The following is a 71,390-nucleotide window of genomic DNA, read 5'->3' as shown; positions in this document are numbered from 1 at the left end:
ATTTTCTTGAAGAAATATACTTAGACTTTGGACCCGGCCCTGTTGCTACTTGCTGGCGACAAGTGGACCACTAGAAGCAACCGCGCATCGAGACTACTCACTAGTAGTCTAGTAGTACTCTCCATCTCAGAAAGGTCATTATAGCTTTAAATAACTCAAATCATTTTAAAATAACACGACTGCCACTTTACGAGAATAATAAACCAATACTACTGTGTGGTTAGGACAATTAATCAATTGTCACTTGTCCTCGGTTCACTTCCTCGCGGGCATTGAGCCTGTTTGGTTCAGTTTTTTTCTGACTAGCTTTTCTGAAAATCTGGTTGTGGGGAGAATCTGGCTGTAGGAAGAATCTGGGTATATTACGATTACGTGTGGAGGAAGATAAAGTTGTTCATACGGCTCAGGATCTAGAAAGTGACGGATTCCTATTATTACAACGACTCAACCGATTATGTGTTTATGTTGATTTTAGATGATTTTTGTCCCAAAAACTTTTATAGAAGCTGGCTGAAAAGCTGAGCGTTTAACAGTTCGCAGCAGATTTTGGTGGCCAGAAGATGCCAGAAGCCAAAACAAATAGGGCCTTATACCCCCGATCGATAGTAGTGCCTATTTTAATGAAGTGTAAGTTTATGAAAAAATAATAATAAGGTCGAATGATATCAAATAATGAATACCATTAAATCCAACGCGTGTTATAAATGTTGATACACATTTTTTTTAAAAAAAAATTCCTCTCAAATTTCTATACCTTTTCCTCTGTTGTAAAGGGAGCCTTTAAAAAAAAACTGGAAGCACGCGACCCGGATAGATTCCCAGGATATCCTGAACAAAATACTAATCAATTTATTGTAGTGCTGGCAACATGGACCTATCAAACAGTGGCACCATGAAAACAACATCCACCAATGATATTTTTTTAATGCCATTGTTCTTCATGCTGGCAGCCCGGTTTCATCTCGATGTTTACATCGCTGAAAGACTCGCCAGGTACCCACCCAATCATATGATGCAGGCCGACATGTATTCGTTTTTCTAAGCGTGCAATCTGGCCAAATAACCCGATCGACTAGTGAAACAATATGCATAGAGAATTATAGACGTGCGACATTTGTATGTGTGTTCAGTGTCGTTCCTGAGTTTTATGGAACCCAGGATGATAGTATGAACTAATTATATATATCAACTAATTAAAATAATTAAAATAATTTGATGTATCATAAAAAACTTGAAAAATCTTAGTGGTAAAAAATAGAAGTAAGATTATTACATAAATATATTGTAGAGATCACCTTATAAATGACCTCTAACATTTCTAGATGTGAAATCGTCAATGGTAACTTCAATATTAATATCATCTAGCAATTTCTTCTCATCACATAAACAATATTAATAGCATCTAGCAATGTCCTAGCGGGGTGAAAAAAAGCTCTGAAAACTGAACAGTGATGGCGAAAAAGAAAAGGCGAAAAGCTCCCTGGGCCAGGGCTCCTTCTTCCCCGCGCGTCCCTGTCCCTGTTGCGCATGGTGCATTCCATGCTGACTCCGGTGGGCCGTCGTCTACAGCTTGCTTTGTGGCCCAAGGTAATCGCGCGCCTGTTCGTTTCGCTTCTCCGGTTTCTTGGACTAGATGGAGTCAGGGGGTTACGCCGCTCGTTCCAACCCTAGCCCATTCGTCGCGGGTTCTTCCTCCTGTCGCGACTCCTGACTCTGCGGTTTCCAAGTCCAGGTTAGGGTTTTCTCCCGACTTTGTGGGTTCGCACTCTTTCCCTCACTGCGCCGCCTTCCTCTCGCGTCTTTGGTCGCTCCCTGTCTCCTCTCGATCTGGTTTCCATGGTGGTTGGTGCGTAACTTCCTTGCGCCCACTGGTGTCTGAAGAAGAGTGGCCTCGGTTGGGGTCGGGAGTTGTCCGAAGTAGCAAGAATCTCGGCGGATGGATCCGAAGAACAAGAACATCCCCAATCCCTCTTGGGATCGTTGGGGACAAAAAGATTCTGCCTAAGGCTCCCAATCTTGGAATCGTAACCGCAATCTGAGTTGGAGATTGAAGCCGCAGACTGGAAAATCTGACCCCCAAGATGGATTGATGTCTTCTTCCTCTGGAGATGGCATTCAATCAGGTAATCCCATCTTATCTCCATCTTCTTTGAAGAAAGAGATTGAACCTGCTCGTCCCGCTTTTTGCCAAAAATGTGGGGTTGAAGGGCATCATGCTAGAAATTGTTTCAATGCTTTATGGTGTGATATATGTCGCAAGGATACTCATGTTACAGCAAGATGTGTGCTACCAAAACAGAGCAAACCGAATATGCCCATAGTAGGTATGGCAGCTGATGGTCTAGGGTTCTATCTCTCTCACTTTGCTAAACCTATATCCAAAAAACCAAAGAGGGTTTTCATCGGATTGGTTAAGGTGATTGAGGGCTTAGTGTCTGCTGAAGATTTGGCGAAAGACTTCGGTTTCCATTTTCCCGGGGGTAAAACGTGGAAGGCTACAAAGTGCCACTCTGGTTTTTTAATGCAATTCCCCTCTCAAGAACGTCTTGATGAGATGATGAGCTTTCCTGAACTTAAGATGAAGATGTCTGGTGCTAAGATTGCAGTTGTCCCGTGGAGTTCTCGTGCCAAACCTAAATCTAGGTTGCATACTGCATGGATAGTTGCTGAGAATGTCCCTGAAGAATTACAAAATTACCAGTCAATCTGTGAGATTGGTTCCATGATTGGTGCTGTTGAGGAAGTTGATCTTATGTCTTTGGATTCCGAGGATATTGTGCGTTTTAAAGTCCATATTAAGAGTGTGGCTATGATTCCGCCAGTTGTAGAAGTGGTTGTGAAACCTTTTTTATATGACATCTATTTCAGAATTGAATCCATTAGTGATGAAGGATGGAATGATGAAACAATTAATCTGGGCAAGAGAGCTTCTATCGATATCCATGGGATAAATGATCCGGTGTTTGACAAATCTAGGAAAAACCCCAGAAATGATGATGAAGGCTGTGATGAAGATCCAATACCTAATCTTAGGGTGGGAGAGACCTCCTCCCAAGGCAAAGAATACCTTAAAAATTCTGAAGCTTTCATGGAAAGTTCTAAAGTTATATCAGGTGATGCTATGAGATTGGAAGATCTTAGTGATGAGAAAGTTGATTTTGACCCCAATGAAGATGACCTGTTGAGTTCTCAAGAATTAGAAGAATTTGCAAAAGATATGGAGGAAATGCATACTGACTTTCAAGCTAAAGTGGGTGAGGTGCTTTCAATTCCCTTAACTAAGGAAGAAAAGCAGGATCCGGTGGGAAAAAAGTCAAGTGAGATCCTGGTGTCTACCTCTGAAGGTATAAGAAAGAGCTCAAGACTTGAGAAGAATGATGACATTAAGGTGGCGGACAAGGCTATTTCTAGAGCTGAAGCTAAAGATGCCTTCCTCAACAAAGGTATGAACAAAAATTACTTCTCTTTACTTAATGCTAGTAATGAAGATTTGTTTGATATTTCCAATAGGCTAGGAGTTTGTTTGGGCCCTTCTGATTCCTCTGCTATGGCTAATCTTGACTTGATAAGAGATTTAGAAATGTCCAGAAAGATTCTGGCTATTCAGTCATGTGGAAATAAAAGAAGTGAGGAACCATTTGGTGATGATTTAGATGAAGTGGATAGTAGTGTCCATGTTGATTCTGAAAAAGATATTGATTATGATCTCTTGGATGTTATGGTCCTTAGAAAAGGGAGAAAAATCAAATATCGTAAGAAACAGCAAAAAAAGAAAGCTTCCCCCAAATTTAGGTGTACACCTAATAAAAAGAGGGAAGCAGAGAATTTTGGTCTCCCCCCAGACCCTTTCTGATGATAGGCCTCATTTGGAATTGTCAGGGTTTAGGGAATAGTTCTAAAGCTCTGTTTCTGAAAGAACTCAATAGGGATGAGAAAGTTGACTTTATTGGTCTGCAAGAAACCCAAAAGAGTCATTTTAGTGATTCCTGGCTGGCTTCGTTGGCTGGCAGTAAGCCTTTTGCTTGGTTTTTTGCCCCGCCTAATGGCAGATCTGGTGGTTTATTAGTAGGTTTTAATACTAATGTGTTTGATGTGCGTGAAAACAAAATTGGTGAATTCATGATTCGTACCTTGATTTTTTATAGAGAGAAAAACCTCATCTGGAACTTTGTCAACGTGTATGGTGCTGCTCAGAAGGAAAACAAATGCAGATTCTTGTGTGAGCTTTCATCCTTTTGCTCGAGAAGTCATGCTCCTTTGCTTGTTGGAGGTGATTTTAATATTATAAGAAAAGCAGAAGAGAAAAACAAACCGGGTGGTGTAAATAAGTGGAGCTTCCTCTTTAACAGTATCATTGAGCAGAATGGTCTTGTGGAGTTTGACTTGAACAACAGGTTGTTCACTTGGTCTAATAATAGGATTGACCCTACTTTTGAAAAGTTGGATAGATTCCTGGCTAGTCCTGAGTGGGATCTTGCTTATAACAATATTAATGTCCGTGGTCTGAATAGATCCTTTTCTGACCATGTTCCTCTGTGCATCCAAACGGATGTTATCCCGACTCGCAGCAGAGTTTTCAAATATGAATTATGTTGGAAGGCTAGGCCAGATTTTCACAAAAAAGTGATAGACAATTGGTCTATTCCAGTGAAGGCTAAAGGTAGTATTGACATTTGGAAAACGAAAATTAAACGTTTGAAACAAATGCTCGAAGGTTGGAATATTAATATTGAAGGGCAATACAAAAAAAATGAAACGATAATTGATGGAAAAAATAGATATCTTTGACAATATCAGTGAAGTGGTTGGTCTGTCGGAGAATGACAGGATGGAGAAGCTTGATCTGGAATTGACTCTCAAAAAATTAGTTGATGAGAAGGGAATTAAGCTCAAACAGAGAGCTCGCGATAAATTCATTTTGGATGGCGATGAAAATTCAAGATATTTTCATTTACTAGCCAAGTGTAAGAGAAGGAAGCTTAAAATTATGACTCTTACTCATGAAGACAAAGTTGCTCAGGAGGAAGATGAAATAAATCATTTGGCGACTTCTTTTTACCAAAATTTGTTTGGTCACTCTCAAGAATCTAGTATGTCTCTGAGTCATTTGAATATGAAAATGTTAGATGATACTGACAAAGATTACCTGACCAGACCGTTTGACATGGAGGAAATTAGAGAGGTGGTGTTTTCTATGAAACATAATAGAGCTCCTGGGCCTGATAGCATCCCGGTTGAATTTTTTCAGGAGTTTTGGGACACGATTAAAAATGATCTGTTTAACCTCTTTCAAGATTTTCATGGTGGCGCTCTTAACATTGAGAGACTTAATTTTGGAATGGTGACTCTTATTCCCAAAGTTCCTAATGCTATTGACATTAAAGCGTTCAGACCTATTTGCTTGCTTAATGTGTGTTACAAGATTATTACCAAAGTTCTGACCAACAGATTGGCCAGTTGTATCAATAAGGTGATTAGTGATTTTCAGTATGGTTTTATCAAAGGTAAATATATCATAGATGGAGTGGTATCTCTCCATGAGATTATTCATGAGGTGAAAAGGAAGAAGCAGAGTGGGGTGATTTTTAAGGTGGATTTTGAGAAAGCTTATGACAAGGTGAATTGGAACTTTCTTCATCATATGATGATTAAAAAAGGCTTCGACGACAAATGGTGTGATTGGGTTATGAGGACTGTTAGGGGTGGTAAAGTGGCCATCAAGACAAATGACAGAGTGGGTCCCTATTTTATCACCCACAAAGGTGTCAGACAAGGTGACCCTTTCTCCCCCTTGCTTTTTAATATTGCTGCTGATGGGCTTGCTTGTATGGTTCATAAGGCCAAGGATGAAGGTATTATCAGAGGGTTCATTCCTCATATAATTCCTAATGGTTGTTGCTGTTTGCAATATGCTGATGATACCATTTTTTTGCTCCAAGATGATCTGGAGGGAGCCAGAAATCTTAAGTTTATTCTTTGCTTATTTGAACAGATGTCTGGTCTCAAGATTAATTTTCATAAAAGTGAAATTTTCTGTTTAGGTGAAGCTGTTGATAAGGAAATCTGGTATGCTGACATTTTTACATGCCCTTCTAATTGTCTTCCAATGAAATATTTGGGAGTTCCGATTGATGACAAAAAACTTTGCAAGTCCTTGTGGTTACCCATAGTAGAGAAAGTTGAAAAGAAAATGGGGGCTTGGCAAGGAAAATTCCTTAGTTTGGGTGGTCGGTTAGTCTTGATTAATAGCAGCCTTACCAATGTCCCATTATACATGCTCTCGATGTATAAAGCTCCCAAGAACATAGTGAAGAAAATGGATCTCTTTAGAAAAAGGCTTCTTTGGCAAGGTGGTCATGCTAAAAAGAAATACCACCTAGCTGACTGGAATATGGTTTGTTCTCCGAGAGGTCATGGTGGACTTGGGGTCTTGGATTTACACAAGATGAATGAGGCGCTTCTCGCTAAATGGCTTTGGAAGTTGGAAAATACGAATGGACTTTGGCAGACTATTATCAGACATAAATATGTTAAAGGAAGGCCTATTATTTCATTGAAAAAAAGACAAAGTGATTCTCACTTTTGGAAAGGTATTCTAGATATTAGGGATAATTTTTACAAATATTGTAAAAATAAGGTAGGCAATGGCAGTAACACCAGCTTCTGGCACAATATTTGGTGTGATTTAGAACCTCTGTCTTCTAAATATGCTAGTTTGTTTGATATTGCTTATGATAAAGATATCACAGTGGAAAAAGCTTTTTCTTCTGCTTTTAGAGCTGTGAATTTCAGGAGAAGGATTTATGGTGCTTTAGAAGTTGATTATAACAATCTTATTACACAGTGTAATAATACCGATATATCTGAGGAGGATGATAAATCAGTTTGGCTTCTGGGTAACAAAGGTTTCTCTGTTAATTCTTTTTATAAAGAAATCAAATGCTCTCAGATTCCTTTGTCTTCTAGTTTCCTGTGGAAGACTAGACTCCCACATAAAATCAAAGCTTTTTTGTGGCTTGTTATGCATAAAAAGATTTTAACCAAGGATAATTTGTTCAAAAAAAGTGGAAGGGCAATCTGGACTCTACCTTTTGTTGATTTTCAGAATCCATAGACCATTTGTTCTTTCAGTGCTCGGTTGCTAGATTTACTTTGGAGAATAGTCTACTCAGCTCTTGGCTTAATTTCTATTCCTAACAATGTGGATGATCTGTTTGGTACTTGGATTAACAGTTTTAACAAGACTGAAAAAAATCTGGTCCTATTTGGCTGTGGAGCTGTCATTTGGGCGATCTGGCGATGTCGCAATGATTGTTGCTTTGGAACTGACCGAATTGATGATCCGACTAATGTGATTTTCTCTTGTTGCTATTGGCTTGATACTTGGGCTATTCGTCAAAAAAAGAAGGCAAGAAAACTGGTGGAGCAAGAAGCCTCAAAATCAGAAGGATGACGTGTGAGATCTACAGCAAGACTCGTGGTTGGAAGCCAGTTGACAGACGAATCCAATGAAAAATTATGTTTGTTATCTGGCTATTTTGGTTCATCAACAATGTGTTCGCTATATTTCCCCTCCCCGGTAGCGCCAGGCTACAGGAAACTATGGGCTAGAACGTTGCTTGCTGTTCTTGTTTGATCTGTGCGAACTTTGTTTTTGGTCAGCTATGTGTTGTATCTGTGCTGCTACTAGTAGTTTGGTTCGGTCAGGTTCTGGTCCTTCATAGCTGATAGTTGTGTGCCTTGTCGGCTTTAAATTTCTGGGTGTTCCTATGGTCTTATGGTCTTGTAAGAACTTATGTCTCTTTCTATTTCGTAATGAAATAGGAGGTTATCCCCTCTGTCAAAAAAAAAGCAATGTCCTAGCAGATATATAGTCTATGAGGACGATCCTAAAGCTGGGTTGTTTGGTTTGGGATCTAAGTGTTCTGGCTAAACATTACAGTACTCTGTTGGATTGTTTGTGTGAGCGTTAGACTGTTCCTTAGAATGGTCTCACGTGTGCAAAAGACTTGGCCATTTTCTTTAGTGTCTTCGAGGATGATCCAGTACTCTAGTGAGGGTCTGCGAGTGCAATTTCTAAGAGCAAGGTGCTCTCGAGTTAGAAAAGGATATTTGAATATTTTTTTGTTGATCCAAAGGTCTCGTCAATGGTGAAAGGACCTAGATGGATGGAGGTGGATGAATAATGTACACTAAGTTTGTCTACAAAATGCAGATACTATAGCGAAGTGATTAGAAAAAACATGAGGTCATAATACCTTCTACTTTGCACTAGCACTAATTCATTCAAGCAAGCCTCCAACACAAGTCTAGGAGCTTAATTTCTATTCTATATCTCTCAAACAAAACAAGCTACAAGCTGAAGCTCCGTGTAGAGCGTGCGGCTCGTCGAGCTCGTCGCAGGCGCAGCAGGAAGCGACCATCGAGCTCGAGTACCAGCAAGCTGGAGGTTGAGCCGCTGTAGAGTGGAGGCTGGATCCGAGTCGCCGATGAGACATCACGGGGGCCCTGGCGAATCCATGGAGGGCGGCGGTGCGCAGGCAGGGAAGTCGCCGGATCCCAGACCCGTAGAGAGTGTGTGGCTCGTCGAGCTCGTCGCTAGCGTAGCGGGCAGTGGCCGTCAAGCTCGAGCACCAGCAGGCAGCACCGCAGCAGCACGAGCAAAGCGAGCGCCACCCGCCATCGCTAGTGATTGAGGGAGGCTAGGAGCAGAGAGACCATCCATAGGCAACACTCAGCAGTCAGCACTCGACGGCACATGCCAAATCAGGTGTCATTGGGCTAGTTTTTGGGCTAAAAAACCTAAGTATAAACTGGTGTTTTGAGCCACATCCACGACCCAGGTGGCCCGAGGCCCAAATCCGCCCTTGAATAGCAAGTGACTAGAGAGCAAACCAAGTGCAAAAGAGAGGTGTGCACGGGAAGAGAAAGGTTGTGGGAGTCCAGTCATGCCCTAATACAAGTAACTCTCATTAACCAATTCTTCAGTCGACTACAGTTAGTTAATCCACATCAGCTACACTAGGGGGTGACGGGAATTAACTAACTCTCGTCGGCTTGGGGTTGGCCGATGAGAGTTATCCTATTCCCGTCGGGTAGCCTAAAAAACCACGAGAATTATTTTAGCCGACGAAAATCTTCGTAATTTCTATTGTGGTTGCTTGTTGACAACCTGCGTCCTTGTTTTGATGAGATGGTTCATGTGCTAATTGGCCTCGGACATCAAACCCATGACTTGAGTGCCGCCAGATCTACTCAAGAGGTGCACTTCAACTAGCCACATTTCCACTACAGTGGTATTTCCACTTAGAGCTAGTTTGGAAACTTCATTTTTTTCGTATGATTTTTCTATTTTCCCAAGAGAAAATGAACTAATATTCCTTAGGAAAATAGAAACCACATGGAAAAATGGGGTTTCCAAACTAGCCCTTAGGAATATTGTTTTGAGAGTGGTACAAGAGTTATTTTATTTGACAATAAAAAGATAGAGATTATAAATATGTTATGTGTGGACGAATAAAGAGGATGGTCTATGTAATAATGATTTTTTCCATTGATCATAAATTCAACTTACGTTCCACTAGCCTTATTTAAAATATTTTCCATGATGCAGCACCTACTACGTGACAACAGCGAGTACAACTCAAATGGCTGCATCCTTCATCTTTACGGATTGTTGCTCTGGGATAGGGGGTAAAGTTAAATCATTCACCAATGATGATGAACCCATATGACATAAGCATGTATGGTAACTTACAAGAGGTGGTTCCTAATCAGGTAAAATGTAACTAACAGATAAAAATGACTACAACTTCTGATTCGACCCTGATATAAACTTTTCTACGATTGGGCAACTTAGCAGGCACACCTTTTATTATGATTGCAAATAAAGTTTATGCATAATACCTAAGCCCTGATGTCAAGTTCCATTACATATGTATGCGAGACCTTTTATTGATGTTGACATTTGTTTTATATACTCCCTCCCTCCCTGTCGTTTTAGCTTGTCCTAAGTCAAACTATATTTGAACTGTAACCAACAATATATATAATATTAAATTATTTTAAACTAAAATAATTATATATTATGGTAGTTTAAGTCATGACGAATTAGTAACTTTAATTTTATGTTGTAAAATCTTATAAAACATCCGGTATAACAGGTCAAAGTTGATAATTATTGACTTAGGACAAATCTAAAACGACTAATTTATGTGGACGGAGGAAGTATATTGCTGAAGAAAAATAAAGCTTGTTGTGCTTGCCAACACAAGAACTAAGAAAGATAATTGGTGAGATAGTTGTTCTAGTTGAAGTTCGAATGTTTTGTTTTTGGCACCCACACAAAGTTGGTTTCTTGAAGGCCCCGTTCGTTTGTGAGAGGTTTAAGAAATTGCGGGGGGTGGGGGGTAAATCCATTTCTATTCAATTTTGAATAGTAAAAGATTTAATCCCTTCACTCCACTATTCACTGTAGTCTACTACTTATAACTGAATAAATCCTAAGGCATACTGAAATACATATATAGTACTGCAGAAATATATCCGCTGTTATTTGGATTATGTATCTCCTCATATATATGAAAATATTCAAGTTGTGTCCATTGATGATGTCACAGTACTTAAGCAGTAGCACACTTCAAAAACATGTTTACGGGAAGTATGAATGGTGAATAAAGCCGCAGCACTTGGTAGATTTGGCACATATGTACATACTAATTAATGGTGATCGACGAAGTTGAATTGGTATCAACATATGCTTTTGTCCGGAGCGAAAGGAATATGCTGGGCTTCAGTGGTTACTAGCAGACATCGTCTTTTAGGCCTTGAGCTAATGATGCACCCAACAATCTTTACCATGATACGACAGCCAAGAAGTGCGCAGCTTTTCTAACCGTGGATTATGATACCTATGTTACGTGGTAAGGTGAAGGAATCTATCTAATTACTCCAATAAATAATAATGAGATGTCAATTTGGAATTCTCCATCGGGTATAGACATCAGGTACCCATCCTCATGAAGTTATACCTACTCATCCTCATACTTATATCCATCGCGAATATAAGATTCTTCACATATTCATTCTCATACTCATTCAGAAACCATGGATATAATACATCACAAATAAATATGACATATAACAAGAAAACTTTGTTTAACTATACAAAACAATAAAAACAAAGTGACATATGGACTAGCACCTTAGAGCATGTGGAACCTCAAGAATATCCTCCTACTTGGCAACCTCCTTAGAAGGCTAGTGTAGACGTTCAAACTAAGTTGGGGGCCCAATTTATATCAAGTTTGTGTTGACCTCGGACTGTAAAAGTGTACCACACACTAAAACTGTCGTTCAGAAATTTTGTTTTTTTTTATATACTCTACGTTTGGAAAAGAAACTAAGGAGATACACTTTCAAACAACACCATCCGAACTCCTTACGTTCAGCGAGAACCATCAAAACAAATGGGCATACGAGCTTTGGATCCATTGTGCGTCGCTGTGACCAAGTACATTACGATCGAACGTCTCCAAGGGGGGCATTGGACATACCTAAACTTGTATTTTTAGTAGCCGCGCGCGGTCTAAGGAGGTGTTTGAATGCACTAGAGATAATAGTTAGTGGCTAAAATTAGTTGAGACATCCAAACACCCTAGCTAATAGTTCAACTATTAGCTGTTTTTGTTAAATTAGTTAATAGTTAGGTAGTTATTTGTTAGCTAACTAATTCTACTAACAATTTTTAGCCAACTAACTATTAGTTCTAGTGCATTCAAACACCCCCTAAGTTGGACTTGATTCTGCATAGGTTAAATTTATTGTGAAAAGTCAAAGCTCATTGGCTTGCGAAATCACAGCTCATTAACCATACATATATATATGTAATATTTTGGATTGTGTTTTTTTTTTCTTGTCCTTGATTGTGATTTTTAATTATTAGCCTGCAATGATTATTAGCTTTGGTGCTAACTGCTAAGGTTTATATCAGATAGTGTATAGTTGATATAACTAAAAGACACGTGGTGGCGTGTTATTTTATAGTTGAAACTCAGCGTGTTTTCTGAAAGACAGCAACGTGCATCCACCATATTTATTATATTCCCCCTTTATATTTCCTTCGGCGCACAATCGTCTTGCAACGCTGTTGCTTTATTCTACGACGGCATCCCGGCTTGATTTTTTACGGACCGCAGCTGCTCTACCACGCGGAACCGTCAGTTTATTTGACCACACGCATCTGGGCTTCATTCACACTAGGTGGGTGCCCGTGCGTTGCAACGGAAACATATCGTCAGCATAGGGAACGTAGCTCCTACCAATCTGGTATCAAAGGTCTCGACGATCATGAGCTCTGTTGCTGCCCCCAGGCAGCAGCCGCCGCCAGCATCAGACGGCCCCCAGCATCAGACGGCCCCAGCAACGTCCAGCGCGTTGGTCGCAGCCCCCTGCTTCGTCGGGAGCCATGATGCTTCGCAGATACTCCCCCAAATACCCAACCTCCTTGCCGGGCAGCCCCACTAAGGGCATGGCGGCCCCGCAGCCAATGGTACGTTGTACGGCGTGGTAGACGGACTGCTCTCCCAAGAGCGCAGCGGCCTGCTGCCCCACGTAAATGGACAAACAAAAAAGTTATTACTACAAACTTATGATCAGCTAGACAAACAAAAAACAATGTAAATAATATATAAAGTTGTTATTATGAGTAAGTTAGAAAGAGCTACAACAATACAACCCTTGAGGCCATGATGCACAATAACAGAGATTCACTATGCATAAAACGTCCAGGTAACATTGCTATGATGTTAGATAATTTTATAATATATATTGTCCGCCATAAATTGGTGGGCCACATCACTTTTGTATTTGTCTATTTTAACCTAAAACTTCTTAATATATAAGTATGCACACGGGTGTACTTCACAAGCCTTCACTCAGGATGCACTGGTGCATATTGCTGAACTCTAGCATATCACGTGCACAAGCAGCACGGGTGCACATTCATACTCTCACCAGATACCAAACCCAGATCCAGCATATCAGTTTAGAGTCCTTATCCTGAACTGACACCTTGTACCTTGTTGAGCTCTAAGTATTATAAAATCAAAAATAAATTCTCAGGTCACAAGTTCTCAAGTCACATACATGTAACATCTTCAGCTGTGGCTTCGTTGTATGCAGAACTATCAAATCTGAATTTAGAAGAAGGCTACTAAGATACTTAAATAAGGAGAACTCTAAACAAAGTCACCATGCCAATCAAAACATCCATAATGGTGATTCAAACTCTAATTATTTCCACCAAGTGCAGTTTCAGTCACAACATTTGGCAAGAAGACTGCAGAGAACAATATAAACAGCATCCAGAATACTGATTCGGCGACAGAAACCTTGCAGTGTTACATTGTTTCAGGAACTACAGATTCAAATGTCCTGATTCATATATTCAGTTCCCAGCTTTCTTTCTGAGTATATATATACAGTGTGTGAGCTCTAAACAACATTTTTTATATATCACATTCTACTGATTACAGAAGGATGATAAGCCCTTCTTTCTGATCACTATGACAGTTGACAATAATACATCTGTGTTCTGGAGAGGAATCAATCAAATGTACAATCTGGTCCCTTACCTTGCTAACTACAAAATATAAGTCCAGATGGCAGGTAATAAGCTAGCTGATGTAAACAAAAGGAAATAAGAAATGGCAGCCGTGCAGACAATCAAGCCCCAGAATGAGACACTGGAGATGTCGTAAATTGTCCGTCTTTGAACGCGTGAATGTACTGCTGGGGCAAGGAATGCTCAACCTGTAAAAGTTTTAGCAAAAATGAGAGAATGGTCAAGAGCAGCGTATATATATTTTTTATACAGAAAGAAACTATGGTCTCCTTTCAGTTCAATTTCGCCATGTTCTCCCAGAATGGTTTGTGTAAGTGCTGGATGGTGAAATATGAAGTTGAGAGCCTTGGAAAAGCAAAAGTGGAACCAAAGTTTCAGTTTACTTAATTAAAATTTCAGATGGCAGGTAATAAGCTAGCTGATGTAAACAAAAGGAAATAAGAAATGGTGAAAATTTTGACCCGTTCTAATATCTAGTTACCTTGCTAACTACAAAATATAAGTCCAGATGGCAGGTAATAAGCTAGCTGATGTAAACAAAAGGAAATAAGAAATGGCAGCCGTGCAGACAATCAAGCCCTAGAATGAGACACTGGAGATGTCGTAAATTGTCCGTCTTTGAACGCGTGAATGTACTGCTGGGGCAAGGAATGCTCGGCCTGCAAAAGTTTTAGCAAAAATGAGAGAATGGTCAAGACCAGCGTATATATATTTTTTATACAGAAAGAAACTATGGTCTTCTTTTAGTTCAATTTCGCCATGTTCTCCCAGAATGGTTTGTGTAAGTGCTGGATGGTGAAATATGAAGTTGAGAGCCTTGGAAAAGCAAAAGTGGAACCAAAGTTTCAGTTTGGGGTCATCTGCCCTGTTCCGTGGAGGCCATGACGGCGTGGGGCTGGTGACCCCAACGTCCCCCATGTCGCCACCATCCCCGGGGATCCCCCTATACTCCCTGCGAGGGCTGGCCCTGGCCTCCTTCGTGACCCCATAGCCAGCGCCCTGACCGGCCAATCGGCGAGGCGCGACGACGGCTGCCTGGTGACCCGGGCCACGAGGCGGCGGCCGGCGAAGGCGGTGGGCAGGGGTCGGCAGGCGACGACATGGAACGTCCGGCGGAGGTGGTGGTGGTGGGAAGCGGCGGCGCCCCTGGACCTGTGGTCGAACAGGTGAGGGGCTATTATGGAGGTGCTCGCGCTGACCGTGTCGACAACCATGATGTCCGCTGGATCCGGCGCCCTCCCACCTAGCTACGAAGAATCGAGAGACCGGAGCCCAAGCGGCCAAACAAACAATTGTTGGACCAAATTTGCTGGAACCGTCTACTCCTCTGCCGGAATCGCGCTGCAAGAAAAGAGGGAGAAACGAATAGCTGAGACTCCAATCCAACACATGAAAGGAGATGAAGGCAACCAAGAACCAACAAGCAAGAGGAATGGCACGGCTACCAAACTAACGCCAGGAACCCAATCAATCAATCAATCGGTAGTTGAAGCTCAAGCCGAGATCAATGATTGGGTGGGGGAAAGAGAGGAAAGGGGAAGCGGACGAGGCAAGGAGATAAGGAGGGAGGAGGCGGTACCGGCGGCGGATAGGGCGATCGGACGGCCGCGGAGGCGTCGCTGGGTCGCGGAGGAACGGGAGGTTGCTTCGGCCGTGGCGGAATTGCGGCTTGTGGGCGGGTAGTTCGCGGCGGCCGTGGCGGGATTGCGGCGGGCGGGGTCACGGCGGCTCCTGCGGCCGCGGCGGAATTGCGGCTTGCGGGCTGGATGGCGGGCGGGAGTGCAGGTCGCGGCGTTCGCGGCGGCCGCGGCGGGCGGGGGTGCAGGTCGCGGCGTTTGCGGCGGCCGCGGCGGGCGGGCTTAGGTAGGCGGGCGGGCGGGGGCAGTCTACAATAGGTTTTTAATAGTTGTAGAGATTTCTTGATTTGTAATCTGTAATGGCTGATCTGAGAGTAGGGTACATTCATACTTCAAATTTCTTGATATGTCTCCTAGGCCTATTTGATTTGACAGCTTACATGCTAGGATGTATGGGCTGCATTAGGCCTATAACACCATAGCTAACACATACACTGATACATAGAGCAGTCATAACGCAATTAAAGTCTAACACTCCGTTGCAGAGCACTTAGGGATAAACTGATTTAACTGGATAAGACTCTTAAAACAGGTTTGTTCCATGTTTATCACATTAACCTTTGGGCATATTTGGATATGGAAGGTATATACTCTTTAGATTTTCTGAATTTTGGATAATAACTGGTAAAGCCCCCCTGTGAATTTTGGATAATAACTGGTAAAGCCCCCTGTGAATAAATATCAAACTGTATCAAAATATCATCAGTACACTAATAAAGAAATTCTATAACTGTATCAAAAGAAAGATGCTCACTTCTGTCACGAAGTCGCAAGGAACTGTCTCAAATCGAATTAGTGTATTTAGAGATACTACTAATTCATACAGACAAAAAAGTAATGGTGAGACTGGGAGCAGGAGCTAAGATCATACGAGTCCTTTGTTTATCCCCATTCTGATACATGTAGTTATTGGGCTGAATTTTGCCGATTTCAGATCACATAACAGAATTGTGTCAAATTGATAATAGATTCTGTGTGACAACAGAGATAACTTAACACCCCTCGGTTCATGTAAAAAATGGCTATACTTTCAGAATGTGATGACTGATAACAGATTACTGAACATACTATATCAATATCAATAAAGAAACAAGAGCAAAGGACGTAACTATTTGAAAACGGGATCCTTGCGGAACTTACCTAGAAAAGAAAATACAGGCAATGATCATTAGATAGTGGTTGAGATGACTTAATTATTTGATGCAGATCAGTGTCCATGAGCTCATAAACCAAGTAAACGTCCTTGAAGCTCCTTCTATGCGCAGCGTGCTGAGTCGAGTACAACGGCGGATCGATCGGGCTGAGAACCGAACGCACGCAAAGCAGAGGAGCCAGGAAGGGGAACCCCAGCATAGTTAAAATATAACTACAACTGATGGGTAGTGGTAAAAAATAAAAAGATGCTGTGAACTACCAAGTTCGTACCAATATTTGTGGCAGTATGTTTTCTTAACAAAGACTTATCTGGTAAGTGCTATAGTACATGGAAACTTTGCAACCTGACACTGAGTTTTGGCCGTGACATCCCCATCAGTATGTATGATCTTTTATTCCTGACTCCCAAGCCCATTATAGTTATTGGATATTAAATTTTAGGAATGGTACTTGTACTTCTGAAGCTGTAGGGGGTCCATGGTGCAATATCACACATGAAAAACAGTTGACTGGTAATGAAATTAGTAGTAAGAAGTAGATGGTGTCTAGAAACTACCCGTGGACTTTGAAGCAAACTGAAAGCATGGAGAATTTGAGTGTCTTGATTGGTACAAACCACGATTATACAATGTATAGGTATGCTCATCCGGCGCAAAGAACGAAACCACAAGGAAACCAAACATGAAGGTAACCAACACAGGAACATTTCAGATGCATATGATGCACATACTGAATCATCGTCATCAATCTCAGATCTAACGCCCTCTAGTACCTATTTTTCCTAAACAGAGAAGGGTGTGCATGCTGTGTTGCAGAAAGGGAAGATATGAGAGCATATTGGATATGATATGGATCATCGAGATTTAATATATGCAACATATTATGCACCTAAGACTCGTTTGCACCTGCTACGCTTTCAACCAACCTTCCTATAATTTAGCCAATATAACACAAACAAACACAAAGAATTCAAAAGCAAAGGAAAGGCAAGATACTGACATTAGCTGGGTTCATAGACGGTCCTTTGTACTCTGCGCCTGGGAGGATGACGGAGACGATGGAGGTTGAGAGCAGCAAGGCCTTGAGGATGACGTTGCTGGGGCCCTTTATGATGACCCAGAGCACGGTCAGGGTGATGATGAAGGTGAGCATCCCTTCGGCTAGAGCACCAGTGTGGGGATCCACCTTGAGTGAGGGGCCCGCGAGCGTGTGCTTATACTGCGCCTGCATCAGCTCCGAGATGGCCAGGGCACCACCCACAACGCCGACGACCTAACAAAAATGTTGCCTCAGAATTCGATTGATTCCACTGAATACAGGAGGGGCAGAGATCGTTACTTACCTGCACCAAGAAACGGAGCGCAACAGAGAAGAGGGAGGGGCTATCGAGTCCGGCGGCATAGGAGACGGCAAAGTCGGTGGGGTTGAAGCTAGCGCCCCCGAGCACACCGCAGAGGAGGTCGAAGGTGAAGAGGAGCACCGAGAGGAGGGACGTGGTGACGAGAAGCGCATAGTGGCTAGCGCCCTCCTGCGCCCCCTGGTACGACGTGACGGCTGCTGTGGAGACACCGACCGCGGAGGCTCACAGCACCCATAAGAACATCACCATGGCGTCTGCGACCGCCGCGCAAAACGTCGCTCCCATCGCCATCCGCACCTGCGCTGGCGTTGGCCTTCTACCTGCCTCGTTTGGGGCTCGATCGGAAATAGAAGGCTGGATTGGGGTTTTGACAACAGCAATTCGAGCTCAACGATGCAGCGCTCCTAGTGGCCGGGCTCACGGAGGAGTTTGTTGATCTCGTCGTTGAGGTCGCGGAGGCGGTGCTCACCGAGACCCTCGTTCTGGATCTCGTCGACCTTGGCGCCGATCTCGCGGAGGATCTCGGAGCGCCAGCGCTCGGCGTCGGTGAGGTCGCGGCACCCGGAGACGAGGTAGGGACGACGCTCTCGGGGCTTGCGTGGGGAGTTCGCGGGGCACGCGCAGAGGAGGCGTGCGGGGGGGGACTCTACACTCGGATTTCGCAGCGGCGGCGGGCGTGCGGGGATGGGCATTGCGGTAGCGGAGGTCGGCGGGCGTGCGGGTGTGGCCGTTGCGGCAGCGGAGGTCGTGCGGCGAGATGCGCGGGGCGTGCGGTAGGGAGCGGGGGCAGTCTACAGTCCCTCCTTAATAGTTAGTAGAGATAACATGGGCTTCGGATGTTTATTGACCACACGGGCTTCCGGAGAAAGATACTACTATTTGTTTGCTACGTGATCAAAGTTGAAACTCGACTTTAGCACGTATCATCAGATCTACTCTCTTCCCTACCATCAGCAGTAGGATGTGAGAAAATGTGGAAGCATGTTCCATAGACCACGACAAAGAAAGCACACAGTGTAGGATAGGTCTCTGGCCTCTTTCTGTCTTCTCTATTATAAGAAGTTGTACAAGTTTTTTATATAGACAAGCGAGACCCCGCCTTAAGGGTGGAATATAATGTAGCTCTCCTATATAAACCCCAGTTATATGTCCACCTAGGACTCGTCTTTACCATTTGGCTTACATCGTATACAATACTCGTCAAGGAGTATACCGAGTCAATTCAGCGACTATGAATATTTGCAATTCTAAGATATGTATGCAACACAAGTATAGATGTCCTAAATAGGACGAAGCAAAGTGGTTTGACGGTAACACACCATGGTTTTTCACACAACGTAGTGAAATTTTCTTATAATAACCTATACTTGCAACTTCGTGTTGTTAGGTTTACATGCCCTTTTATCTCAGAGTTTGCTTCATGTCGTTCCGCGACAAAGAGAGCAATGTGCCAACATTTGGTTGAGCAATATATGACTGAGATTTCTAGCCTTTATTTATTTGGTAAGATCTTTTTGCTTACTAACAGAATCCCAATTTTGTGATGTCTTATATACCAAAAAAAATACTTTCATGCATTATATTATATTTCTTCTGGTTACTTTGGGTAAGACTTTATGCATGAGGAGAGGAGAGAGCGAAGAATTAACTTATTTGTGTTCCATTGTATTCAATTTAATTTTCTAGGTTTCAAGCACTATAGAGCTTGATATACTTGTTATAGCCACCTGACGATATACAAATATATGATGGTACACAACACAATCAAATAAAATATAAAGTCAAACAAAATTGTTTACGAAGGTTGCGCAATAATGTGACTTCAAGGGCTTGAACAAACCCATCACAATCCACGCGAGTACAACCCCTAGCGTTGGCATCAACGTGTGTGCAACCATCATGGCTATGACAACACAACAAGCCTTCGTAACAAGTGCAACAGACGCAATTGTGGCACGATAACCGGGGTACACGATTAGTCCACACAACGTACGCAACAGGGGTACACGATTAGTCCACACAACGTACGCAACATGCGTAATTGTGGCTCGGTGTTCACGAACAGTGCCTGCAGGGCATGCGGAAAATGCACGATTCGGCGATGTCGGTCCGACTCAAAAGCGGTTCGATCAAGCGAGAATGTGACAGAGCAATCGCATGGCGCAGCTAAGTTCGTACAACACAAATAATGAGTCGTGTCACTAGGACGCAGCCAATGCGTAGTCGATGCCATAACTCAGCCGATTAATAATGTAGCCTGATTGGCGCGAGTATCCGTTATATAATTTAATCGCTCAGCGTGAGTCCAAAAGCTCAACAATTTGAGTATGTGCAATATAACCTTCAGATACATTTTTAATAATTTGTTTGCTAATTATTTACTACAGGAAATAAAACAGAAAATTAATGCATAAATTTTCTGCTAATTATTTACTACGTGAAATAAAATAGAAATTAATGCTAAAATTAATACATGAGCATAAACACATTAGGTACGATAAGACAATTTCCATTTTTTTTAAGCATGCGTTTTTTCTACTAACTAATTACCACAGGAAATAATTAATTAAAATAGAATTTGTAACATAAAGCATGCTTTATTCTATTTGTTATCTGCAACAGGAAATAAATAACATGGAGCATGCATAGAAATTAAAATTTACCAAAATATAATCTTAATTAGGATTTTATGGCAAAAATGGATAAAAGTGGTATAACTTTTATGGAGTTAAACTAGAAATTAAATGGATTGACATGGGCCAAACTCCTCGCGCGCTGCATGCCACTTTCATGGAGTCAAGCTGGCAGCATCTCTAACCAGCGGCTAGCGAGCAATCCGGGTCCGGCTCCACGCGTGCGGCGTGGCATGCATGAACGCTGGGTATTTGGTGACAACTCGTGCATGAACGGTGGGCGGTTACGAGGTGGCAGACCCGGCACGGCATGCACGAGTGACGACCTTTTCAAGCTCCAAATACTCTAACGTCTTCGTTTGTGTCGGATTACACCCGAAATTATTCCCGCTAATCAAAGTTTATATAAATTAGAGAAGCAATCTGGTTAGGAATGATTCCGACCCACCAATCCGGCACAAACGAACAATGCCTAAAGGGTCGTGTACCCTGGGTAGACTAGCTCCAACAAAAAACTCTAAAGGGTCATGTACCATAAATTTAGAGGATAAGGTCGTCTTCTACTCCATCTATCAGTGTCCTCTAAACGGTCCTCTAAATTTAGAGGACGCTGCTGAATCCTCTATATATATAGTTTCTCTAAACGATTCTCTATCTATTTGAATATTTTAAACAACCGGTTTAGCAAAACTAAAATATGTACAATATATTTGAGAGTATGGAAAATAAGTATGTACAAAAATAAAAAAAATAAAAAATGTCTCTAATATAAGTATTTGCATATAGAGGACGTTGTTAGAGAAGAAAAAGATATAGGGGATGAAATATTTTAGAGAAAACTATAAACTGGCTCCAACAAAGTGCTCTAAAAGCTCCTGTACCATAAATATAGAGGATCAAACGGTACTCTACGCTCTCCAGCAGCGTCATCTAAATGATTCTCTAAATTTAGAGGACGCTGTTGGATTCTCTGTATATAGAGTTTCTCTAAACGATCATCTATCCATTTGAATACTTTAAATAACCGATTTAGCAAAACTAAAATATGTACAATACATTTGAGAGTATGACAAATACGTATCTACAAAAAAATGTCTCTAATATAGGTATTTACGTATAGAGGACGTGATTTAGAGGACATTATTGAACAGAAAGGATATATAGAGGATAAAATATTTTATAAAAGACTATGAATAACAGCTATAGAGGATGAATTTAGAATACGTTGCAAGTGGATCCATAACCCGTCCTCGAAGCGAGCGAGACCACCACGGCGGACAGGCGGGGCAGCAGCACCTCGTTGTGCACATTGAGGTCGCGCTTTCCGCTCTGCTGGATCCGTTCCAGCATTGATGCGCCTGGGTCGCTTCTAGGGCCAGGCGGGGTGCGCCTACGACACGTCCGGGAACGGGACTTCCACCGGCGCCGTAAGGATAGGACTAAAAAATAAGCTCGATTTATAGAACGCTCGTTAGAGCATTTCCAAGAGACTCTTTATTTTTGTCTCTTTATTTGACTCTCTATTTGTCTTTTCATAAAGATTACATTATATATGTAGCATCTCACTCCAACAAACTATCTATCTATTTTGCTAGTCAGTGGCTAGCCAAATTTGACTAGTGAAAGAGCTGATTTGGAGAGTCAGATAGCTTGGCGAGTCACATAACTAGTCTGTTGGAAAGTTATTTTGCTGTTGAGTAGCCAAAATTTGGCTTAACGAGTCATTTAACTAGTCTCTTGGAGATGCTCTTAGTCTATTATTTTGATCCAACTCAATTTGTCTCTGTAAAACGCTCATTAGTCACAATCCAGTATTATCATTAATCATTGAAATCTACCTAGATGCTTTCAAATTAATATGTAGTCTCTTTTGCATCGATAGCAAATACTCATCTGTATTATTTTCAACATGTGTAGTCAAATATTGTATTAGCAAAGTCAAACATCCAATATATTCACGCCTATCTAACTCTTACAAGGGTGAAAGATATATATGCATTAGTGAAGTAGAGGTATGAAACCCAAAACACCTAAAAAAATTAATCGCATCCACTCCTCTATTCAAAATGTTATTAAGGTATTTTTGAAGTTCTGAAATTAAAGTGGCAAATTCTATACAAGATATCTAACTACCGATGTGGAAGCAAAAAAAAAATGGTTGTTATTTGTATGGTTCTTCACAATTTCTTTCGAGCAAAGTGAAGATCCAGACTTTGCTTATTTCAATCGTGATCCTAATTTTGTACTAAGAATACCTAAAAGGTATAACCGATATAGTCACATTGGATGGTACTACTAGGAAGCTAATGTCGCCACTACGAATGCGTTTTGTTATGAATGGCCCACGACGCTTACTCTTATGACTTGCATGTAATGAAACTCTGGTCTTTATTTGATCTTTAGTTATCATTGTGTATAGATAATTAGGGAATGCAGTCAAGAAACAATATAGAGACAGAGCCGTGTGTCTCTTGATTTTCTTTTTCACCTAGCTCTTTTTAGAGACCCCTCATTTAAGACACATCATTTAATTGGATTATAGATGCGCTCATAATAGTATTGAGATGTTGTCATTAACATGTATTTATCTTGTGCGTCAATGTTGAATAATCATGAGTATTTGTGTAAAAATATTGTATTTGTTTTAAAAGAAGACATTTTTGCGAATAAATATCAACAGGACACACGTGTAGTATGTGGAAAAAAAAAGATACACTCCCTTTGTCATTTTTATTTGTCGACGTGTAGTTCAAAAATGAACTAGCCGGTGACAAATATTCACCTCAATAGCAAAACAAGGCATTCCAACCAAAACCTATTATATTTTATGGATTTAAAGCTATTGTGTATCTAAATAGTTCACTAGTAGATCCTGAATTCCCTGGTGGAGCTGGTTTATGGTAAATTTCAAATATAGATTTATCTTTTTCAAAGACACACCCCTCTGGCGCTAGATAACATTGCATTTGACAGTGACATCCGGATCAAACAATCCGCCGACCATCTCTTGTAGCCCTTTGGTTGGTGAGTTGACGACTAACTTTTTCAGGCTTGGTGCATGGCACCTGGCAAACTCCTCCACGAACTGCACTTGTCCATAGCAATGTCTAATAAAAGTAATTTTCACCTCTTCAAGGGACTCGAGAATAATGCCATCAGCCTTGAAAATCTGCGGCCCGAGACAAAAGCAAGAGGATGGGCAAAGATACACCTGGAATTAAGATAAGGAAAAAAAATCAATATGAATCTAGTACTCTATTAGTGAGCGATGGATACAGATATAATGTTATTTCCGCTCGGGTTATATGTAGTTGTATCTTTTATTCCAAGAATCCCTGCGCATCATGCTACTACAAGCAATCATCACTTTTCTCTGGCAACCAATGGAAGATCCAATGGCACGAATTCTCTCTCCTTTAACCATTGCTTCAGGATGCTTTGTTAACACCACTTTTAGCACAGCAGAAGTCGCTGCACCACCAAACTGTGATGCCTTTCTTGTCTCTCAAATTTAACTAGATTTATAAAGAAATATTAACAATATTTATACCTTCAAATAAATTTATTAATGAAACAGATTCAAATATCTATCTAAGAATACTAATTATATACTATAGATATTAATATACTCATGTGTAAATTTAATTAAAGTTAAAAACAATTGACTCAAAAAAAATCAAGAACAACTATTTTTTAATAGAGGAACTACTAACTTCAGCCACTCAACACTGTAGTTATCCCATGGTCTCATTCCGACCTATGTAATCACACTCCGTTTGTAGCGACACAAAGGTGACCCATCGTCCAACACCAAAGAAGAAAGCTATGGCTATCAGGAATCTTCACTTAGGCTGGTTTTAACGCTGGCCCTTACCAAATGCTGCCAACCTCAACACAGATAGATTTGGCCCATCGATCGGTTACACACTTATTTTAATTATAAACTATTTAATAAGCCTCAGCAAAATTAAATCATGTACTCAGTTATACATGTTCTATGGAAACTAAAATTTTGACCACAGCACAAGTATTCAATACACAGCCTACAACACCAATTTCTTTACAACTGGGTCACTAGAACTACAAATATAAATTAAACCATTAAAAGCATAGATATACCTCGGGAACAAAAACTTCAAACTAAATCACTATGCATTATAAGTATTGTCATAGCAAAGGCACTAGGGTACCTTTATAGGTGCGCACCTGGAGCTAAACTCCTGATCATGGAAATTTTAGTTTCAATAGAACATGTATAACTAAGCACATCATGAGTTTAGCTCTTCGATGGCCCCATAGATCATGGTCATTGTGTGCATGGGGTCCTAAAACCCAGGTCCACCTGCTTTGCCTTAAAAGGCATGTTGTTCAGCCCTTAGGGGTTGCCTTGAGGGCGTGGGTGCTGCCATTCTGATTGCATCATCGCCTATCGGAGGCGCTTCAAGTTCATCCTAAGGTTGCCTCTAGCTTGCTCGCTATTGAAGTGTTCAACCATGTCTTTGACTACCATACACATAGTTAAATCGTGAAGATTTATCCTCGATATATGGCAATGCTTTCTGACGCTCTATGGCAACAACTGGGACTACACGTTGGTCTCGAGGCTCAGCTCACCGCCCTAAGCAGCGACGCAGACTTGGTGGGCCCCTGAAGCCTTCTTCTTTTGGGGCTTGGTGTATGAGGACCCCCATATAGCCCCAATTGGGTGTCCCTAGGTGTGTGCCATGCTCTTCCCTCTATGGCCCGAGCACACTTGTCAGGGAGGGTGAGAAGCTCCTCGACATCTTGGATGTTGTGGATGGCAATCTTCTGAAGCATCTTTCCGTCTCGCATGGCTTGGCAGAATGCGTTGACGACTAAAGATGAGGTGATGCGGGGGATTGTGTTCAAACTCAAACCTATGCACAAACATGTGCAGGGTCTCCCATGCTGCTGCTAGATATCGTGGAGATCTAACTCCACATCGGGTCGTGAGTAGGTGCTTTCAAAGTTAGACACAAATTGGCAGCAGAGTTCCTTCAAAGAGCCGAACAAGACTTCTAGGAGATTCATGAGCCATGACCAAGTCGAGCCGATCAAGGCTACCTGAAAGTAATTTGTCATTACCTCCTCATCACTGTTGGCGGCAAGGATAACAGTAGCATAGATTTGGAGAAATTTGATAGGGTTGATGGTCCGGTTGTATTTCTCAAGAAGGTGAAGACGAAAGTTTTAGGGCCATTCGACCTAACAGAAGATGGTGCCAAAGGGTAACTCGGGGTTTGATGGTCCCGCCCCTAGCAATGGTGCCCTAAACTGGGGTTGTGGGCCCCCGGCCGTAGATCCAGGACAAGGAGTAAGGGCATGATATTGTATTTGTGTGGCTAGCTGCCACTGGGGCTTGGACCATTCGTGGGAGATGGAGTAACAACCTGGCTTCAGAGTCCTAAAGGAGCTCCCCACGATATACACTGGAGAAACCACGAACACGCCTCGAGACTGTCCATCAGATTAGGGATGGTAGTGTACGAGTATGGACAAATAATTGGAGATAATTATCCATCGAGTATGGATACTGCGTAATTTGTTATCTACGTGTATAGGTATGGATATAATAAGGCATCCGCAGGAAAAATCGCGGGTATGGATATGTAATATTCATATGGGTATCAAACATGTGGTTATCCATACCTTAAATTATATATTGTTGTTTGGTACTGGAATTGTTGAATTGCGATAAAATTTTTGTTTGATACTGATGCTGAAATTGTAGTGGGCAGACGAGCAGGTAACGGGTATCCGTTGTGGCACAATGTGGTAGTAGATATAGACCTATGGATATTACCAGCATATAGACCTATGTGGTTGAGACTAGCATTACTTAGTTACGTCGAAAGTTGCCTATGTCATATGATTAGTTATTTTTTAGTAACCATTAAGGTCTTCCCCTAGTCGTCCCCCTCCCCAGCCCCCCCCCCCACCCCCCACCCCCAAAAAAAAAAGGAAATCAGAGAAGGCTAAAGTTGCCTTGAACCAAGCCATCAATTAAAGGACACATTTGCAGAAGCATGAAGTATGGATATTACCATGCTAGAATCGATCTTTATCGAAATCCTCCTTGTATTGTTGCAGCTCCTTAAGATATGAAACATGATTGATGCAAAGTTGTGTTGGGAAGCCCTTAATGACACTCGTAACTTTAATTCCTCACACTTGGGTAGTGCAGCCGTTTCATTCAATAAATTTGTGTATGCCTCTGTTCCCTGCCAGGATGAGAAATAATGTGATAACAAGATCAGAAGGCAAAACAGTTGTTTTTCCAGAAAAAATATATGGCTTCTACCAACGCACCTTAATATTGAGGAGGTTCAGCTTCAGCTTCAGCACATCAACTTCATCGAATTGACGCATCAGGGAAGCGGATACACACTTTGAGCCCAAGTGTAGCAGGCGGAGGTGACGGGCAGCATTGGCAAAGTGGTGGCACAGAGGGTTGTAGCCAGTGTCATTGTCCCAACTTACCACGGAGAGCTTTGGGGCAGAGATATGTGCCTTAGTGGCATCACATACGGCCAGCACTTCAAGCTTAGGGGCCATGACTTCTAGCTTCTGGGTGTTTTGGACGTTGAATGAGAGGGACTGAAGCGAGTTGGAGTGTATGGACACGTTGGAAGCAGCAGCCAGCCTGACGAAAAGGTACAGATTCCTCAGGAGCGGGCACTGCTCGGACACAAGGTTGCCAAGCTCGCTGCCTGCCATGGTGGCGCAGCTTATGTGCAGGTCGGTCAGCGACATGAACGAGCCCGCCGGACAGAGGCGGAGGCTCCATCGTCGCTCGAGCGAGAGGGTGATTCTCGTCGCTCCATCGCACACGGGAAGCTCGAGCTCCTCTTTGATGGGCTTAGACAAGAAGAATTTCTTCTGGGATGGCACTTGGATATGGATATCCCCCACCCGGCGCTGCGAGGCGAAGCGTAGCCACGGGACGAGGCGGCACGCATGGACTCGAAGGCCATGGCAGTACATGGCCACCTCAAGGCGGTGGACGGCCGGGGCGGAGCAGGCGTCGAGGACGGCGTCGACGAAGTCCAGGAACGTCGCCCCCGGCTGCTCGTCGCATGTGCCGAGGCGGAGCTCGGGCAGGCGGGCCCAGACGTGGCGCCAGCGGCGGGAGAGCACGCTGGTGCGCGCGGCGGCGCGAATGGATCCGATGCGGAGGAGGATTGAGAAGAGGAGGTCGTCGGGTAGGCTGCTGATGCGGTCGCCCGCGTCATGGTCATGGCGGCCGCCTTCTTCCATATGGAGCGGACGGGACTCGATCGACGGAATGGATTAGTCGGATCTCTAAAGAAGGTTTCTAGAAAATTTGCAAGTACCTGACACTGACAGATGACGAAAACATGGATGGCCTGTTTAGCAAATCCTTCGCATGATTTGATGGCGAGAGGGCAGGAATTTTGAGCTGCGCCGCTGCGGAACTCCGCGCGAGGTGGATGAAGAGGAGAGACACGGTGGCGGCAGCTTATGTGCAGGTCGGATGGGGAAAGTAGTCACTCACGTGTAATGGGCTGAGTAGGCCGAACAAATGACAGCCCAAATACCTTCTGTTCCTTTAGGAAAAGGTCCTTCTCACGTATGGTCCAATTTACCTCCAGAAAACCATATTTCCAAACCATCACACTGATGGGACACTGGAATTCCTCCTACCCACTTGATCACGAATCAATGGCTCACCTTCGCGGAGCAATTCTTGAATCCCGTCACTCTACGTCAGTTCGTTTCACCATATCCGTTGGATGCTTCTTCATCGGACATCATCACCATTCGTCCTCTCCGCTAGACTTCACCCCCAAAAAAAAATACCGCTTTTCTTCGTCGTCGGGAACATTCTAGGCTCCGCACGAAGAGTCGTCTGGGGAAAAAATTCCGATCCCCACGACAGCAACACTGGTTCTCCGTTCTCCCTCCTCGTGCGCTCCGCAATGACTCCCGGATCCTCCCTCTTGTGCGCTCCGCAGAGGTCCCTCTCGCAGCCTCCCCCATATCACCTATTCTGCACTTCCGATTATTAATTATCAACAGTATAAGAGTATTTAGATCCAGCTAGCAGTAAAAATAAAAGAGTACCAGCAACCATAGATTTGGATATAAATACGGATACAAGTTATTCCATCTTTTTTTCCAGATTATGATATCCATGTTCTTCGTTTCTGATTACTTGACATAGATCAATGATGAGAACAGGGTAAATGAAATAGCATAAGGCTCTTTTTTTTGTTCACAAAAAATGAGAGGATTTAAAGAAGTATTTATCTTAAGAGAAAATGTCTATTCTATTGTTGGAATAATTTAGTAAATGAGACAAATGGAACTTCAATGTATCAAAACCTTGTTGTCACATTCGATACAATTGGCTGCTTAATATGCAACATTATGACTTCATTCCGATATGATTATTGGCCACGCTTTTACTTGGAAACGCATATGCTCAGTTACCAATTACCATAAAACGTATTAACTACATGAATCTTATATTACTATGCTACAATGCAGAATTATACGATAAATTTGCTTTTTTTTTTCTTTTGATGTCGCTACAACGCCTCTCTCTCTCTCTCTCTCTCTCTCTCTCTCTCTCTCTCTCTCTCCAGGTAAAAGCGGTTTTGTTCAATCAACTTAATTTGTTTTCCTTATAATATTCCATCGCTTATTTCTTTAACTCCATTGCTCCATTCCGCTTTTTTTGGTGAATACTAAACTTATGTGTTGTTATGGGATTCAGTTCCAGATAGACGACTAGGCATAACAAATTTCTAGAGGAAACAAGTTTCTGTAAGCAAATTGAACTTGAATTCAGAACGCCGAAGAAAGCCACTGAAGGTTTATATTTTTTTTCTTATGCAGCCAATTAGCTGATGCTTCTGTTAGTTTATTATTCCACAAGAATTTATGAATAATCCAAAGAACGTATACAATACATGTCAGCTTTCAAATCATAAGAATATCAATTTATTATTAATTTAGATATGCATATACAATATATGGAGAACTTTATTGATTTGTTGAATATGATATCCAGATAGTGTTGTTCTCACAACTTAATGACTCTACATATCTTCTTTGTAGACATCTATATTGGTCGAGAAGAGGTCCAAACACTATTTACTAACTGTTTATTATATGTTGCCCTCTAAATCTATATCCAAAATAAACAACTCTATAAGGCAGGAAAAAAGTGCTTGCCAGCAAGCTTGTCAATTGCAAACCTTGACAGAAATGTAGGAACTACCATTATCCGAGCTACAGGTTAACATAAGAAAAACCTGAGCAGTGATACCTGCTGCTATAAGGGATCCCCTGCCATAACAACAATTCATTATAAACATAGCCATTGAATGAATTAATCTGCACTGTTTTAGAAATTATTCTTTTTTAGACCTTTACCTAAATAATGATTCCATTTTGTCTTCATCCACATAATCCTAAATTCCTGACTGACCATATCACTACAATACAAGATTCCAACTAGGTGAGTCATGAGCGACCCTAATCTCTATTGCATTCACATCTAAAATTAAGTAGCAAACAAGAATAGCAACCTATCCCGTAGACCTATAGTTTGAGCATGATTATTGAGGTGATTATCAGTCTTCCTGGTTGAACTTGTTAGGCACCAGCTTGTTAGAACAATGTATTGCTGATTTAAACTGAGTTGTGTTATTTGTTTGATTTTGTTATATCAAAACGTCTCAAAAGTGTATGGGTGACAGGTCTTCATCCTTAGCATTCCACAATATGCTTAAGTGAAAGCTTAAATTACTAATGTTTGTTAGTTTCATTCATTGTATGCTTAATGTCATTCACTATATGTTTTTTCTTTTCATTTTGTAGTTGATATTGAGATAATGTCGTCGAGCAACCACAATCAGGGCGATAATGTCAATGAATCGCAGTCACAACAAGGTTCTATACCATCTGTTAATGGTTCCGAAGCAATAGGAGGAAATGAGGAAGTGGAAGAGATTGAAGTATCTAATGATGAAGACTAGAATGGTGGTGTTGGTTCAAAGAGAAAGTTGACTTCAACTATTTGGAATGAATTCAAAAGGGTTAAAGTTGGGGATAAAATTGAAGCAAAGTGCAATTGGTGTGCAAAAAAGCTTGGAGGAGAGACAAAAAAATGAAACCAAACATCTTCATGATCATCTCAAGATATGCCCATAGCGTAAGAGTAAAATGGCCTGGCAAAACAAGACATTTAGCCAAAGCTCATTAAGGTTTGGTTCCCATGATAAAGGAAAAACCTCAGTGGAAAACAATACATTTGAGATAGGGAAGAGGGAGGGGGGAGGCGCGGGCGGCTTGCGCCGAGGTAGACGGAATCGGGTAGATAGAGCAAGGTTATGTTGGTTTAGCTTTTTATCATTTACCAAAAACCTTTTTATAATTTCAGATATGTAAATATAAATATAGATATATTCTGAAAATTAATATAAATACAATATTATTATTCACTTAAATAAATCTTTATTTTGTAGAAAAATATTATTTAGAAACATTCTATTGCTTAAATAAAAAGGACTTCACATAAAAGGGAATAAAATCAATAAAATGTATTTTTTTCAAATACTACTATACGAAAATTATGCTCCAACATGAACGCATTAAACACTTTATCTAAATTTCATCTTACTCAAAAATTATTTATATCACTTTAATTATTCAAAAATAATATGTTTCCTCACTAATGGCTTTAAGTTTATTTCTTTTATTTGATGGGTCTAGAGTGTCACAGTGGATGGATGGATACACTAAGAGCCTATTTGTTTATTTTTTTTGGTCTAAGACGCCACAACTTACCTAAGCTTAGTTGGTCGAATTAAAAAACTAATCTTAGATAGAAATGTTAGGTAAGCTTTTGTGTCTTAGACAAATCTTAAGAATTCATGCAACAATAGCAAGTTATATTATTAGCCTTGTTTTAAACCATTAGTCCTTTAATCACGTATACAGATACCAGCAAACACTATTTTTTTGTGCGTTTCATCTTCTTAGAATTCTCGGATGCATGCTTCCAACCAAACGAACTCCATTCCAACTTTCCCGACCAATCGGATCCTACCAAATTTACATTCAACTCTCAGGCAACACTTATATCTGTACAGGCTATTTGGGTCTCCAACCAAACGAGCCGAATCCTCGTATTGATTTATGTACACTGTTACATAGCACAAACAAATCACTTTTTTGAAATTTGCAAGATTTCTCAGTAACTGGATCTATCTACGCCTACGCGCATGGCAGCTCACCTCAAAACCAATGGCTAGAAATTAAAGAATCCAACAGAAGAATATAACTCTGAGAAACTGATGTCACACGCTAAAATAAAGCGTGGTTTTCAATGGATAATATGCTCTGGAATAAACCCCAAATTTAGAACTCATCAGCATTAAGGACCATCCTTTATGTTGGCAAAGAATAAAGCCGGAAAGACAATACTGATCTCAAAAGAACGGTTCTGGATGTTGTTTATATGCCCTGCCCTTTTGTTAATACGTACTTTCAGAACAGAAATCTTCGAATTCCTATCTGCTCTTCCTAAGGCAAGAATAAACACTTCCTTTTTGTCTTGTGAAGCCACAATCAAGAGAGCAGAGTGCCATGATCGTATCTGACTGGTTTTGTTTTTTTTTCTGAATTCGACATGGAGTTTCTCCACAGAACTTGTTAAGAATCTATTTGGTATCGCTTCTGAGTTCCGACTGCAGCTCTCACACCACTAAGGTATCGTTTGGTTCACACATTGGTAAAATAATAGATAACCGATAACGTTAAATTATGTATGTTTAAGTCTAACCGTAATCGATAATACACTAGAAATGGATACCGACTTATTTAAACTTGTTACCACTATTATTCGATTATGAATTATTACCACTTACGTTATATTTCGTGAACCAAACGACACCTAAGCATTAGTCCGAAACAAAGAGCAGAAAAACAAACTAGCTTCATTGGACCGCTCATCATGTGTTTTCTACGAAAGAGAGGACAAACAAAATCAACTCTTGGGAACAGTAGATGTACAGTAGCAGCAAATGATGGGTCCGTTTGATTCAGCTTTTTTCTGAATAACTTTTCTGAGAATATAACTGTGAGAAGAATCTAAGTATCATTAGGATTACGTGCGGAGGAGGATAAAGATGTTCATAGGGCTCAGGATCTATAAAGTGATAGATTCTTACTATTGCAACGACTCAACCGATTATGTGTTTATGTTGATTTTGAATAGTTTTTACTCAAACGAATTTTATAGAAACTGGCTGAAAAGCTGAGTGTTTAGTAGTTCGCAACAGCTTTTGGTGGTCAGGAGTTACAAAAAGCTTAAACAAATTCGGCAAATGTCACGGAGCTAGAGCGGACCAAACGATCTTTGGGTTGGACCGTGCTACCAACCACACTATTTGTAGTCGACATTGTACAATTCATAAACTATAAATAAAGATTACATAATACATTAAACATAAATAAAAAAAGACATAATTTATAAAGCCAAAAAATACACAATCCATTATTGTGTTATTGTGTTTTTTTTCAAAAATTATGTTTTTTCTTGTTTTTTAGACTTCAAACAATATAAAATACAGTTACATGTGAACCAATTAGAACATGATATATTGTTATTTTTGGTCGACATTGATCTGTCTGAATTGATATTGACAGTACCGTTCAACATACCAAGCAATCTAGTTTAAAGGCGCAGTCGGTAACGACTAGTTCACAAGCGACATGGCCAGGCGTTGAATCCATCTTATGACTTGTCCAGTCATTCATATGCTTCATGGATTGAAGGAATTTGAAAAAAAAAATTATGAAGAATTTTGATTTGCTATAGATTTAATCTCACCTAATCACTGTCAATCCATATGAGTTAAGAAATGGAACAAATCTTTAGGGAGTATTTGGTTTTTAGGGACTAATTTTTAGTCATTCCATTTTATTCTATTTAGTTTCCAAATTATCAAATATGGAAACAAAAGTTTTATTTTAGTTTCTGAATTTAACAGTTTAGGAACTAAAATATGATAAATGGATGGGCTAAAAATTACTCTCCCTGCTTTCTCAAGCTAATGTGCTGACACTCGTGTAGCTCCAGGAATGTTCCAGGGAATCCAAAAACGCCACCTATATAAACAAAAGCTGAAGTCGTTGTTTGCCGCCAATAGGTTCTGACTTGCTGGTGCCCAGGAATATGCTGTTTGTGTACCCTATGAATTTTACTCGCCGCACTTTCTCTATCCGTCCCTCGACCAATCTGTTTCTTCTTCTCTCACATCTCAAAATTTACTAGATCCACTTGGCCCACACCATCCCAGTACCCCAGATATTGATTTCTAGATATATTTAATGGGGCACTTTTTTAAAAAAAATAACTTTTATGTAGTACACTTTTATATTGGTTTTAGATAACAAAGGGGCCGGGGCATGCTGGACAGCGACATGGTTTTTGAAATATATCTTTCTTTATAAAATCTAACATAACATAAGCTTACTTTTGTATAACCCTTTCTCAAAACATATCTTTTTGGATAATGTGCACAAAATCGTTATACTCAAAAGCATGGTCGAGCCCACCGGTGTGATCTAGATCTAACTATCTCTAGCATACGGGGACATGGTGCCTTGTCGTACACATTTTTTTAATTATTTGGCCCTTTTTTGAAACAATTTCACGTTTGGACTTTGAATAACTTAATGTTATTTTTGAACATTTTACTCGGCATCATGGCTCATGGCCTTGAAGTAACACGTCTTGGCGCCATGGCTTATGCCGCCGAGGAGACATCTATGGGCCTGTTTGGTTTAGCTTTTTTCTGACCAGCTTTTCCGAGAATCTAGCTGTGGGGAGAATCTGGCTGTGTAGAGAATCTGAGTATCATTAGGATTACGAGCGGAGAAAGATAAAGTTGTCCATGGGGCTCAGGATTTATAAAGTGACGGATTACTATTATTGTGACAACTCAACCAATTATATGATTATGTTGATTTTGAATGTTTTTTACCCAAATAAATTTTATAGAAGCTGGCTGAAAAGTTGAGTGTTTGGCAGTCCGCAGCAGCTTTTGGTGGCCAGAAACTGTGAAAAACCGAAACAAACAGAGGCTATATAGTGCCACCAAACACGAAAACCTGGCATCCGTAATTTCTTTATTCCTTCTAGTCTAGACAAAGCATAAGGGCAATACTAGTAGTCTACTTTTCCAAGAGCCAATGGATACTCTCATCGCTCCTGGACAAATTAATTTTAAGGGTTGTTTTAGGTTAAATTTCTAAATGTTTGACTGGCCTTAATAAAAGAGCATTATGTCATAGATTACTGTCATTAAATACACCATAAACTATAATTTTCTAATAATCTTATTTGCTGTCATAATTTCTAAATGTTTTTTACAAACCTGATTAAATATAGAAAATGATCTGAAGACAGCTCTAGAAATTGACGGAGGAAGCGTGTGGCATGCAGCACGAGATGAACAAAAAAAAAGGTTACAAGGATGATGCCGGGTGCGCGTAGCTAGGCACGACCCTGTGGCCTCCTGTCTGTCGTGAGCACGCTTCGCTTAGCAGCATATGCCAGTAAATATTCGGAAAACCGCCACGGCCGACCTCGCCTTCTGCCTCTCCGATCCGCATCTCCGATCCGCATCTCCGCTTAGTATATACATGGGGATTGGTAGCGAGCGATTGATTACACTGGGTGACCATCATCATCAGTAACTAATAATTACTTTAGATTAGAAAGCAAGAATCGAGTCGAGAAGATGGTGCAGTTCGGCAAGTGGCTGAGGAGGCAGATCGAGCGGAGCCTCCCGGAGTGGCAGGACCAGTTCCTGCGGTACAAGGAGCTGAAGCGGTGCGTCAAGGCCCGCTCCGGCGGCTGCCCGCCGTTGCCCGCGGAGGAGGCCGAGTTCGTGGCCGAGATCGACGCGGAGACCGAGAAGATCAACGCCTTCTTCCTCGACCAGGAGGAGGAGTTCATCATCCGCCACCGGGAGCTGCAGAACCACATCGAGCGCGCGCTGGGCCGCGGCAGGCCGGCGCCGGCGCCGGCGCTGCACGAGGCCGAGGTCGCCGCCATCCGCAGGGAGATCGTCAACTTCCACGGCGTCATGGTGCTGCTCCTCAACTACAGCAGCATCAACTACATAGGTAGGAGGAGCTCTAGCTCTAGCTAGCTAGCTGTACGGAGTTGAATTGAAAGCCTGCAGGTCTGTCCTTTTGCCCATGCATGTCTCCTCTCCATGCATGATGATTCTAACCAATCCCGTTCCATCCTCCATGTCTGGCTGCTGGCTGCTGGCTGCTTGCAGGCCTGGCCAAGATCCTCAAGAAGTACGACAAGCGCACCGGCGCGATGCTGCGGCTTGCCGTGATGGAGTCGGTGCTGCAGCAGCCCTTCTTCAAGACGGAGACGGTGTCGCATCTGGTGCGGGAGTGCGAGTCCTTGATGGAGGCCGTGTTCCCGGAGGCGCGCGATCGGGGCCAGGCCGCCGCCGCGGCGCTCGCCGTCGCGGAGGCGGAGCAGGGCATCTTCCGCAACACCGTGGCCGCGCTCCTCACCATGCAGGACGTCCGCGCGGGGAGCTCCACCAGAGGAAGCCACTCGCTGCCGCCGCTCAACCTGCCGGACTCCGACTGGCTACGGTCCTTCGACCCGCCGTTTCCGATCCCGACCCGATGACACTTGTTGCTCGCCGCTCCTAGTAGGCTTGCGCCAGCCTCCTCGATCTCCCTTCCTTTTCGTCTAGCTTCTTGGCCCGCCCGGTCCCGGCCCGGTACATGCTGTGCACTGTGCTTGCCTTGGTTTTCCATTTTCCCGCTTTCTAAGTTCTAATTAACTAATGTATGTAGAGTGCAGTAGTGAGACTACAGTAAATAAATGTAATTTACTGGAATGACAGCCGAGAGAACGTACAAGCTCATACTCAATTTGGTTCCAATTTTGTGGAAAAAAAACCTACTGTTAACTGTGAAAATCGCTGTGAATGTGGTGCAGCGGCTCATGATGGGTCAAAAATCTACCAGACAACCTCTACTGTATAGTTGTAGTTGACTGCAGAGGATCTCAATTCTCAATTCACTCTAGTTTCATCATTGCTTATTCAAGTAGCTATTCGTGGGACCGTGGTTGATGTTGTCCAAGGGTGATCTAATTGCGGCCTGGATCATGGCGCTTGGGGCCTGGTTCCTTCTCTAGCCCGTCGCGTGCGTAGACATATAGAGCATGTTTGGTTTGCTACTTAATTTGCTACACTTTACCTAATTTTTATGTTTAAAGTTAGTTATTCAATTCGAACGGCTAACCTTATGCAAAGTGAGACATAGTTAGACACAAACCAAACATGCCTATAGTCGCACATACCAAGGACAAGAGCACAACGAGCTTACCTGTAGCCAAGACAATTTGACGAGAAATAGGGGGGACGAGTTGCGCGAGGATTCAGGAAGTATCATCTCGAGACGGGCCACGATCGGTGAACGAGCTATAAGAATGTGCACTGAGAGGGGGAGCCTTGCCCTTGAGGTGGAGGTGAGCGAAATAGAATCTCTTGTAATGTGTTTGGTTTGAGGTCAAAGTTGGATGAGTCGGGGGCGACACCGTCCCCTCGATTTTTTGGGATCACGCCGCCCCCAAAAATCACTCCGGGTTCACCTCGCCCCGGCTTGACTCTCAACCAAACACTATAGAAAACGTGGACGCCTCATTCCATCCCTTCTTGTACATTCAACCAAACGCACCCTTGGTGGATGCGATGATATCCAGTGGCGTTGGGGTACGCTGCTGCCATATATGGTTGCAGTGCCGGACATAGAACAAGAATTCACGGGGAGGGGGGACAAAAAAGACAGTATGACAAAATTAAGCAAAATTGTAACAAACTAGTATTTTATAGAATTCAAATCAATATACGATATAAGTTTAAAGAAGAAAACTATATAAATAAAAGAAACAAACATATCGCTGACTTTTTGCTGAACGAATCAAAACCATATGTATCGACTGTCGATCTCCTCGAAGGGCGGAGCCACCAGGAAAGAGGTGCCTCTGCCAGAGAGTCAATGCTCGTTGGTTCGCTAAGCTCTCCGACTCGCCGTCTCTTGGAGATGGATCACATCATCGCGACAAGCGAGATCGGACCTGATGGACGAGCCGTCGTCGCGACAACGACAAGTAGGTGGGAGCATCATGAAGGGCCCGGATGCAACACACGTCGGGAAGGTGACATCATCGGGCAACGTCAGAAACGGGTCATCGGGGCAGATTGTTTTGGATGGCGTTGAGAAGAATGATATCGGACAGATAGATGCAAGGACTAGACCGAGAAACAACACGAAAGTTAGAACATAACTAGTTTAGTCTATCCAAGACTTATTTTTTATATACTTAGCAATAAATAAACATTAGGTGTAAAAGGTACTTAAAATTGAGGGGATCACGCCCCCCCTTTGGATCCGCCACTGTATGGTTGTCATCACTGACACCTGCACTGACCTCGCGCGCGCGTGTGTGTGTGTGTGAAATACAACAATGTGGATACATGGGAATGGGATGGCGACACACTGGATGGAGATGTAGTGAGTAGACTTCACTTTCGCGCCGGTTCTGCCACTGATTAGGAGTCAATCCAGCTGTGAGCAAGAACTCAACTTTGTTCTTCTTCGCCTTGCTCTGCAGCTGCCAAGGATCAGGGGCGGACCCAAAGCAAAATAAGAGTGAGGGCATATTTATAAAGACAAGTGTCAAAACACTTGAACAAGGATATATAAGTTGAACTGAGCACATAGAACCTTATAATTAAAAAATAGTATCTACTACATGCAACAAAAATGAGTGAGGGTCAAACATACCTAGATCCGCCCCTGGCAGCCAGAGATTTTATTTTCGGTCTGGAGTTCCGAAAATTTATTTGTTGACCAAAGTTTGACTTTTGTATTTTAAAATTTTAAACCTAAATCTACCAAAAACCGAAACGGAAATGCATCTTGGACCGGACCGGAAAAAAAAATCTCGAAACGGGCTTTCCAACAGGAAAGTTCAAGCTTGACAGCTGCTGGATCTTCATGCATGATACACCAGCGCTAACATAGTTTACTTGATTCTTCGGACAAAAGAATATGCCCCAAAGGACGCAAGGTGATGGCGTGGTGCCGAAAAAGAAGACAAGAAACAATGTCGGACTATGGTCTCCTGCCTCACTAGTCGCAAGAAGCCAGGTTTTCCGATTTAGACCATGTTTGAAATACACTAGAATTGATTGTTAGCCGCTAAAATTAGTCTAGCTAATAGTTAGGGTGTGTTTGGTTTGACTTTTGGCTTTGGCTTTTGCCCCCTAAAAGCCAAAAGCCAACCAAAGGGCTGGATCCACGAAGCAGCTTTTTCTAAAAGCCGACTTTCTCGTAGTGCAAATTTGAAAGCACCCCAGGACATGCTTTTAGTGGCTTTTCAGATGGAACTATGAAAACATATATCGAAGAATTTTTAACGACTTTTAGTGGTTTCCACCAAACGGTTTTTAGCTTTTTAACAGCTTACAGCCTACAGCAGCTTTTTCCACAGCTCACAGTCCACAGCAACTTTTTTCACAGCCACAGCCCAACCAAACAGACCCTTAAACTATTAGCTATTTTAGCAAATTAGCTAGTAGTTAGTTAGATATTTGTTATCCAGCTAATTCTATTAGCAATCTTAGTAGACTAATTATTAGCTCTAGTGCATTCAAACACTCTCTTAAAAAGTGAAGCACAACCTTTTCTTTGGTTAGTATGAGGCTAGATCACGCTTTATAAGTCTATTTGATTTCCAGTCTAAGCCACCATAACTTGTCTAAGCTTATTCGCTTGAGTTGAAGAATTAACTTTATGTAGAAAAGTTAGACAAGTTATAATATCTTAGGCAATTCGATTGATCTCTTAATTAATTTTAGTTTTAAAAAATAGATATAGAGTCTAATACTCTAGTTCTAATGTAATCCGGTCCTTAAAATTTATAGCCTATGAAAATACGTTCATTGTAGCTATGCGAACTATGCATACAAAACAAAAGACCGTTCATCTTCTCAACATTGTTTATACTAGGGTCACTTTCTAGAGCCACCTGCAAGAAGCCTCTCCGGTCTCCATTCACAACGATTTGTGCCATGTGTATGTCCGTATTGCAGAATTGATTCATGGCCATGTCCAAAGGAATATTCATGGGGCGGTTACAAGATGGCAGGTGAGGACAGGCAGGAAGATGAACAAGACGACAAGAGCCGACGTAGTCGTCCAAGGATTCGATCAGGATATTCCTCCAAGATGACAAAGACCACAAAAATAGTTGCTTCTTCAGACGTGAACCAATTTTAAAACTAATTGCATAAGAGGTGATTAATTAGCAAGACAAAACTATTAGCTCTAGTTAGCTCTTGAAGGCATATAATAATATAGCATGATATGAACTAATTATGGGCTACATATTCAGAATTAATAGGTTTGTCTCGTCAATTAATCACTGTTTACTTGCACAGTAGAGCAAGAGCAAGCGCAGAGAACAGGGGCATAATAAACTGCTGCGGGTGGTGTACCTAAACCATGATCCAATATTACATCCCCTTATGCTGACTCCAGCAGTTCATCAAAACTTTACCCATAAACAATGTTTTACACTATAGATTGCACTATTCGTAAAATAGAGTTTGAATATGAGTATGAATATGTATAAGCTGTTGGAGATAGTCTTAATACCTAGTTTAATTACTCTAGTATAAACCTCAATCTACATGTATTAAGGTAGATTGGAGTGTAACTTAAACTAATTTATATCCCAATCCACCTCAACATACATAACTATAGTCTATCGTACAATATCTAAATGAAGCCTAAAGACAACGTTTAGGATAAGGAACGTGTTAAACAGCCCAAAAGCATTATGACTCCATGAGTCCAACGGCCCAATAGCACGAGACATCGCAACATGCCCGCTCCCCAACAACTGTAGCACCTGATTTGATTGGTACAAAAATTATGATGACGTCCCATTTGCAGACATCGAGCATATTGCCCAATACCCTTGTTTGAAATTCAAAATTTGAATCGTGAAGAACTCTGTTGGCGTCGATCCGGACGCCAATTACTGTGATGTGTATCGACAACGGTACTCTCTGTAAAGCGTAGATGGTCCGCGACCGAGGGCCAGATGATCCGCGACCTGGCGCGGAGGGTTTCTGCTGACAAACCGGACGGTCCGCGCCTGATGGCCGAACGGTTCGCGCGTGCGCATAGGCGACGAAGTTCGCCAACTACACCTAGATCTCGCTCCCGGGAGGGACCCTATCATGGAGGATAGATCATAAGGTTTGTCTTGGTGTCGGCAAGCCACCCAAGACGTCTCTAAACGACATACAGTCGGAGAGAGGTGAAGATTAGAGAGAAAACTATGTTACTGTCTACTCCTAGTGCAAAATGTAAATAACGAAAGATATATTGATTGTTTGATCGATTATTGGTGATTGCAATCGGTCGTACCTCTTAATATATATAGGGGAGGTCTAAACCCGTTCATAGGCGTCTCCCAATAGCAATCGTGGATTTAGAGCGATAAACTCGCGTGGAAAAGGGATTACTTGCGCCTGATTCAATCTATTCACGGGAAGTCCGCGCCTATGGATGGGCCATCTATGGGCCAGATTGTCCGGTCCTTAGGACTAGATCGTCCGGCTGTGTCCAGCGCCACAAATGGTGCTCAACAAACTCAAGCTTAGAGAAAGTGGGGAGAAATAAGATTTTGGAGAAATTGTGGGCCTGTTTGGTTCATGGCTAAATGTGTCACACTTTGCCTAAGGTTGGTCGTCTGTATTGAAGAACTAACCTTATGCATAAAAGTTAGGCAAAGTGTGACAAGTTAGTCAGTGAACCAAACATGCCTTATATTCTTCACAGTTGGCACCATCCTTGGTTTGAAACCAGGGTTTACAAAATTGGTAGAAACCACCAGTTTATCGAAATCGACGCCCAGTGGTACAGGTTAACCACAGTTTTTGCTTCAAAATTCACTCCAAATTTAAATTTGCTCAAAAAATATATAAAAATTGAAGAAAAAAATAAAAAAACTACATGTTCTAGTGAGTAATATGGTATACATGATATCTAAATTTAATTTAGTTTAGCCCATTAAAAAAGGAAAACGTATGGACCACTAGTAAACCCGTTGACCCATCGGTTTCTTTGTCAAATGTCGGCGGTAAACCATACCGAATAGTGGTAAACCACGATTTGTTACTGAGAAATCATGTTGAGTTGTTTTTTAGTAAGTTGTCAAGATTTGTTTTTTGGGTTTAGTGATACAGATTTTTTATGCGATGACATCTTGTTAATATATAGTTATATATTAGTATTGCTAATTTGCTATTGTGTAGTTATATATGTTTGTATTGTTAATATTTAGTTATATATGTAGCTAGTGATATTATTTGCTACTAATGTGTTGCATACTTGCATTTTTTGCCACATTTGTAGGACACATGTCAAATTTAGTCTAGCAGTGCGAAGAGAAGGTTGACGCAGGTTTTAAGTGCAAGTGTTGTAGAGAAACAAAGAGCTGAGGGATGATATCCGATTGAAGGAGCATCTCATGCAGAGAGGAAGAATGCAAATATGTTTCGATGTCTTATTGTTTATGTTAATGTCATTTATTACAAGTAATATGTTTTTATTTTACTCTCGTTACATGATATTATGTATTGTTTGATACATGTTGGACTTAGTCTGGAAGCATGGAGAGAAGGTTGGCACATATTTCAAGTGTAAGTATTTTAGAGAAACAAAAAGTGCAATAGGTGGTACCCGATTGAAGGAGCATCTCGCACATAGACAGAATCAACGCATATTAGGATCCTTCTCATATGACTGAGTAGTATGACTTGAGCTTAATACGTGAGTATTGTGAAATATGTCGACCTATGTGTCATGGAAGAACTCTAAAAGAACCTGTATTTGAGTATTATGAAGTCCGACGATTGTTTGTTTCATGATAATTGAAGTTTGTGGCTGCATATATATCTTGTATGTCATTTTGGTGAACATAAGTTGTATGGATCGACTAGTATTTACTATGCAACGTGGATTGAACAAACTACAAGTGAATCCTGTCACAATTTTCATTTTTATGCAAAAAAGCGCTTCAAATGGGTGGTTTATCAACGGTTTTGAGCGGTTTACCACCGATTTTTCAGCAAAAAATCGTTTTGATTTTGTTTAAATTTGGTTTGGCCAAACCAGTCGATTTTACCGGCGTTACCTATGTGTAGTTTTTTTTTTGACCCAAAACGGTTTGGTAATCCTTGATTGAGACTAATACAATCAAAGATCGAAGCACTCTTAGAAGTCGAGAGAGGGTGCACCGGCATACGAGAGAGCATTTTAAAGACAAACCCGGTCGGGAAACCAAATTCGTCATGCTCTGACCATGATCCTAAACCCTAATTGCTATGTAGAAGATTTTGACCTTGGCGCGCATTTGGTTTGCTTACTAAAATTGGGCATGACATTTATTTCTCATGTATTATTTCATGATTTTTGTTGTCCCTTTAACAAAAGTTATCTTCTAGTTTATTTTAGTTGGCCTTGTGTTGTACTATCCTTGACTTGTGGCAAAACTTTAGGTGGTGCTTAGAAGCAAAGTATTTTAAAAAAACATGGCTTTGGAACACTGTGGTTTAAGATGTCACGATACAACCATAATATTTTTACATCACTCAAAACAATACTTGTGTGGAGACAAAGTATGTTAAATCATGGTATTTAATATACATGTGTAAGAAGCTAGGCATAGACAAAGAATTTAGGTAGGAGTGGAATTTCAAACACTTCAAAAATACCATAGTAACTATAAAATATGGTATTTAAAACCGAGTTGTTTACCTGATAGCCAAACACTTTTTTAACAAAAAATACTATGACATTCTCCAATACTATGGTTTTATCTCAAAACTCGAAAAATACTTTGGTTCCAAACACCCCTAAGCGAGATAAATAGAAAAAGCTTAATGAATCTCAACATACTGGTAGTTCGGTAGCTAAGTGTCTTCAAGTGAAAAAGAAAATGATTAGTTGAGGACGAGAACTTTAATTTGCATTTTTGCAAGGAAAAAAAGTTGCTAGCATATTTTCATTAAAAAATTGAGAGGACTTCCTACCCGTTTAAGTCTCGGAGAGGACAAGTATTTTTAAAATAAGATGAGGAACTGCATTTTTTTCTTTCTAAAAAGCAATCTATATTTTGACTTTAAATCTTAATTGGCATACAAAGCGTTTAAATGATCAATCTAAGACAACTTTACACGTATATACGTACTTACATACACATACAGATACCTAACAAGGATTAGGTCCAGCCCAATTTAGAGAATATGGCCCATCTTACAAAAACATAAAAGGCAGAGTAGACTCAAACTGGACGCAACGCGGCCCATCGAGGGCCTCCTGAGTCACTTGGCGGGAAATGTGACGCTTTTGCCGCCATTCATCTCTTCTCTTCCCGCCACCGCCGCCGCCGCCTCCATCTCCCGCCATTTTACTCTCCCCTTCCCCATCCCCATCCCCATCCCCATCCCACCCTTCCCATATCCCACCACCACCTCCTCTCTCACTACCTATCTGCCATCCCGAGTGATTGTCTGTGCGACCAAGACATGGCTTCTGACGGCGGCGGCAGCTCCCCTCCTCGTAAGATCTAACCGCTCCCTCTTCCGTGGATCGCATTCAATTTGGTCCCCTTGCAGATTTCTTGCTAAGATTTGGATCCCCGTGCGGCGGAAATTTCGTTTTTGCTGTTGTTTTTCAGCCGCATCGTCGCCCTATGGTCGGCCGTCAAGCCCACTCGCGGTTACTAACTCCTCCCCATCTCAGCCCACACGCCGCTCCGGCGGTCGCCGTCGCCGTGGTTCCGCTAGTCCTTATGCTTCGTCCCCTTCTCTCGGGGGGTTCGAGACGCCGCCGCACCCTGGCCGCCGCACGCCGTCCGGAGCTGGGGCTGGCGCCCCTCGGCAGCCGCGTCAGAACTCGACTGGCCGGTTCCCGCCGACGCCCTCCACTCCAATGTCCACCGATGACGTCCCTCCATCCTCCGAAGCTGGGGACGACGAGACCGACGGCGGCGGCGGCGTCGACGCCACCCCGGTCTTCGTCTGGGGCACCAACATAAGCGTGCAGGACGTCAACGCCGCCATTCTCCGGTTCTTGCGCCACTTCCGGGACCCGCGCGACGCTGGCCGCGTCGACCCGGTCATGGACGAGGGCAAGTACATGCGCGCCATCCACCGCATCCTCGAGCTCGAGGGCGGGGAGTCGCTCGACGTCGATGCGCACGACGTGTTTGACCACGACCCAGACCTCTACAGCAAGATGGTTCGCTATCCGCTCGAGGTGCTCGCCATCTTCGACATCGTGCTCATGGACCTCGTCGCGCGCATCGAGCCGCTCTTCGAGAAGCACATCCAGACCAGGATCTACAACCTCAAGTCGTCCATTTGCTTGAGGAATCTCAACCCATCTGGTAATAGATTATTTCTTTTGGACAAGGTGACAATGCTCGAACCAAGTTAGACTGTACATTGTGTGATCTGATTTGTGATTTCGTGTTCGTTGCAGATATTGAGAAGATGGTATCCATCAAGGGTATGATAATTAGATGCAGCTCGGTCATACCGGAGCTCAAGGAGGCTGTGTTCCGCTGCCTGGTTTGTGGTTTCTACTCAGAGCCCGTCATGGTTGATAGAGGTATGGTGCTAATAGACATCTTGATCATGCAACTCTGACCCGTGATCTCATTTCAATGAATTCCGAAATATACGCCACGTCAAAATAAGAGCGCCAGTTTGGAAATTCAACCCCCCTGAGAAAATTAGGGGGATTTGAGTTTCCAAAGTAGTCCTTGGGTCTTTTTGGTTATAAGGGTTTCCCTTGAATCCCCTTCTAACCAAACAAGCCTTAATGTTTGGTTGGTCCCCACACAGCTTTTCCCAGTGCAAGGTGCTCTTCGAGGCTTCCGATTTTGGGTAAATGGGGGCTCAGATTGTTGTGCAGTGTCTGAGCTGCTTGGGAGGCCATGAGCCAAGCCTCTAATGCCCTTCAAAGAATAATCACACATCTTTGGCCTTGTTTTTTTTTATCTTGAAGGACTAGCTGCTTCGAAATGCATACAATCCATATTCAACACCGTAGCTGATAGAAAGATATGCATGCCATAGTGGACCATTTAAGTTTGTCTGTTTGTATTGTTTTTATCAATGTAAAACTAATATAATGTGCATTGCCTTTCTCAGGAAGAGTAACTGAACCACACATTTGTCAGAAAGAACAATGTAAAGCCACAAATTCTATGACCCTAGTGCACAACAGATGCAGGTAGCTACACCTACTTGTTGTCATTTTTGTCTTTGCTAGTACTCTTAACAGAATAAAAATCACGTTGAATTTAACATTGTTTTTACATGACCAGATTTTCAGACAAGCAGATCATAAAGTTGCAGGAAACACCAGACGAGATACCAGAAGGTGGCACTCCACATACAGTTAGTGTCTTGATGCATGATAAGCTTGTTGATGCTGGAAAGCCTGGAGATAGGGTTGAGGTTAGGATTGAAACTTTCTTAGTGATCAATACTTTAAATCTTGACATATGGTTCTTGTTTAAGAAAATTGTCAAATTTACTTATTTTGCTTCTATTATAGATAACTGGAATATACAGAGCTATGAGTATTCGAATTGGACCAACTCAAAGGACAGTGAAGTCTATATTCAAGGTTAAAAATACAGAGTTTTATTGCATTCTCATATTTGAATTTCGTCTTAGCACAGCAGGATTAAATCTTGCACTATAGTGTTATCTAATGGTATTCCTTCTTCATTCAGACATATATTGATTGCCTTCACATAAAGAAGACAGACAAGTCTAGGCTTCATGTGGAGGACACCATGGATATTGATAATTCTAACGCTAGCAAATCTACTGAAGAGGATTTTCTTAGTGATAAGGTATTTTTCAGCACCCATACTTTTATTTAATGGTGTGTGCTGGATAGTTGGTACTTTTTGGTAGCCAAATCTTTCTTCTATGTTTTCTGCTGCATTCTTGGTAACTCTCTTCTTTTTGATGCTGCAGGTTGAGAAACTAAAAGAGCTTTCGAAGTTGCCTGATATCTATGAAAGATTGACTAGATCATTAGCTCCAAACATATGGGAGTTGGATGATGTCAAAAGAGGTCTCCTTTGCCAGGTATCTTCTTTGGCATATTAAGATGTTCTTTTAAAAAGTGTGCCATTGCTAAGCATAGCATACTGTAAACTGTTCTATGTCCAGCTTTTCGGCGGCAATCCCTTGAAGCTTCCTTCTGGAGCTAGTTTCCGGGGTGACATCAATATTTTACTTGTGGGGGACCCTGGAACAAGTAAATCCCAGCTTCTCCAGTACATGCATAAACTGTCTCCTCGTGGTATCTATACGAGTGGTAGAGGAAGTTCTGCTGTTGGTCTTACTGCTTATGTTACCAAAGACCCTGAGACTGGCGAAACTGTATGTGTGCCCTTAAGTCGACAATTTGGCTTTGTTTTCTTTTCCATCTTATTGAATCGCTCCCATGATCTCAACCATGACCTTGTTTACCTTTCAGGTTCTAGAAAGTGGAGCACTTGTTTTGAGTGACAAAGGTGTTTGTTGCATAGATGAGTTTGATAAGATGTCTGATAATGCCCGAAGCATGTTACACGAGGTCTGGTTTGCTGAAAATTTTATGCATTATTTGCACGCCAAAAATATGGTTTTCCATGTAAGCTAAAGTCCTGTTGCAATTAATTTAGGTGATGGAACAGCAGACAGTATCCATTGCGAAGGCTGGAATAATTGCATCTTTAAACGCTAGGACATCTGTCCTGGCATGTGCCAATCCTACTGAATCACGTTACAATCCAAGGCTCTCTGTAATTGACAACATCCACTTAGCGCCAACGCTACTTTCAAGGTAATAACTAACCGGATGACTGCATGTTTCAAATTGAATGGAGTGACATGGAAATGCTAACTCTTGCCACAATTTAACATTGCAGATTCGACCTGATTTATCTTATCTTGGACAAGGCGGATGAGCAAACTGATAGGCGCCTGGCAAAGCATATTGTTTCGTTGCATTTTGAGAATCCAAATGTAAGACACCTGACTGAAACTTTATACTTCGATACCTCAATTTCTTCACTTCGTTTATGCAATAGATAATGACTGACAATTTAACAAGTGCAACACTTACCTTAGCTAAATTGTTAAGCACTCATCCTGTTGTGCAGTTAGAGGAGCTCGAGGTCTTGGACTTGCAGACACTAGTTTCCTACATAAGCTATGCAAGGAAGTATATTCAGCCACAGTTATCTGATGAAGCTGCAGAAGAGTTAACTCGTGGCTATGTCGAGATGAGAAAAAGAGGGAATAGCCCTGGGAGCAGAAAGAAGGTACAGTAACATCTTTGTTTCACCATGCTCTAGTCTCTTTGAATAGCGAGAAGCCCCTAAAACGTTGCTGCTTGGTGGACAGGTCATAACAGCAACCGCTAGACAAATAGAGAGTTTGATCCGTCTCAGCGAAGCATTAGCCCGAATGCGGTTCTCTGAAGTGGTAACTAACCATTATTTCTGAAGACCAGTTCCTGGTTACTACTTAGTTTCATGACCATTTGTGGCCCTTGTGACTGATAATCTGGCTCCTGCTGCCTGAAGGTCGAGGTGCGGGATGTTGTGGAGGCATTCAGGCTTCTTGAAGTCGCCATGCAGCAGTCTGCGACGGATCATGCAACTGGTCAGATTAACTTGGCTTGGCTTGGCTTGGCTTTGTTCATCCTTTACTTTTTTTTTTCCTCACTTTGCAACCCTTGGTGCTGACGGTGTGTCTACGAATGATGAAAAGGTACGATTGATATGGATCTGATCATGACGGGGATATCCGCAAGCGAAAGGCAGAGGCGGGAGAACCTCGTTGCCGCAACCCGTAACCTGATTGCGGAGAAAATGCAGCTTGGAGGCCCCTCGATGCGCATGATTGAGGTAAAGAAACATCTTTTGGTTGCTACCTCTTTCCTTGTTTTCATCATTAGCTATCCAGTAGTGAGCTAAGAGTTTGCGTTCTGGCTGGTGTGCAGTTGCTGGAGGAACTGAGGAAGCAGAGCTCAATGGAAATTCATATGCACGAAGTAAGTCTGAAACTGTAGCTCGCAGTGCCTTCTGATTATTATGTCTGTAGGTTGGCGTGCGCTGACGCGTGCTTTGGGATTCTCGTTGCAGCTCCGCGGTGCTCTTGGCACCCTGATGACTGAAGGCGCGGTGGTTATCCATGGAGACAACGTGAGGAGAGTTTGATGTCTTGACGGCCATCTGCGGTGATGCTTCTATAAGGCTCCAACCCGCCACTTCCTTGAACAGACAAGGTTCCGAAGATAACTGTAGCACTTAGCCGTAACTTGTGGTCCGAGGTCTAAACTGGTCCAGATTTGTAGCAGTATTGCTAGTTGTAGATTTTTTTTTAAAAAATTGTTATCAGAATTTTGTTCTCTTGCTATTGTCCGAGTTTACTGCAACAAGGCAACTATCATCTCGTTCTCTGATCAGTATCATGCTGGGTTCTATCATCTATATGTGCGAACACCGGCAGCGCTGACGCAAGGCCTCCCATAGTCGTTGGAACTTCCCTTTAAAAAACAGATCTCGGGTGGCGCATCGGACAGGTCCGGTGCACCACCGGACCCTCCATTTACACTAGTCACCTTGTGTATGTTCAATGTAGTCGATAAAAAAGTCGGACATAGGAAGAGGTCGATGCAGTATAGTCCCACGAATTTCCACCAGGAAGTAGTTGAAGAGGATGATCTCGCAACGAGAAAGTAGACGATGAAGATGACCCCGAAACGAGCAGTCGTAGCGACGCTCCCCAAAAACCTGATTGTCCGCGCACTCTACAAGTGTCTTCAGTGGACTACGGTTCCGGAGGCCGGCTCTCTCCAACTCTCTGTGCGTGTACAGATTTAGGACTGTGAAGACTGCAGAGGCAACTCAACCGAGAAAAATAGAGTGAAAAACCAGCAAGAATATTTTCCGCATTTACGCGAATGAAGAGTTGTGTGCTTTTATATAGACGCAAGAGTGCAGATTAAGAGATGCTATCAAATAGCTTAATGACAACCATCACTAGCCACTATGGTCATAAAAACGTCCGTTACTAGTAACTCCTAACATCAAAATGGCCGTTACTAGTAACTTACCGAGCCATAAATGAGCAGTCATAATTCACTCACTTGCTCATATATATAACTCCTTGCTTAAACATGAGACAAAGGATTTATAGAATACTAGATATGTGCCCGTGCATTGTCACGCGAGTTAAAAATTTGTATAAAACATATATATGTAACAATAACTGTCACTATGATATGAAAAATCCGTGTAGCAAAATATCACCTTAACACTAATATTATATTCTAAATATAGACTGAATGCTTTGGTATCTATTCACAGTCGAAGATTTAACTGGAAAAACTTGATTAATCATTCACTGCCCAGATGCAACTGAAAACACAACAAGAACCCAATTTAGAAGGACGAGAAAGAACCAAATGCACACGGTTCAGCTCATCTTCTGAATTGAACATCCATCAGAGCTAGCATAGCATAGCTATATGCATTAATAAGTAGGTTAAAATAGATTAAACAATATGGGAGATAAATAATGTACTCTTGTGAGTAGCTAACACAACATTTGGTATAAATTTCATATCCTTACTTTTCACATATGAGCATCCATATCTGCTAGTTATAAGCATCATGTTGTAAAAATGTTATGGAAATGATTGAGTAAATTTGACGGTGGTTGATAGTTAGTCACCATTTTCTATATATCGTGCACAAAGAGAAGTATGCCTAAGAAACGAGGTATATTTATTAAAAAACTTGACCAATATAGAAGGGTTTTTAATTAAGAACATATACAAAAATTTGCCTCGACAATGACTTGGACTTGAGGGATCGGGTGTGAGCGTACATGCATACTGTCGACCAACTGAGCTACACTTAACTTCTTCAAATTTTCATTTTAATTAAGAACACATGCAAAAATTTGCCTCGACAAGAACACATGCAGCGTGAGCGAAGGGAGCCACAGGGTCTAGCTTCGGAGGCTAGTTGCATGCTTGCATGCAGCATGAGTGGATGATGGAGCACTCATAACTTGCATAGTTGCATGCTTGCATGCAGTGTGAGTGGGAGAGTAGGTGCATGGGATGAAGACATCAAAACTCGAGAAGGAGATCAAACTCGTTGAGGAGTAATAAGAGTCAAGCCAGATCTTCAAAAGAATCAAGAGCCACAATCTTGGATGGAGTCTTTTCTTGCCCCACTGCTTTTTACCCAAACCTACATATGCTTTAAAGATATCCTTTATCCTGCATAATAAAGTGGCTATACCCATATGTACCCATGTTTTCCTAATCACCTGATAAATTGCGATATAAAGAAAAGAAGAGTTTTGGTATTCAAATCAATTAGAAACTAATCCATAGACTACAAACAATTTCTTCTACAACCCTTTCTTACTAATCTCGAGGACGAGATTATTTTTAAGGGGGGTAGGATTTGTAATACTCAAATTTGTATACAAATAATAATAGAGAGATCTCAATTTTATGTGCCTCATTTGCATCATAAAAAGAGCATACTCAAAATTTAGGGATTAATCAAAACAAATGATTCTAAAATAAAATAAAGTGCATCTTGTTGGAGTTTTATATGTTTGTGCATGAATAAAATAATAAGGGTAATAAGATAATAAATACTAAAAGTTAAATCAAACCCTAAACTAAAATTAGGGTTTTTGAAGAAAAGGAGAGAAATGATATAGAAATATAAATGATATAATTATATTTTAAGAATTGGTATTCTTAACTTCACAAAAGTAATAGAGATTAATTTAGCACAAGTTTGACTTAAAATTCAAATTAAACCTAGAAAGGAAGAAAAGGAAATAGAAAGAAAGGAAAAAAGGAAATCATGGCAACTGGGCTCGCTGCGCGCAATTCAGCCCACTAGGAATCCCCACGCGCGCGCGCCAGCCCAACTTCCGCTTACCCGCACGCGCCGACATGGGGGCCCCGCTGGCCAGCCACCAACTTCGCGCGCGTTTTCCTCTGTTCCACTGATGCGCGGGTCCGTGCGGTCATACACCATGCGTGAGCTGCGCGTTCTTCCTCCTCGCGAGAAAGATGGAGTCCGAGCTCAACCACCGCCGACGTTTTCGCCACTAGTCGGTGCGTGCGCCGTAGTATAAATAACGCGGGCCCCGCGCCGACTCGCCCCCACGATCCCTTGCCCTCTCTCCCCTAGGTCCGCCGTCGCCGTTCTATAGCTTCTCTAACTCGCGCGCAGAAAACCGGGAGATCTCGCCCCAGGCACGAATCGACCGCCATTGAGAGCCTAAACTTACCCCGCCGCCTGCTCGGAAGAGTTGGTCTGTCGGTCACCGTGTAAGAGCCGCTGGCGGCGGCCTCTCAACTCCATCCGCGGTCGGAGGGATCTCCTGGGCGCGTCTGGTGCCGCTGCGGCGCGTGATTGGGGCCCCTGCCATCTCGATTCAAGGTATTGAAACCACCAGAAAGATCGCTATCTCCCTTGCTTCGCGTAGAACCACATCGCTCGGGTAGACGGGCGCCAGACCATCAGCTGGTCGCGCGCCGGCGTGCTTTCCGGCATGGACGCGACGGCTCTAGTCGACCTCGACTGCAGGGTAGAAGATAGGCGCCTAGCCGTGCGATTGGATGTGGGTGGCTAGGATTAGTTTGATGGCGTACCCCTTCGTTCCGGGGATCTCTGGCCGTTCATCTGCTAAATGGCGTGCACGATTTTTCCACGTGGGTGTTGGATCCGAACCGTATAATCAAGATCCTGCGGTTACCACGTTGTCCTGTGCCAGTAGTGTTGTGGTCTAATCTGCGCCACTCGCGCGGCATCCAACGGCCAGGATACCCCCGTACCCCTTCGGCTAGCGCAGTTTGCAAAAGAGACCCCACAGTCCTAGGTAATCAACCCGCCATCCATCGCCATTGCCCTGAGTCTTAAGAATTCTTTCACCGTGAACCCTGATTTTTCTGGAAATCGAGGCCTAGTCCAGAGATGATTAAAAACAGAGAAATGATTATAGAATTTAGTTTTTAATACAACAACAAATCCAGAAACTTGTAAAATGGATAGAAAATTCATTTTTAGTCCAAATTGATCCATTCCAATTTTTAAAATTTTGTAAATTTAATATCTATCATTTAGAGTCTCTGTTTTGGCATGAAAATAGTAAGAAGATTAACTTCCCACTTAATCCTATTTTAAACACATAAAACCTTTGGAAATTCATAATTCAAAATCTATAACTCCAAAATTAACGATTCCTGTTCCTAGGTTCTTATTTTAATGTGTAGATTTTTATTGTGTATTCTCTTCACATGTTTGGTGCAATGTTAATTCTTGCTATACCATGTATGTATTGTGTTGATGCGAGTAGACGAGCAAGCCACTGTGGATTCTGAGGTTCAGCAAGTAGAAGTAGCTGAGCAGGAGCTCATTGAAGGCAAGTTGTGCTCTTGATCACTTATTTTTACCCAGTCATGTTCTGATTAATCATAATGATCTGCATAGGTTAATTTTGATGGGACCCAATAGGTTACCCAAGTTTGACTATCTTTATACCTTGATTACCACTGGACTTTTTGGGTTGTACCTGCTATTGCTTTATGTGGTTATGGGTATGGAGATACATTTTATTCATGATTATACTTTTATTATCAGTTGTTATTTACTGTTCATGATAAGATCATTATGTTAATTGGAACATGGAGAACCACCCGGGAAAACAGTGCTACCACAAGGGTTTATGGACGCCCTTGGCTGACTAATTAGGAAAGCTAGTGGAGGACTACCTTACCCAAAAGGGGCAAGGGCAGTAGGGGAGTGGTCAGTGTAGGGAGGCCCTTGGGATGATTTTGCTGCGATGGCGGTCATGCGGGGGATTCCTGCATTGGAGCTTTCTATAAACTGTAGCGGGTTTTCTGAAGCTAGTGGAACTTTGTAAAGGCCTCGTAGTGTTACCCTGCCTCGCCTCCTCGGTAGAGGTGTATGGGATTGGCCGTCTCTTGGCAGATGGGTAACATGACTTGTGGGTAAAGATGCGCAACCTCTACAGAGTGTAAAACTGATATACTAGCCATGCTCACGGTCATGAGCAGCTCGGACACTCACATGATTAAATTATGGAACTTAAACTCAATTTGTCATATGCATTGCATCGCAGGTGATTTTGTTACTTCTGTTCTACTACTTAATTGGGTTGGTATTTACTTATACTTAGTAATTGCTAATAAAATTTTGACCAACTTTAAAAGCAATGCTCAGCTTCAACCATCTCCGTTGGTAAGCCTTACACTTCACATGAGCTCCCATCTTTGGCGAGTTCATAAACATTATTCCCCACAACTTGTTGAGCGATGAACGTATGCGAGCTCACTCTTGCTGTCTCGCACCCCCCCACAGGTCAAGAACAGGTACCGCAGGATGAGGCGCATGGAGGAAGCTGCGATGTGTTCGTGAGAGGTCTAGGTCGTCGTCTCCCAGTCAACTTTGGGGTTGCTGGACCGTTGTCTCCTTATAATGTAATTATTTATTTATTTTGTACAGAACTCGTATTATATAGTAAAGATGTGACATTCGATCCTGTGCCATGATTCATCATATGTGTGAGACTTGATCCCAGCACACCTGGTGATTATGTTCGCGCCCGGGTCTTGGTGCCCCTAAAATCCGGGTGTGACACCCAGGTGCAAAGCATTAAAGCATTTCTAACATGACTTATCTTAGTGCCTCCAATTAAATTATAGAGCTAAATTTAAAAAATAAAAATAAATAATTAATCTAATAATGTCTTATTTTACAAAAAAAACATCAAATAAATATAGGTTCTCCTGAAGTGACATAGATTTCGATTAATAACAATGATTTGAAGCTTTACTGATAGAGCTTAATTTTTTATTAGTGTCCTAATTTCCATTATATATATATATATATATATAATTTTGGATTACTTTTATAGGGTACATTATTTGAGATGCAAACAACATAATGCATAGAAAGATCGATGGTCGGCACGCACGTACGTACTTACAATCGTGACGCACCGATGGACGGCACAAAGCAAATGCAACAGTAGCTGTGATTCGTGGAGTTTTGTACACTGCATGTGCACAACAGTGGCGGCCGTAGTACACTTTTACTTCCTGGCGGACTGCACAACAGTAGCGAGGGACCAATGCAAGAAAAAGGCTGCACTACAGTATGGCCCCTAGCCTGATGCGTTGTCAGTGTGTTTGGTTTGAGTTCAAAGTAGGATGAGATAGAGACGATATCGTTCCCTCAATTTTTTGAGATCACGCTACCACTAAAAAGTTAGTTCAGTGCTTATTTCACCTCCACTTGACTCTCATTCATATAGGGGGTGTTTGGTTTGAGGAACCACTTCATCCAAAATGTGGTGGTGCATCATGGGTCAATTCCTCAAATTTGGTGGGATGACCTCATTCCTCATATTAGTACTAACTAAATAACTATAAGGAATGAGGTGATGATGGATCAACTCAATCCATTCCACAAACCAAACAAAAAAGTGAGGAGTGAGAAGACGATGGACTAGATCATTCCTCAAACCAAACAACTTATATATAAATTATGACCGACCTTCTATCCCTCCTTATATATCTAACTAAACACATCCTTCTATCCCTCATTGTATATCTAACTAAACACATCCTTAAGTGACGTGACCAAACAGTTTTCTCTTTATCATTTATCGCTTGCTACATGTGCGAACGGACAACAGTTTTCTTTCAGATGAAAAATGACATGGGACACGAGCTAGCTGACGGCTGATGAGAAGGCTCCTTTTTTACAAGGCCTGCTGGCTCATTTGTTGAACGTCACCGAGAACCCAGTTCTCAGGTGAAACAGTTGGGCTTTTGTGCACCTTATCACGCGTGAACCGGTCACCACACACGGCTCCGAGTCGACACACACTGCTTAGACACATTCAGTTCAGCGACGACACTGAACCGGACACGCTAACTGTCGAAGCTTTCCGAACTGACGAAACTGAAGGAAGATAACGCTACTGAAGAAAATACGACAATAGAGACGGACCACATACTATCCAACATTTCTCTCCCCCCTGCTCCGTGGTGTCATGAACTTGCTTGACATCAATCTGGACGCACACTGCTCCTGGAACCGGACACACCCGAGCGACTTGGTGAGAATGTCAGCAAGCTGATGTTCTGTCAAGGTGTCCCACAACACTAACTGAGGTGGTCTTCGTGTGGCGTCTCCATGAAACAACTCAAGTAACCAACTGAATCCGAAAGATCAAGGCGGATGTGTACTAGGCATCGAAGGCCACCGATGATCCGTCGATATTCAGTTGCATCCACCACCGAGGCTTTACTTTCCTTACTTGGCTTCAACTTGGTTCGCATGGAGTTGCACTTGGATTGCATGAGGCCATACCGTTGCGCTCCAGCAACTTCTTGGCATAGGCAGACTGGCACGAAGAAATGCCCTCCGGTCTCTGATTCACCTCAATGCCTAGATAATATGAAAGGAGGCCAAGTTCACTCATCGAGAATACCTGTTTCATCTACTGCTTCAAATCATCAGCAATCTCGTTATCTCTTGTGCCCATGATGATTAGATCATCCACGTACACATCGATCACCAAACACGACTTTCCTTGGCTCCAGGTATAGATGACGACATGCTCTAATCCGCTCCTCTGGAAACCAAGCGATGCCAGTTAAGCATCGAACTTGGCATTCCAAGCACTGAGTAAATACCGTAGTCCGTAACGCGCTTTGCACAAGCGCAGCGCATCGTTGCCGCCTTCTTCAACCACAAATCCAAGCGACATTTTGACGTTGACTTCCTCCTTAAGATCACCATTCAATAACGCACTCTTCACATCCATATGGTGAACCTTCCACTTCTACTGTGCATCGAAGGAAAGCAGAGCGTGCACTGACTCCATATGCGCCACTTGAGCGAAGACTTCGTTGAAGTCAATCCCCACGCATTATATGTAGCCTTTTGCCACAAGATGGGCCTTGTAGCGTGAAATGTTCCCAACCCCGTCTTGCTTGACTTTGAAGACCCATTTGAGGATGATTGCTTGGTGGCTAGAGGGAGAGAGGCCAACTCCCATGTGACGTTGGCTTCTATGGATTTCATTTCTTCAATCATCGTCCGTCTCCGTTCTCGTGCATGGCCTCAACAACCGAGACTGGCTCATTGGCCGTCATGAACATGAGCTCCTCATCATGAACATGGCTGAAATAACCTTTGAATGTTCTTGTTGTATGTTGAAGTAAACCTTGAATGACTAAAGTAACCCTTAAATTGTTGAATATTTGTTACTATTGTATGTTGAAGTAAACCTTGAATGGCTAAATGTTTGTTCATGTTGTACGCTTAAGTAAACATTGAACTACTAAAGTAAACCTTGAACTGCCTTTCCTCCTCCCACCGCGTCGCCACCTGCCGACTTCCGCCTCGCTGCCTCCGCTGTCGTGGGTTCCGTCACCTGGCTCGGGACTGCAAGAGGCCGCGCAGGGCGTCCGGCGCCGGCGCCGGGCTGGCGGGGGCTGGGGCGCCGCGGAGGTTTGTGCGCGCTCGTCGGGAGGGTTCTTCCACCCCCTGTGGCTCCAACGCGGAGGGCTCCACTCCTCCTTCGTCACCTAACCTCCCTCACCGGGTGGCCGACGGTAGTGCGGCCACGGGCCTGCTGCCCGGCCACCATCTGGTGCGCCCCTCCGTGGCGGTGTGCTTCATCGACCGTAGCGACGACATATCTGGCGAGGAGGACTCTCTGGCCACCTCTCTGCTGGTGCGCGCTGGGAACGGGCGGCGGGACATCCCCATCGCCGAGGCGCGGCGGGCCTTCTTGGCGTTGCCCGGGGTGCGCGCGGGCGACTTCGAGCTCAGACCTTCCCACCCCGACAACTTCCTCCTCCCTGCTTCGGCGGGTGTCCGCGACCTGCTGCTCGGTGCCCGTCCTGTGGTGGTGCATGGTACCACGCTGGTACTCCATCCATGGACGCGGCTCGCGCACGCAACTCGCGTCGAGTTGTTCTTCAAGGTGAAGCTGGAGATCGTGGGGATCCCTCCCCACGCGTGGTCGCGTGACACCGCCTCCAAGATCCTGGCTCCGGCGTGCTGGATCGAGAAGGTGGACGCGGCGTCGGCCGACAAGACGGACCAGTCGTTCTTCGGCGTCACTGCCTGGACGAACGACCCCAGCGCCATCCCCCGTTCTGTTTCGCTGCTCATCGCAGAGAACGAGCTGCGGGTGGTGCATTCTGACGAGGTCTTGCATCGCATTTTCGACCACCTGCCCTCGTATCTGAGGAAGAAGGTGACGCTCAAGTACGGTGTTATGGTCCACCTGCGGGAGGTGGAGGACCTCGCTCCAAGCTCATCTTCGTCGCCCTCTCCGCCGAGCTCCGACGACGACAGCGGTCTCGGGGAGAACCCCGGCCGGCGTTTTCTCTCCTCCGGTCGCGGTTGGGGCTCTCGACGTTGGCGCTTTCCCTGCAGTCGTGGAGTGCCGGACGGTGGTTCGGCGTCCGGCGGTGCCGGCCCGCCGGCCAACGGCGGCGTGGGCGAGAACGCTGGCGGGGCTCGTGAGCTGTCCGCGTCTGGGGAGCTGGCAGGGCAGGGGTCAAAGGCTGTCGCCCTGTCCTCGGACCAACCGGTCGTGGGGGCATCCCGTGATGGTCCTTGTTTCCCTTCTGGTGATTCATGGGAGGCTGTGTTCCTCGAAAGTTTGGTCTCCCATTCTCCTTCCGGTTTGTCTACGCTGGAATCCGGGGCTGCCCTACTGCTCGACCCCATGCTGGATGAAGCTGGTCAGAGGCACATGACCGCGCTTCCGGTGTGCCTTCCTGAGGCTGTTGACGTGCCGGACAGGGATGCGTCCCACGAGTTGTCGCCTTCTCTCGGGGAGCCGTTGGCCTCCTCGCTCGAGCCGTGCACAGGCGTTGATACTTCGGTCCTAGGGCCGACGTCGGCTGCTGGCCTCGTGGGGGAGGCTGCTGGCATGTCCGTGGACGTGGGCGTCGGAGGTGGGGCGGTCTCTTCTGGAGCCCGTCCCGCGTCTGAAACCAGGCCTGCGGACCTGGGTGGCGCACCGGCTCAGGAGTGCGCGCTGCGCTCGTTCATCGACTCGATCCAGGCCACGCCGCGTCCGCTGCTTGGCGCGCCGCCTTTGGTGGCCCCGGCCACGATAGTTGTCACGGGCAGGGGGCAGCCCATCCTTCCCCCGCGGAGCAGGCGCATCGCCGCTCAGCAGCTGGCTGGGGTACCGGTCTACAAGCGTGGCGAAGTTCTTCTCATGCGGAAGTTTGGTATTCTCAAAGACGGGGCACCAGTGACCGCCGTGGCCAAGGATCTGTACGACAGCTTGTACCGGTCCGAGCTGAAACTGGAGCACATCAATGCCATTCGTGAGTTGTTTCCCGACCGCGGGTCCGGCACCAGCACTTGGCCTGGGGACGTCGTCGACGCTTGCTCCGAGGACGGGGCACCGACGCTGGAGGACGCGGTGTGAAGCTCGGCCACCTGCTCGTCGTTGTTGCTCGCCTTCATGGATAACATCAAGATCCTGTCCTGGAATGTGCGCGGGCTGGGGGCTCGTGCCAGACGCAGTGTTGTTCGCACACTCGTAGACGACGTGGTTGCCGACGTTGTGTGTATCCAGGAGTCGAAACTGAGTACCGTCACTCGTGACGTTGTAATCGCAATGCTTGGTTTGCGTTTTTCGGATTTTGCCTGCGTCCCCGCGAATGGCTCCAGGGGCGGGTTGCTCGTCGCGGTTCGTGGGCCAGACATCTCCATCGCCGACGTGCTAGCCGGTTCCTACTCGGTTTCCGTCAAGCTCTCGGGCCCTAGGATTGGGGATCCTTGGTGGCTATCCACGGTGTACGGACCACAAGGGGTAGCCGAGAAAGAGCTGTTCCTGGAGGAGGTCGTCGCGGCGCGTGACGCCTGCGAAGGGCCTTGGGTCGTCATGGGTGACTTCAATCTCATTCTTGACGAGACTGACAAGAGCAACGGCAGGGTTAACCGACGGCTCATGCAGGAGTTTCGGCATTGCGTCAGTGATTTGGAGCTCCAGGACTTGCATTTGCACGGAAGGTTGTTCACTTGGAGCAACGAGAGGGAGTCTCCCACGCTGATTCGCCTGGATAGGGCATTGGTTTCGCTCGATTGGGATGAGCGCTTTCCAGATTCCTTCCTCCAAGCACTCTCCTCAGATACCTCGGATCACTGCCCGCTTCTGCTCCACACAAACAGAGATGTTGGTCGCGGGGGCAAACCGCGGTTCCACTTCGAGAGCTTTTGGCCCAAACTCGACGGCTTTGAGGACGCGCTTCGGCGCGGGTGGCAATGCAACGACCCCGTCGCCGATCCGTACAACCGGCTTGATCAGCTCTTCCGCAATCTAGTTCGAGCTCTACATAGTTGGTCGGCCAAGAATGTTGGTACTGTTAGAGATCAGCTGCTAATGGCCCGGGAGGTGATATTGAGACTCGAACGGGCACAAGACTCGCGGCTGCTCTCCCCGGCAGAAGCGCGTCTCCGTGCTGACATCAAGCTAAAATGCTTGGGCCTGTCCTCGCTCGAGCGCACCATCGCGCGGCTGCGATCAAGGGTACGCCAGCTCTCTGACGGCGACGCGAACACCAAGTTCTTTCACACGGTGGCGAGAGGGAAGAAGAAGAGCCTGGCCCTCCATGAACTGCGTTCCGAGGGTCAAACCGCCGTGTCCCATGACGACATGTCCTCCATGTTGTACCAGTTCTTCGACCAGATCTTTGGCACTGCAGCAGTTCGGGAGCGGGCGATCGACTTGGAGACCTTAGGCCTATGCCCCATCGACCTCGCCGCTCTCCACGAACCGTTCTCGGAGGCGGAGGTTTTAGCGGCCATTGGGCAGCTCCCTACCGACCGCGCCCCGGGCCCTGACGGATTCACAGGTGCGTTCTACAAGGCCGCCTGGAATACCATCAAAGCTGATGTCCTCGCGGCGCTGAACTCCTTCCACTCTGGTCGCGGACGGGGGTTCGAGAAGCTGAACAATGGCTTAATAGTCCTGCTGCCGAAGAAGCCGGACGCGGTGACTCCCGGTGATTTTCGTCCTATTGCCATGGTGCACAGCTTTGGCAAGCTTGTGTCCAAGATCCTAGCTTTGAGGCTCGCACCTTTTATGCCGTGCCTCGTTTCCACAAATCAAACCGCCTTCGTGCGTAAGAGATCGATCCTCGACAGCTACAAGTATGTGCAGTGCGCCGCTGCGGTTTTTCGCAGGAGGAAAATACCGAAGCTCCTCCTCAAACTGGACATCTCCAAGGCGTTCGACTCCCTCGCTTGGAGTTTCTTGCTTGAGGTCCTGCTGAAGCTCGGCTTCAGTACCCGTTGGTGCAATTGGATTTCAGTCTTGTTGTCTACAGCTTCCTCCAGGATACTGCTAAATGGCGTTCCTGGGGCACCGATCACACATCGCAGAGGGGTGCGCCAGGGGGATGCCCTCTCTCCACTTCTCTTCATCATCGCCATGGAGGTTCTTAACAAGCTGTTCTGCAAGGCGGACGATGCCGGGATCCTTAGACCACTTGGTCCGTCAGCTGTCAAATCCAGATGCAACTTCTATGCAGATGACGTGATCTTATTCATGGAACCAGTCGTGGAAGAAGTCGAAGCCATCAAGAGCCTCCTGCTGCTATTTGGAGATTCCGCTGGCCTGAAGATCAATCTGGCCAAGTGCTCTGTGTCTCCTTTGTCAGGCCGTGAGACTGATCTCACCGGCGTTGTGTGCTCCTTGGGTTGCAAGATCGTCGAGCTGCCTGTCACTTACTTGGGCCTGCCGTTGCATTCGGGGGCCATCCCCAAGAATAAAGTACAAGGACTCGTGGACAAGGTGGCGGCCAGACTGCCAGCGTGGCGAGGATCGATGATGTCCCGTGGTGGTCGCCTTGTGTGGATTAAATCAGTCATGACGGCGGTGCCGATCTACGCGATGATGGCCAACGGTATTCCAACTTGGGCGCGAGAGGAGATTGAGGCCTGCTGCAGACGCTTCTTGTGGGCGGGCGCGGACGCTTCTGTACGCGGCAAATGCGCCGTGGCCTGGCCCGTGGTCGCACGACCGTATGAGTTCGGTGGCCTTGGAGTATTGGATTTGCGCCTCATGGGCTTGGCTCTTCAGGTTCGATGGCTTTGGCTTCAACGCAATCCCGCGGACGATGGCCGGGCCTGGGCGGAGCTACCTCTGAAGGTCGCCCCAGAAGTCCGGTGTCTGTTCCATGCGTCTGCGAACTTTGAGGTCGGCAACGGGCAGCGGACGTTGTTCTGGAAGGACAGGTGGGTCGCCGGTTCGTCGGTCGAAGACATCGCTCCTGCGCTGATTGGCCTCGTGGCCAAACGGACAAGATCGTCACAGTCTGTAGCCGTGGCCTTGCAAGGGAATCAATGGATCAGAGAACTGAGGGGAGGATTTTCGGTTCAGGCGATCTCTCAATACCTGAAGCTGTGGGACGCTGTGCGAGAGATCAACCTTTCTCCTTCGACCCCGGACAGGTTGTTGTGGCGTTGGTCGTCTGACGGCCTTTTCAGTGTGCGATCGGCGTACCAGCTGCTCCATGAAGGCTCTCTCCACCTACCCGAGATCGCGATCGTGTGGAAGACGTGGGCGCCGTTGAGGATCAAAATCTTCTTGTGGCTTGCCTGGCGGAGGCGGCTCTGGACCGCAGACAGGCGACGGCGTCACGGACTCGATGCGAGAACCACTTGCTACCTCTGCAATACAGCGGAAGAAACTTGCGACCATCTACTGGCCACTTGCAGCTTCTCCCTTCGAGTTTGGGATGGCATTTTGTCGCAATTGGGGCTTCACAGACCGTCGCTAACGGACTGCAGTTCAGTCCTTGGTTGGTGGCAAAGAGTGCGGGAGCTGTGGCCACCGGGCGCCAGGAAGGGCGGTGATTCTCTCTTTGCGTTGGTGACTTGGGAAGTTTGGAAAGAGAGAAATGCAAGGTGCTTCCGGAGTGAGGCATCCTCAGTTGACGCCGTAGTTTCTTCCGCTCTTGGTGTTGCTAGCGAGTGGGTGAGAGCGGGCGCGAAAGCCCTTGGTTGTATTCTGAGCGAGTAGTCGACTCTGTGTTAAGCTGGTTGGCCAGCTCTTGTTTTTGTATTTGTGTTCGCACTCTTCTTCTATTAACAAAGATGCGCAGCTCTCCTGCGTATTCGACAAAAAAAAGTAAACCTTGAAAGACTGAAGTCAATCTTGAATGACTGGACAAAACCTCGATTGACTGTAACTAAACCTTGAATGACTGAATACTTGTTGCACATTGTGGGTGGTGGGTGGACCAATCTTGTAAATCGCGCGTGGCTGGTGATTCTCTCATCCGATTGATTTTCCTGGTGCGGATCCCATCAATCGCATGTGGCTGGTCTGGTTAATCGCACACGACTGGCACAATTAATTAGTTGGGTTGGTTCAGCTAGACCTTTTAGTTCAGGTGATGGGTCCATCACCCTATGTGATGATTATCACTTATATATACAAATTCTATATATCACCTTAGGTGATCCTTCACCCAGGCACACCCGACCGCGCACCTAGACACATCTGACCGCGCACCCGGACATCTGACCCGACCGCCGACCACATCGGACACACCCAACCGGATTCATCCATGTTATCGGGTCCATCTAACAGGTGGATTCATTTGTCCTAGGGTTTTATAACTTTTTACCCGGGTTGTGGTTGCCTCTCCACCTTCCATTTTTCACGAATTGTCCTGATTTATCTCCCAAACCTTTCGTCCACGCTAGCTCCCATAATCGCAAGAGATGTTCTCTCTCGAATCAAGAGAACCAGCGACAAGAGACCATCACGAGCCGCTATTGCGGTTGCGTCACAACAAGCGGAATCAGGTGCGGTAGGTGTTTCTAGATTTAGGGCAGTCAGTTGCGCGCGAGGGTTTTGTCTTCAGGGGATCATGTTAGGGGGAGGAGGAGACTCGAGGTGGGGGTGAATCTCAACGACGTTAATGGCGGCGCCAGTAAGTGAAGAGGGCCTTTTTAGGTTTTTATCGGGATCGGAGTGCACAGAGGTTATTGTGTCAGTGCTGAAAAGAAATCCAATTATTTTGTCTCGCGCGCGCTTTTTTGTCCGACGCGGGTTTGTGTGCGATCCTATTGGTCTAGTCGGTGGGGGCGCGTGCATGCAGTCCAAGTGAAGCTTTACCTTAGGTGACAAATAGCGCTGCCTTATATATATATACACATCCTAAAATAACTTAAAGAATGACTTACATATATCACAAATAACTTAAACTTGTTAAGACATTTTAGGGTGGGTGATCGTCACCCTAGATGACGAATAACATTTATGTATATATATACCACTATATAATCTACTAGTTTAACGTTTACAAAACCCGCCAACCAAATCACGCGCACAATCATAACCTCTACTAAATACACCAAACAAATTGCACCTAGAGTTAACACACCATCAAAACCAACAGTTTAAATCACTGCATAACACTCTCTTCCTTACTCAAATCCAATAAATAATATTATTTAAATCATCTCTCATAGTCTCATACCTCATCTCTCCCACCTACCCACTACCTCGCAGCCCCAGCCTCCCCCTCCACCTCCCATTGTGCAATCATCTTCCCACCCTTCCTCTTCGCGAGACCGTAGCGTTAGCACGGTGCTATATGCTAGTATATATATAGGCTAGCTATGTACTAAATAATTCAATCAAAAAAATTGGTTCCCATGAATATAATTGAGGTGTATACATAATAATACAGATAAAACCCTTATTATAAACACAGTATAACATACCACCAAAACGTGTTAATTAACCAACTTGATCGATGGGTCCAAATAAAGTATGACCGGACCACATGAAAAGAAGTGGGGAATAACGAACGAATATGCCTGCAGACACAAGGAGAGTGTGTCTTGTTTTTTTAGGTGATCTCTGTGAGGACTGAGGTAATAGTAGCAGTAGTAGTGAATGAAAAGTGTATCTGTGTGTGTGTCTGTCGATCGAGTGAGTGTTGGACGACGACATGCACCAACGACCTCCTGGCCGTACGTCGCGCGTCGGCGTAGTCGTACGTCAGAGGAAGTCGACGCTGAACTCGTCCTCCAGCGCGCTGCGGGCGAGGTCGAAGCAGGAACCCGGCAGGTCCCGCGACATGGACCGTATCGGGAAGCCCGCAGCAGCGCCGCCGACGTTGTGATCATGGAGCCTCGCCGCCGGGTGCTGCTGCCAGGGGCTGTACTTGGCCGGGTCGACGAACTGATGGTACGCCGCCGCCTGGGCAGCATCGCGGCCGAACATGGCCACGTGCGGCGGCATCGGCTCGCCGCCGCTGCAGGCCCAGGTGCCGTTGCCGTTGCTGTTGCTGGAGCTGTCTCCGCCGCCGCCGCCGCCGCCTGTGTAGGGGGCGCTGTACGCCGTGGCGGCGTCCGAGACCACGTCGACGCCGCCGCCGCCGTAGTCGCAGAGGTGGTCGTTGTCGGAGCGGAACGAGCCGTAGGAGCCCTGCTGCATTGCCGTGGGGACGTTGGTGACGGACAGTGGGTCGAAGCTGACGGTCGGGGAGTGTGGCGCGAGAGGGTCGTCGCTGCTCATGGCGAAGCAGTGGTCGTCGGCTGAGGGGAGCTGCCGATTGTTGTTGTTGTTGTTGTTATTATTATTATTATCAATATTGGCGGCGCCGCAGTGGTCGTCCTGATGACGACGATGGTGGTGCGGCGCCACGGCGGCGTCGTTGTCCGCAGCAGCAGCAGCAGCAGCGTTGTCGTCGTCGTTGAGCGGCTTGTGGGTGGCGGGGTCGATGCCCTGCTGCCGGAGCTTCTTCTTGATGCACGAGTTCCAGAAGTTTTTGATCTCGTTGTCCGTCCTCCCCGGCAGCTGCGACGCGATCTGGGACCACCTGATGGATCAGGCACAAGCACATGATGTGTGTTATGTGGCTGGCATGTAAGCTAGGAGCTCTGAGTGAGATTATTGGCATTGTTTGTCTGTGTAACAGATCAGCACAAGTGTGGCAGCCTCTGCATGCTGCCATGCCATATGCATGCGTGTTAACTGTTGCTTGCTATTACCAGTTAAATTACCTGTTGCCTAGTATCTTGTGGAGGCTGACGATGAGATCCTCCTCCTGCTGGGAGAAGCTGCCCCTCTTGAGGTCAGGCCGCAGGTAGTTGATCCATCTCAGCCTGCAGCTCTTGCCGCATCTCTCCAAGCCTTACTTACACACACACAAAAAAAAAACATTCTCTGACTAAATAATATCGACGATCACAATGCAAAAGGCAACAGCTAGCAGGAGATCAAATATCAAGCAAATTAACGCAGCGTTTATATATATTATTTCTGACGAACCCTTTTTACATTACAAATCATGGGTCGTACTCGTACCAGCGAGCTTTGGGACTGAGCTCCAGCAGCCGACGCCATATCGGATGATGTGATTGTACAGCTTCTCGTCCTCCTCCGGCGACCACAGGCCCCTCCGCAGCTTGGGCGGCCTCGTGGCTGCCGCCTCGCGCCCCATAGATCCCGGCCGGCGGCTCTAAGCTCTTTATTTGGCACCGCGCGCGCGCCCACCGTGCGTGCGCGCCGGCCGGCCGGCCCGGCGGTCGGCCGTTGCTGCTGGTGCCGTGGGATCAGATCATGGATCAGTTTCCGCAGGGCGCGCGCATGCAGAGCCGCCGGCGCCGCGGATGGCAACAATGATGATGAGACGGCCTGCTGGCGGGCGATTATAAATGAAAAGCGACGGGTGGCGCTCGCTATCTCAGCAGCTCAGCTCTCAGCTAGGGGGACAGCAGCTAGGCAGTTCGATGCTTGAGACTTACGCCAGAGGTAACAGACTGCGCATCTTTTTAATTAATAAAAGTGGAGCTGAATAAGAAAAAACTATAGCTTTGTAACTAAATAAAAGGTCCGTCCGGGGGGAAAAAAAGCAGCAACCGGCAGCAGTGGTCGATCTGCTTGCTGGTCTCTCTAGCTAGCTCCGAGCAAGATCGAATGGGAGACAGAGAGAGAGAGAGAGAGATGAGTGAGGGGCCGGACAGCGCGCGGGCCGGCACTCTACTAGCTAGTGATAAAGTACGTGGGGTTGAAGCAAGCTAAGGGGAAGGGCAAGGCCCCCGTGCCGTGCGTGGGCTAATGGATGGGTTGGATGAAATTTAAGGAAATAAAGCACACAGGTAGCTTGAGGTGCGGGGAAGCTCTAGCTAGAGAGAGAGAGAGCGCGATCAAGTACAATAATCCGACGATGCGACAACGAACTCCATAGACCTGGCAGCAATGGCCATGCCCATGGCGACGCACGCTATTTGCTAGCCACCTAGCTGCCTGCATGCAGTGGGGGCAACGGCGGCAAGCAGCGGGCGACCACACCACATGCATTATCGCCGTCTCGTCATCGCATCGCAGCTCCAAGCAATAGTACCCTGTACGGGTTAAAGGTGCTTAGCCTTTTTAATTATTGTTATTGTGTATTAGCTAACCTCCATTTTCCCTTTTTCTCTTTAGGCTTTATTCGTTTGTGCTGGATTGGTGGGTCGGAACGATTCCTAATCGGATTACTTCTCTAATTTATATAAACTTTGATTATCTGGAACGATTCCGGATGCAATCCCACACAAACAAAAAGGCCTTATTTATTTCCATTCTCTCGCCCCATCCCGGCCTGAGCGGCGGTAGTTGGGATATCACACGCATCTGTGTGTAGTAACGTACCTTTAGTACACACACATATATATACACGCAATGGTATAGAAAACTTTAAACCTACTTTTCCAACTAAGGGCCTCTAATTTTTATTAGTCAAAACCTTTGCAATAATAAACAATGTATCTAGTTGCGCAACCAATGGTTTGCTAGATATGTTACCATCTCAACGGCAAAAGCAGATTTATGAAATCTAGGTTAAAGTCAATCTAGGCGTCTTTGAAAGCTCCATATATGAGTAGTTCTGTTAATTTTTATTAGCCAAAAACCCTATGCAATAATAAAATAATGTATCTAGTTATCACAATTAATGTTTTGCTAGACATATTATTATCTCTATCGTACAAAGATTTGTGCAATCTAGGACGTTAAAGTCAATCTAGGCCCTCTCTTTTTGAAAGCCCATTAGTGGTTCTCGTAATTGAGACAACTAACGGATTAACCTTCTACTCCGATTATGGTAATAAGAAAGATTAAAAATTGAGAAAGAAAAACAACCATGAGAATATGGAGATGACCATAAAGGGTGATCAAGTTCTTTATATAGGAAAAAGGAGAAAAGCAAAAAAGAAGGGGCGCCGCAAATGTATAAGCTATTGACTTTTGTTTTATCATTCAAGGCACAATAGATTGCATGCTTAATTGGGTTTAGGATAAATGGCTGTTTTACTACAAAGAAGAGAAATGAAACTTTAAAATGGTTTCTTCAATGTCACTGGCTGAATTGGTTCCATGCATATGCATTAATCTCGAATTCACGATCAAAAGTGAATATTCTAACCTAATCCAAATATTGAATCTCTGGGTAAGAATGGAGCTAGGAAGGGTGCGGCGTCGGGAACGAGATGTCAGGGCGGATTGGCTCGGGTGATATCGAAAATAATAGAGCCGAATAGATAGATGTGAGAACTAGATCGAGACTGAGGATGAGAATCACGAGAACTAAGTGTTTAAGTCGATCCGATGAGTAAACCCAGACGTACGATACTGTTTTGGCCCATCCAAATTTCTATTTTTTTGTATACTTAACGTTAGGTATAAGTGGTTTTAAAAATTGAGGAGGACATGGCCCACTTTGTCCCCATGTTCATCCGCCACCGGTCACCCAAAACAATGTTTTGTACCGTAGATAGCACTATGTTGCAGAGTAGAGTTTGAATATAAGTATAGAGATGAATAAACTGTTGGAGATAGCATAATATGGAGAGTTTGAGTTTTAGAGGGTCCATTGATGTAGCCAACTCTTTTTTGTGTGAAATCTATTTTACAAAGCCAGTAAATTTGGCTAATCTTTTGGTGAGTCTCGTGAAGATCTCTAAGGACATGTTTGGATCATATGAGCTAAAGTAAAAGTGCCTAAAATTTAGTTACTTAGGAGATAAAGATCAAACAGAAAGAGCTAAAGTGATATTTGTTTTTATCATTTTAGTCACTTTTAGTTCTTTCTATTTGAAAGTCGTCTAGAGGGGGGGTGAATAGGGCGAATCTGAAATTTACAAACTTAATCACAACTACAAGCCGGGTTAGCGTTAGAAATATAATCAAGTCCGAGAGAGAGGGTGCAAAACAAATCGCAAGCGAATAAAGAGTGTGACACGCGGATTTGTTTTACCGAGGTTCGGTTTTCGCAAACCTACTCCCCGTTGAGGTGGTCACAAAGACCGGGTCTCTTTCAACCCTTTCCCTCTCTCAAACGGTCCCTCAGACCGAGTGAGTTTCTCTTCTCAATCAAACAGGAACAAAACTTCCCCGCAAAGACCACCACACAATTGGTGTCTCTTGCCTTAGTTACAATTGAGTTGTTCGCAAGAAAGAATGAAAGAAGGAAGCAATCCAAGCGCAAGAGCTCAAAAGAACACAACAAATCTCTCTCACTAGTCACTAATGCTTTGTGTGGAATTGGGAGAGGATTTGATCACTTGGGTGTGTCTTGTATTGAATGCTTAGCTCTTGTAAGTAGTTGGAAGGTGGAAAACTTGGATTGCTTGAATGTGGGGTGGTTGGGGGTATTTATAGCCCCAACCACCAAACTAGCCGTTTGGTGGAGGCTGCTGTCGCATGGCGCACCGGACAGTCCGGTACGCCACCGGACACTGTCCGGTGCGCCAGCCACGTCACCAGGCCGTTGGGTTCCGACCGTTGGAGCTCTGACTTGTGGGCCCGCCTGGCTGTCCGGTGGTGCACCGGACAAGTCCTGTAGACTGTCCGGTGTGCCACCCGCGCGTGCTCTGACCTCTGCGCGTGCAGGCACGCATTTAATGCGTTGCGGTCGACCGTTGCGCGCGAAGTAGTCGTTGCTCCGCTGGCTCACCGGACAGTCCGGTGAATTTTAGCGGAGCGGATTCCCGAAGCTGGCGAGTTCAGAGTCGCTCTCCCCTGGGGCACCAGACACTGTCCGAAGGTGCGAAGTTTAGCTTGGAGTCCCCTGGTTCACCGGACAGTGTCCGGTGCGCCAGACCAGGGAGCACTTCAGTTATCCCTTGCTCTCTTTGTTGAACCTTTTTCTTGGTATTTTTATTGGCTTATTGTGAACCTTTGGCACCTGTATAACTTATATACTAGAGCAAACTAGTTAGTCCAATTATTTGTGTTGGGCAATTCAACCACCAAAATCATTTAGGAAATAGGTGTAAGCCTAATTCCTTTTCAATCTCCCCCTTTTTGGTGATCGATGCCAACACAAACCAAAGCAAATATAGAAGTGCATAATTGAACTAGTTTGCATAATTGTAAGTGCAAAGGTTACTTAGAATTGAGCCAATAAGATACACATGGATTGTTTCTTTATTTTTAACATTTTGGACCACACTGGCACCACATGTTTTGTTTTTGCAAATTCTTTTGTAAATTCTTTTCAAAGTCCTTTTGCAAATAGTCAAAGGTAAATGAATAAGATTTTGCGAAGCATTTACAAGATTTGAAATTTTCTCCTCTTGTTTCCAATGCTTTTCCTTTGACTAAACAAAACTCCCCCTCAATGAAATCCTCCTCTTAGTGTTCAAGAGGGTTTTTAAGATATCAATTTTGAAAATACTAATTTCTCCCCCTTTTGGACACAATAAGATACCAATTTGAAATTTATCAATTGAATATCGTTAGTTTTAAAATTAGGGTGGTGGTGCGGTCCTTTTGCTTTGGGCTAATACTTTCTCCCCCTTTGGCATGAATCGCCAAAAACGGATACTTTGAGTGAAATATAAGCCCTTGTAATAACTTTCTCCTCTTTGGCAAATAAAATACATGAGTGAAGATTATACCAAAGCTAGAGAGATGCTCGGAGCGACGGCGAAGGATGAGTTACGGAGTGGAGTGGAAGCCTTTGTCTTCGCCGAAGACTCCAATTCCCTTTCAATACACCTATGACTTGGTTTGAAATTCACTTGAAATCACATTAGTCATAGCATATGAAAGAGACATGATCAAAGGTATAATAATGAGTTATGTACGCAAGACATCAAAAGAAATTCCTAGAATCAAGAATATTTAGCTCATGCCTAAGTTTGTTAAAGGTTTGTTCATCAAGTGGCTTGGTAAAGATATCGACTAATTGATCTTTAGTGTTAATATATGCAATCTCGATATCTCCCTTTTGTTGGTGATCCCTTAAAAAATGATACCGAATGGCTATGTGTTTAGTGCGGCTATGCTCAACGGGATTATCCGCCATGCGGATTGCACTCTCATTATCACATAGAAGAGGAACTTTGGTTAATTTGTAACCATAGTCCCTAAGGGTTTGCCTCATCCAAAGTAGTTGCGCGCAACAATGGCCTGCGGCAATATACTCGGCTTCGGCGGTAGAAATAGCTACGGAATTTTGCTTCTTTGAAGCCCAAGACACCAAGGATCTTCCCAAGAACTGGCAAGTCCCCGATGTGCTCTTTCTATTGATTTTACACCCCGCCCAATCGGCATCCGAATAACTAATTAAATCAAAAGTGGATCCCCTAGGATACCAAAGCCCAAACTTAGGAGTATGAACTAAATATCTCAAGATTCGTTTTACGGCCGTAAGGTTAG

The 71,390-nt window shown here is 44.2% G+C and overlaps 4 protein-coding genes, 1 long non-coding RNA gene and 1 pseudogene across 5 annotated transcripts; 2 read left to right on the top strand and 4 right to left on the bottom strand.

The window, feature by feature from the left end:
* Positions 1–15,343: 15,343 nt before the first annotated feature.
* On the bottom strand, positions 15,344–18,067 carry LOC103652635 (aquaporin SIP1-1-like; annotated as a pseudogene).
* A 5,035-nt stretch (positions 18,068–23,102) lies between these two features.
* LOC103651631 (F-box protein At4g22280) lies at positions 23,103–27,951 on the bottom strand. Its single transcript, XM_008677298.3, has 3 exons — positions 26,740–27,951; positions 26,475–26,651; positions 23,103–23,620 (listed from the first exon to the last, which is right to left on the bottom strand). Exons 1-3 carry the CDS (start codon positions 27,685–27,687, stop codon positions 23,360–23,362), a joined length of 1,386 nt encoding a protein of 461 aa, XP_008675520.1. The 5' UTR covers positions 27,688–27,951; the 3' UTR covers positions 23,103–23,359.
* Positions 27,952–28,141: 190 nt separating this feature from the next.
* LOC103651632 (uncharacterized) lies at positions 28,142–30,902 on the top strand. Its single transcript, XR_564866.3, has 2 exons — positions 28,142–28,408; positions 30,280–30,902. It is a non-coding gene; the product is annotated as an uncharacterized lncRNA (long non-coding RNA).
* A 4,248-nt stretch (positions 30,903–35,150) lies between these two features.
* LOC100501166 (uncharacterized) lies at positions 35,151–36,386 on the bottom strand. The gene is given in 2 exon segments (NM_001195961.1): positions 35,151–35,659; positions 35,762–36,386. Coding segments are annotated over 2 exon segments (543 nt in total). The 5' UTR covers positions 36,262–36,386; the 3' UTR covers positions 35,151–35,616.
* A 7,611-nt stretch (positions 36,387–43,997) lies between these two features.
* Positions 43,998–49,073, top strand: LOC100281587 (DNA replication licensing factor mcm4). The gene is made up of 18 exons (NM_001368325.1): positions 43,998–44,151; positions 44,270–44,980; positions 45,076–45,204; positions 45,750–45,831; positions 45,926–46,058; positions 46,159–46,230; positions 46,340–46,462; positions 46,590–46,703; positions 46,788–47,000; positions 47,098–47,196; positions 47,285–47,445; positions 47,531–47,627; positions 47,765–47,926; positions 48,009–48,089; positions 48,191–48,269; positions 48,378–48,514; positions 48,610–48,660; positions 48,752–49,073. The coding sequence occupies exons 1-18, from the start codon at positions 44,118–44,120 to the stop codon at positions 48,824–48,826; spliced, it is 2,553 nt and encodes an 850-aa protein (NP_001355254.1). The 5' UTR covers positions 43,998–44,117; the 3' UTR covers positions 48,827–49,073.
* Positions 49,074–64,457: 15,384 nt separating this feature from the next.
* On the bottom strand, positions 64,458–67,015 carry LOC100383951 (uncharacterized). The gene is made up of 3 exons (NM_001176568.1): positions 66,051–67,015; positions 65,747–65,876; positions 64,458–65,562 (listed from the first exon to the last, which is right to left on the bottom strand). The coding sequence occupies exons 1-3, from the start codon at positions 66,184–66,186 to the stop codon at positions 64,740–64,742; spliced, it is 1,089 nt and encodes a 362-aa protein (NP_001170039.1). The 5' UTR covers positions 66,187–67,015; the 3' UTR covers positions 64,458–64,739.
* Between the last annotated feature and the right edge of the window lie 4,375 nt (positions 67,016–71,390).

This window comes from Zea mays, chromosome 3, assembly GCF_902167145.1.
Source record: "Zea mays cultivar B73 chromosome 3, Zm-B73-REFERENCE-NAM-5.0, whole genome shotgun sequence".
In the NCBI taxonomy this organism is placed as follows: Eukaryota; Viridiplantae; Streptophyta; class Magnoliopsida; order Poales; family Poaceae; genus Zea; species Zea mays.
The sequence above is the reverse complement of the archived record's forward strand: the minus strand, read 5'-3'. Positions and strand labels throughout refer to the sequence as shown.

Coding starts and splice junctions, on each gene's coding strand:
- LOC103651631 (XM_008677298.3), bottom strand. CDS start 27,687: ATGGAAGAAGGCGGCCGCCATGACCATGACGCGGGCGACCGCATCAGC. Junction 26,652..26,739: donor TGAACCTCCTCAATATTAAG/GTGCGTTGGTAG, acceptor TCATCCTGGCAG/GGAACAGAGGCATACACAAA. Junction 23,621..26,474: donor TAAAGATCGATTCTAGCATG/GTAATATCCATA, acceptor TCTTAATTCCAG/GTGTATCTTTGCCCATCCTC.
- LOC100281587 (NM_001368325.1), top strand. CDS start 44,118: ATGGCTTCTGACGGCGGCGGCAGCTCCCCTCCTC. Junction 45,205..45,749: donor GCCCGTCATGGTTGATAGAG/GTATGGTGCTAA, acceptor TGCCTTTCTCAG/GAAGAGTAACTGAACCACAC. Junction 48,090..48,190: donor GAATGCGGTTCTCTGAAGTG/GTAACTAACCAT, acceptor TGCTGCCTGAAG/GTCGAGGTGCGGGATGTTGT.
- LOC100383951 (NM_001176568.1), bottom strand. CDS start 66,186: ATGGGGCGCGAGGCGGCAGCCACGAGGCCGCCCAAGCTGCGGAGGGGC. Junction 65,877..66,050: donor CTCAGTCCCAAAGCTCGCTG/GTACGAGTACGA, acceptor TGTGTAAGTAAG/GCTTGGAGAGATGCGGCAAG. Junction 65,563..65,746: donor CACAAGATACTAGGCAACAG/GTAATTTAACTG, acceptor CTGATCCATCAG/GTGGTCCCAGATCGCGTCGC.